Source organism: Helianthus annuus, chromosome 6 (assembly GCF_002127325.2).
Source record: "Helianthus annuus cultivar XRQ/B chromosome 6, HanXRQr2.0-SUNRISE, whole genome shotgun sequence".
Taxonomy (NCBI): domain Eukaryota; kingdom Viridiplantae; phylum Streptophyta; class Magnoliopsida; order Asterales; family Asteraceae; genus Helianthus; species Helianthus annuus.
The window spans coordinates 97,215,184-97,287,272 of NC_035438.2; the positions used below are offsets into that span (position 1 = coordinate 97,215,184).

General features: G+C 36.1%; 3 protein-coding genes, 2 long non-coding RNA genes and 1 other non-coding gene across 6 annotated transcripts; 4 read left to right on the top strand and 2 right to left on the bottom strand.

Annotated features, from left to right (window-relative positions):
- The first annotated feature begins 17,666 nt into the window (after nt 1–17,666).
- On the top strand, nt 17,667–19,617 carry LOC110865652 (glycosyltransferase BC10). Its single transcript, XM_022114978.2, has 2 exons — nt 17,667–18,627; nt 18,826–19,617. The coding sequence occupies exons 1-2, from the start codon at nt 18,061–18,063 to the stop codon at nt 19,465–19,467; spliced, it is 1,209 nt and encodes a 402-aa protein (XP_021970670.1). The 5' UTR covers nt 17,667–18,060; the 3' UTR covers nt 19,468–19,617.
- Nucleotides 19,618–20,933: 1,316 nt separating this feature from the next.
- Nucleotides 20,934–23,039, top strand: LOC110864070 (protein IQ-DOMAIN 1). Its single transcript, XM_022113199.2, has 5 exons — nt 20,934–20,972; nt 21,053–21,175; nt 21,890–22,079; nt 22,158–22,267; nt 22,547–23,039. The coding sequence occupies exons 1-5, from the start codon at nt 20,934–20,936 to the stop codon at nt 23,012–23,014; spliced, it is 930 nt and encodes a 309-aa protein (XP_021968891.2). The 3' UTR covers nt 23,015–23,039.
- Nucleotides 23,040–25,301: 2,262 nt separating this feature from the next.
- On the bottom strand, nt 25,302–27,973 carry LOC110865651 (pentatricopeptide repeat-containing protein At1g10270). The gene has a single exon (XM_022114977.2). The coding sequence runs from the start codon at nt 27,867–27,869 to the stop codon at nt 25,617–25,619; it is 2,253 nt and encodes a 750-aa protein (XP_021970669.1). The 5' UTR covers nt 27,870–27,973; the 3' UTR covers nt 25,302–25,616.
- Nucleotides 27,974–28,075: 102 nt separating this feature from the next.
- TRNAR-ACG lies at nt 28,076–28,148 on the top strand. The gene has a single exon. It is a non-coding gene; the product is annotated as a tRNA-Arg (tRNA).
- A 2,612-nt stretch (nt 28,149–30,760) lies between these two features.
- Nucleotides 30,761–32,637, top strand: LOC110864069. Its single transcript, XR_002549597.2, has 3 exons — nt 30,761–30,857; nt 31,383–31,495; nt 32,595–32,637. It is a non-coding gene; the product is annotated as an uncharacterized LOC110864069 (long non-coding RNA).
- Nucleotides 32,638–61,263: 28,626 nt separating this feature from the next.
- LOC110865650 lies at nt 61,264–63,781 on the bottom strand. Its single transcript, XR_002550868.2, has 2 exons — nt 62,918–63,781; nt 61,264–61,497 (listed from the first exon to the last, which is right to left on the bottom strand). It is a non-coding gene; the product is annotated as an uncharacterized LOC110865650 (long non-coding RNA).
- Nucleotides 63,782–72,089: the final 8,308 nt, after the last annotated feature.

Sequence of the window (72,089 nt, forward strand, 5' to 3'; positions counted from 1 at the left end):
TAGATTATAAAATACTAAAATAAAGTTTTGTCTGGAGTTTATGCGTGCTCAAAATATTAAAGTAAAATAATTTAACATGTTAAAGAAAAGTTTGCTTTGATCAACTAAACTTAATACGACTTTATTTGACCAAACATGTTAAAATAAGTTTTGTACATTAAACTTTCTCATGTTAAATGAGAGTTTGCCTTGATCTACTAGATTCGATTTAACTTTATTTGACCATATTATATATTAAATTTTGGATTAGAGAATAAAATACTAAAATAAAGTTTTGTGTGGAGTTTATGCGTGCTCAAAATATTAAAATAAATTAATTTAACATGTTAAAGAAAAGTTTGCGTTGATCAACTAAACTTGATTCGACTTTCTTTGACCAAACATGTTAAAATAAGTTTTATACATTAAACTTTATCATGTTAAATGAGAGTTTGCATTGATCTACTAGGTTTGATTTAATTTTATTTGACCATATATTAAATTTTGGATTAAAGTAAAAAATACTAAAATAAAGTTTTGTGTGTAGTTTATGCGGGCTTAAAATATTTAAATAAATAAAATTAACATGTTAAATTAGAGTTTGCATTGATCAGTTAGATTTGGTTCAACTTTATTTGACCATATTATATACTGAATTTCGGATTAGCATTAAGAAACTTATAATAACATTTGTGTGAGTATGAATTTGATAGGGTTTGAGGGACTTGTGTAGCAGGAAAAAAGAAATAGAGTGTATGCGGGCTCAAAATATTAATAAAAATAAATTTAACATGTTAAACGTTAAATAATAGACTTTATTTGACCATATTATATATTAACTTTTGGATTAGAGTATAAAATACTAAAATAAAGTTTTGTGTGGAGTTTATGCGTGTTTAAAATATTAAAATAAATTAATTTAACATGTTACAGAAAAATTTGCTTTGATCAACTAAACTTGATTCGACTTTATTTGACCAAACATGTTAAAATAAGTTTTGTACAATAAACTTTATCATGTTAAATGAGAGTTTGCCTTGATCTACTAGGTTCGATTTAACTTTATTTGACCATATGATATATTAAATTTTGGATTAGAGTATAAAATATTAAAATAAAGTTTTGTGTGAAGTTTATGCGTGCTCAAAATATTAAAATAAATTAATTTAACATGTTAAAGAAAAGTTTGCTTTGATCAACTAAACTTGATTTGACTTTATTTGACCAACCATGTTAAAATAAGTTTTGTACATTAAACTTTATCATGTTAAATGAGAGTTTGCCTTGATCTACTAGGTTCGATTTAACTTTATTTGAACATATTATATATTAACTTTTGGATTAGAGTATAAAATACTAAAATAAAGTTTTGTATGCAGTTTATGCGGGCTCAAAATATTAAAATAAATTAATTTAACATGTTAAAAAAAAGTTTGCTTTAATCAACTAAACTTGATTCGACTTTACTTGACCAAGCATGTGAAAATAAGTTTTGTACAATAAACTTTATCATGTTAAATGAGAGTTTCCCTTGATCTACTAGGTTCGATTTAACTTTATTTGACCATATTATATATTAAATCTTGGATTAGAGTATAAAATACTAAAATAAAGTTTTGTGTGAAGTTTATGCGTGCTCAAAATATTAAAATAAATAAATTTAACATGTTAAAGAAAAGTTTGCTTTGATCAATTAAACTTGATTTGACTTTATTTAACCAAACATGTTAAAATAAGTTTTGTACATTAAACTTTATCATGTTAAATGAGAGTTTGCCTTGATCTACTAGGTTCGATTTATCTTTATTTGACCATATTATATATTAACTTTTGGATTAGAGTATAAAATACTAAAATAAAGTTTTGTATGTAGTTTATGCGGGCTCAAAATATTAAAATATATTAATTTAACATGTTAAAGAAAAGTTTGCTTTGATCAACTAAACTTGATTTGACTTTATTTGACCAAACATGTTAAAATAAGTTTTGTACAATAAACTTTATCATGTTAAATGAGAGTTTGCCTTGATTTACTAGGTTCGATTTAACTTTATTTGACCATATTATATATTAACTTTTGGATTAGAGTATAAAATACTAAAATAAAGTTTTGTATGTAGTTTATGCGGGCTCAAAATATTAAAATATATTAATTTAACATGTTAAAGAAAAGTTTGCTTTGATCAACTAAACTTGATTCGACTTTATTTGACCAAACATGTTAAAATAAGTTTTGTACAATATACAACACGTTAAATGAGAGTTTGCCTTGATCTACAAGGTTTAATTTAACTTTATTTGACCAAATTATAAATTAAATTTTGGTTTAGAGTTTAAAATACTAAAATAAAGTTTTATGTAGAGTTTATGCTGGCTAAAAATATTAAAATAAATAAATCTAACATGTTAAATGAGCGTTTACATTGATCAACTAAACTCGATTCGAATTTATTTTACCAAACATGTTAAGATAAGTTCGATAAACTTTAAAATGTTAAATAAGAGTTTGCATTGATCAATTATGTGCGATTCAACTTTATTTAATCTAATTATATATTGAATTTCTGCCTAGAGTCCAAAATATTAAAATAAAGTTTTATGTTTAGTTTATGCGTACTCAAAATATTAAAATAAATTAATTTAACATGTTAAAAAAAGTTTGCATTGATCAACTAAACTTTATTCGACTTTATTTGACCAAAAATGTTAAAAAAAGTTTTGTACAATAAACTTTAACACGTTAAATGAAAGTTTGCCTTGATCTACAAGGTTCAGTTTAACTTTATTTGACCAAATTATATATTTAATTCTGGATAAGAGTTTAAAATACTAAAATAAAGTTTTGTACGGAGTTTATGCAGGCTAAAAATATTAAAATAAATTAATTTAACATGTTAAAGAAAAGTTTGCATTGATCAACTAAATAGTCTAAACTTGATTTGACTTTATTTGACCAAAATGTTAAATTAAGTTTTGTACAATAAACTTTATCATGTTAAATGAGAGTTTGCCTTGATCTACTAGGTTCGATTTAACTTTATTTGACCAAATTATATATTAAATTTTGGATTAGAGTATAAAATACTAAAATAAAGTTTTGTGTAAAGTTTATGCGGGCTTAAATTATTAAAATAAATAAATTTAACATGTTAAATGTGCGTTTACATTGATCAACTAACCTTGATTGGAATTTATTTGACCAAACATGTTAAAATATTTTTTGTACGATAAACTTTAACATGTTAAATGAGAGTTTGCGTTGATCAACTAGGTGCGATTCAACTTTATTTAACTAAATTATATATTGAATTTCAGCCTAGAGTTCAAAATACTTAAATGAAGTGTAGTCTATAAGGGCTTAAAATACTAAAATAAATTAATTTAACATATTAAAAAAAGTTTGCATTGATCAACTAAACTTAATTTGACTTTATTTGACCAAATATATTAAAATCAGTTTTGTATAATTAACTTTAACATGATGAAAGGTTGACTTGTTCCACTATGTTCGATTTAAATTTATTTGACCAAATTATATATTAAATTCTGGATTAGAGTATAAAATACTAAAATAAAGTTTTGTGTGAGGTTTATGCGTGCTCAAAATATTAAACTAAATTAATTTAACATGTTAAAGAAAAATAACGTTGATCAACTTAACTTGATTTGACTTTATTTGACCAAACACGTTAAGATAAGTTTTGTACATTAAACTTTATCATGTTAAATGAGAGTTTGCCTTGATCTACTAGGTTCGATTTAACTTTATTTGATCATATTATATATTAACTTTTGCATTAGAGTATAAAATACTAAAATAAAGTTTTGTATGTAGTTTATGCGGGCTCAAAATATTAAAATAAATTAATTTAACATGTTAAAGAAAAGTTTGCTTTGATCAACTAAACTTGATTCGACTTTATTTGACCAAACATGTTAAAATAAGTTTAGTACATTAAACTTTATCATATTAAATGAGAATTTGCCTTGATCTACTAGGTTCGATTTAACTTTATTTGACCATATTATATATTAAATTTTGGATTAGAGTATAAAATACTAAAATAAAATTTTTGCGTTCTTCCAAACCTAGTTGATCAATGCAAACTCCCATTTAAAATGTTAAAGTTTATCGTACACTACATATTTGGTCAAATAAAGTCGAATCGAGTTTAGTTGATTAATGCAAACACTCGTTTAACATGTTAAATTTATTTATTTTAACATTTTGAGCCCGGATAGGTTTCACACGAAACTTTATTTCAATATTTTGAACCCTAATTCGAAATTCAATATATAATTTGATCAAATAAAGTTTAATCAAACCTAGTTGATCAAAGCAAACTCTCATTTAACCTATTAAAGTTTATTATGCAAAATTTTAACACGTTCTGTCAAATAAAGTCGAATCCAGTTTAGTTGATCAATGCAAATGTTCGTTTAACATGTTAAGTTTATTTACTTTAATATTTTGAGCCCGGATAGACTTTATACGAAACTTTATTTTAATATTTTGAACTCTAATCCGAAATTCAATATATAATTTGGTCAAATAAAGTTTAATCGAACCTAGTTGATCAATCCAATCTCTTATTTAACATGATAAAGTTTACCATACAAAACATGTTTGGTCAAATAAAGTCGAATCGAGTTTAGTTGATCAATGGCAAACACTCTTTTAACATGTTGAAATAAGCTTTCTGGATAAGGGGAGGGGGTGGTCACTAGTGATAGAATTCTATCACTCACAAGCACCAATCAAGTTCCGCCATGTCATCAATCATTTTTCCATCACTCACAACCTTTTTAGTGGGGGTGGTCATCACTCACCACCACACCCAACAATTTCCCCCCAACCAACAACTACCCTCACAAAATAATATATCACGGCGTTGAAAAAAATCCCGGAAACCTATTTTCGTTAATGTATCACGCGTTATGTTTATGGTGGCGGTGGGAAATAACGCGTTAAACAACCTTTCCGTAATGCTATAACGCATGGCCCCGTGTGGCCTAAAGAATACCATCTCAAAGCACCTGATGACATTCATCAAAATAGTTTCACAATCATAACAAGATATCAATACCAGTAACAAAATATATTAACAATGGAGACAAGAAATTGTGAACTAATGATTATGGTTTGAATTTCAGTGATTACGGAATCATTTTGATATCATTTGAACTATTAACAACCAATGATTCAAATAGAAAATAGTCACCCTTAAATGGTGTTTACTCACACAAATTCGGTTGGATTCTAATGAATTGTGTAGTTGTGATAATTAGTGGTTGGGTCAAACCATAATTTGAATTGCCGCTCTATGTTACCTTGATCTTGGGTGTAAATATTAGTGTGTACCCAAGAACTCAAAGCCGATTTGATCATATTCTGTACCCGTGGAAGATAACTGTCATAAGCCAACAAAGAATATAATTCTCACTGTTCATGATTAATTGTGTGTAATATAATCTATGATGCAATACTAAAAAAAATTTGTTGCACTTACATAATTAACAAGGAGTCAATATATAACAATTTGATAGGAAGAAATGCTAAATTTTGGAAATAAAAAATAATTTTAGCATTTTAAATTGAATTTTTAGGATATATTTAACATGTTAAATGCATGGTTCCCCGGTTTTCCACTTTTATGGTGTTCCCCATTGAACCTCACACTACATTATTTTTCATATAAATACATTACCTAAAAAATAATCACTCTCGTCATCCAAGAAATTACGGTCATCGTCTTCAGGCGGATCAAAGTCTAGTGGTTGTATTTCTAATGAACCACCCTTCTTACTCTCTCAATTTCCTTGTATTTATTCGAACAACCCATTCTCCTCATATTCCATTTCCTACAAGAATATAATTTAATAAATAAATAATCTTGCCATGGAATGAAAGAAGTGAAGAGTGTGTTACCTCGTATTCTTGTTTACCAGGCTTTACAATCCAGTCATACAAAAGATTCTCTTGTTTACCAGCCTTATTTGACATTCCTTGACTCGTAAGTTGTAGTGAACATAGATCAAGTCCTTGAGTCTTTTCCTTGACCCGTACGCACCTGAAATTCACACATTTTACTGCAAATCAAGCGAGTCCCGACGTCTTGTACGGCGTTCATGGATATCATATATGTTGCAAAGTGCTAACAGTAGCACTGTAGCAGGTTAACATATATACCTTCACGAATAAAAGATGTTGAAATAAACATAAGCATTAGCATACTTGTACGGTACAGCAACAAACACCATGTTTCTTGTGCTAAAAGCCTAAATCAAATCCCAGCTGCATGTTTAGAGACCATCGAAATACCATATCCAAGTATTTTACATGTAAATAAAGCCTCTAATTTGTTTTACATGTTAAACAAAGAATAAAATCCCCTTAAACAAAGGTGAGTTTCAAGTTCTAGTTTTATTTTATTGTGAACAAAAATTAAAATAGTTAATTAATATCCATTCTTTCATGTTTATAGCTTGAAGGCATAAATAAGCCATGATCACACAGTGCAACTTTACAATTCAACCTGATCATATTAATAACTAATGAAAAATTGTTTAGATATGCTTAAATCTAACACTCGTAACAGAGATACTTAAATAACAGTTAAAAAAGATAAAAAAAACATTAGCAAATGATTTTTTTATTAGAATGGCTTCTGCAGATCTTTATATGCAAAAGCTCCGAATTTGTTTTTGGAAAAAATAGTTTTTAACATGTTAAGTTGAATTTTTTATATATATTTAACATGTTAAATGCCCGCTTTCCCGCTTCTAAACTTTATTGAGGTTCCGCGTTGAACCCCACACTTATAACTTACAATATTTTTAACATGTAAAAATTATCTTGGCGGTAAAAAATGTGAACAAAGTGAGACTCACAACCACCACTGCTGTCAAAGTTACAGCTTCCAGGATCACCTTACCTGCAGTATCCATGACAATTGATTAAATTATGCTATTAATAGTTTCATTCAATAGATATATGACTAGAAATTATCACTATTATTAAGAAGCAATGCTTATTTTCTTCTGAGAACTTGAAATTAAACACGCACAATGAACCTGAGCACATAAATTGACAAAAAGTAGGCTTGCCGCTAGTGAAAGCGCGTGTCAAACCGACTGCGAAAGCAAGAGAGATGGTGAAAATGCCTAGAAGGATATAGTTGACAGGATGATGCTGGTGATAGTAATACAACGGGCATAATGTTGCCCAACAAAAAAAAAATACATCATTTCAACGATGATGTAATGAAATCAAACAATATTACCAAACAAAACCCTAGAAAATTCACAATTACACAGGTTTAAGCAAACCAGAATCACACAACTGCTGCACTTATATCAAACAAGTGAATAAAACGTGGTGGCGTAGGTGAACGGATTGTTATAGCGGTCACCGGAAATGATTCATATAATTTTAAATCAAACGAAAGCGATAAAATTAGACCTATCATGGTATTCGTTGTATCTCAGATGCAGATTTGACACCGATATGTCAATGGCTCCTAATTCGAACTGACTCCGGTCCGAGATTTCAGATTTTAATTTCCTATCTAAACTTATACTATTCATAATATATAGTGTTTCTCTTATTAACAAATGCACTTTTGTCTAAGTTCTAGAATCTTTTATAAGGCTTTAACATGTTAATCCATCATGAATTTCATACCATGATCCATTGAAATTTCTCTATATATCATCACAATCACAAATCTAGGTTTCTAGAAACTACAAACATTCATCACTGACCTCAACAATAAATCAACTGAATACAATCCAAAGGCATTTGTAAACCTAAATCAAAATCTGTAGCAGATGCAACGTATGAAACTGATATACATACCACCAGCACAAACTAACACATACACGCGCAATAGAGAAAAAAACCTACCTCTGTAAGCAGTGCCGAAACATCCGATGTGCATTACGACCTTCTTCACTCCATTTATTTGGAGTACTGTTGTTAACGGATTGGCTCGGCAGTGCAGTAGCTAGGGCTTCGAGACTGGTAGCAGCCGGAGAAGTCGGTGGTGGAACCGGCATAAGAGAGGCGAACTTGTTTTCACGGAAAAATCTAAGCAGAAATAAAGAAAATCAACGACGATCACAACAATTAAGTGTTCTTCGAAGATAAACACTATAGATTCCGGCCACCTAATCGAGCGACGACGACCAAAAGAAATCACAGGCGTCCTCCGGCGACAGGGACGACGGTTGCGAGATGTGGAGTGACGGACCAGAAAAACCTAATGCAAACTTTTTGTAAATGCCAAAACTACCCCTCCGCCTTTTTTAGCTTTAAAAAGATGAATCCAATCTCAGCCCTTGATGAAGTTGATCTAAGGGTTTTTAAGGGGGTTCCCCTGTTCCCCACTTTTTTGGTGTTCCCCAATGAACCCCACACTATATATATATATATATATATATATATATATATATATATATATATATATATAGTGGAGGGTTTAAATGAGAAGAATTTTTTTCAAAGAAGAAAAAAGAAGAAGTTTCAACCAATAAGAATGCTTCATTTTACTTCATTTAATATTTGCATTTAATTTTAATATAAAGGTATATTGGTAAACTTACATAAACCATTAATTGTATTCTTCCCCTTTAATAACTAACTAAATTAAATGTATAACTCATTTTCAAAATATATATACTTTTCCAAATTAAAAAAAAAACAACTTAACTTAAAGTGTAGAATAAATTACTAGTTGTGTTGGATAAATTACGAGTTGTGTAGGATATATTTCGAGGTGTGTAGGATAAATTTCGACTGTGTAGGATAAAATTCTATAATGTGTAAGGTACATGTAGGAAAATTTTGATATGTGTAGGTTTTGTAGATTATATGTAGGATAATTAATGATTAGTTAACTAATTAATTAAAGAGAGAAAAATTTGTTAGGCCCTAAAGTGTGAGACTGACGCATCAAATTAATACAACGGACTATGGTTACGAACTGGGCTTTACAGGGTTAGTCAGTATTAGGTTTTGGACTTTTACAGGTCACTTGGGCCAAGCTTTAGGCCATGTGGGCCAAGCAGGCCCAAGGGGAGCCCATGTGGGAAGTGGGCTTGCCTAGGTATATAAACAAGATTTCTACTTGTTTTAGGGTTGGAACTTCATAGTTACAAAATTCCTAGAGAGAGAGCTAGAGGATTCGAGTTGGTGGTGATCATTTGTACTAGACGGTTTTGCTTATTCAAGTAATAGAATCGTGTGCAAGTGGTTTAAAGGTGATTCGGTTTGTTCTTCGTTTCCATATTTTCAGTTCGTTTTTCATATTTTTCGATTTGTTCTTGAATCACCAATTGATTGGATTCCGCACAATTAATTGGTTGTTTGATATCATTGAAAGATCCGGTTAAACGGTACTTACAAGTGGTATCAGAGTCTTTAGAACCTATTTCTAGGCTCGGTTTGATATCAAAATATTCAAGATATTCGTTGTTTTTGGTTTGGTGTTCATCGCGTTCTTCGTGTTCTTCGCAGTGTTCATCGATATTTAATCAAAAATAACCACATTTTGGTGTTTTGATTTTGAAAAAGAGTTGTTAAAAGATTATACGTAATCTTTTTTTTTTTTTTTCAAAAAAATATTCTGTTTTAAAAATATTCACAAAGTTTTCGGAAAGGAGTTGTAATTTCCATATTTTTATCTTCGTATTCGGCTGTCCAGAATTTGAGAAAAGTCAGTTACAAAAGATTTTGATTTGGAGATTCCGAGTCATTTATCGCCGGTTTATCACCACCTCGAGTCGCAATCACATTCCAATCCAGTCGCAACCTTCAATTGGTTTCATCATCTCTTCCAAAGTCATTCAAACTCGCAACCAAAAACAAGATCAGTCGCAACCAAAAACAAGATCTGTCGCAACCATCAAACTCGCAACCTCCGGACTCGCAACCAAAATCAAGATCAGTCGCAACCATCGTTCGGACTCGCAACCTCGACTACGAGTCGCAACCCTCACACGGTCTCGACTGATCACGTTTCTGGTTACGAGTCGCAACCTCCTTTCACCTTCATCATCATCAGAAACTACACATCAGAAACCTCACAGCCTGTCATCATCTTCAACTCCTCTCACCACCGTCACGTTCATCATCTTCTCCTACTAACAACCGTCGTTCTTCGCACAATATCATCATCTTCTTCATCGCAACCGCGGTCTCGACTCCTTTCAACATTCTTGGTCTCGAGTTGTCTTAAGTCGCAACCGTCGTTCCGTGTCGCAACCGTCAAACACTCATCGATCATCACCGTTAACCATCTCCAACCTGCAACCCTCCGGTCACCTTCATCGTTCGCCGGAAAACTTGCAATTCGAACCTGAACCATCGTCTCCGATCATCATCACTCGCAACCGTTCTGACTCGCAATCGTTCTGAGTCGCAATCCCGTTCCGACTCGCAACCTCCCGGTTTTGTGTCGCACCCTCCGATCATCATCTTCTTCTTCTTCATTCACAACCAGCGATAGCCAACACCTGTAACTGCCGTCATCATCATCGTCCTTTGCCGGAGCACCGCCACTGCAACTCCGATCTTCGTTCATCCATCTTCATCTCCGTCACCTCCATAACCACCTCCTCCGCCGTTCATCATCTCCTTCATTCGCCGACCACCTTCGTTATTCTTGAACCGCACCACCGCACCGTCACCGTAATCCGCCATCATCGTCATTAGTTATCTCCTGTTGATTCTCCGTCCTCCAACCTGAAACTACCGGTCATCATCATCATCATCTCCGGCGGCTGGAGTTTAAGTATTAGGGTTTTGGTAGTTCAGGTTTTCAACGAAGAAGAAGACAGACGTCATATTAGGTTTGATTACTAAATATAAATATAATAATATTAATCATTAAATAATCATTAGGTTTAATAATATTAATAATAATTTTAAAATCATTTAGTAATCATTAGATAATCATTGTTTTAATATTAATAATAATAATAATTATAATATCAATTAGATTAATCAATATATATTAATTAATTTTTTTTTTTAAAAAAAAGGGGTTTTCTTATAATTTTATTCTAAATTAAAAAATATATATATATATATAATAAAATAAAATAAAAAAAATTTAAAAAAAAGGGTGTTTGTTTGGTGGTGAATTCGGTTTTTGACGGGTTTTGAGGTGCGGTTTAGAAAGCGGGTTCGTTTCCTTCGCGTGCAACGAGTTTGAGTTAGCAAGTACACGGGTTCTCGTTTTTGAGCTTGTATTGAGCAAATTGTTAAACGAACACATTTTTGGGAATCAAATCTTAAAATGTCTTCAAAAAGAGAGATGCTTGAGCAGAAATTCGAAGGATTCAGTTACTTATACGGTGAATCGATAGAAGCTCTTGCAGGTCGGTTTACTGAATTGCTCTCTGAAATGGAAAAGGCAGAAATGGTGGTGCCTACTCGCGTGAGCAACAGAAAGCTTCTGGAGGCTATAAAAGGGAACTGTAGTTGGTTAATGAATGTTAATCAGATAATAGTGACAACCGAAGGCAACTGTTATAAAATGAAGTCAGATGAGCTGATCTCTCTCATCAAATCCTATGGCAATGCTGACTCATCACAAAATTCAGCATTTATGTTTAACAAACCCATGGCTCAAGGAGTTACTCGTGAGCGTGAAGAGATACTTTCTGTATTTTGCACTCCTGAGTGTAGAAATAGAAATGAGGCATATCGGTTAAACAATGCTGAGTTGATTCAAGAATACAACGACATAAAAAATAAAAATTTTACTTTATCAAAGAATGAAAAGCTTTATAAAGATAAAATTGAAGCTCAGCGAAAAGACATCATCAAACTTAAGGATGATGTTAGTGTAAAAACAGCCCAACTCTTCATGGTTCAAGAAAAACTATGCGATGTGACTAAGGAACTGGAGGATATCAGAGATAGATATCAAATAAATGAGCTAAATATTAAAAAATTTGATTCTTCCAGCAAATTAGTCAAAAACCTGTGTGATCAACAGCTAGCATACCAGAAAAGAAAAGGGTTGGGATTGGGTTTTAATCAAGTTCCTCCTCCTTACAATGACAATTACACATACTTACCCATGACTGAGGAGGAATTGATTAATGAGAACAAGATGACTTACGGTCCTAAAACTGATAAGTCATCAATCAACAGCAGACCTGTTGATAAAGAAGCGACTCCTTCGATAAATGTTGTTTCCAAGGGTACTTTTGATCCTAATGCTTCGTCTTCTCTTGCAGATGAAGTTAAAGTTGAAGGTGTCGTTGAAAATGAACAAGCGTCAAGTTCTCATGTGTGTGACATTTTTGGCTCATTTTTGCAATCTATGTTGAAGAATGTCAGGCCTGATGGTTTGGGTGAAAACGTTGATGCTTGTGTTAGAGAGACTGAATCGGCAAATGAAACGAATGAGCCGGCTGAACCGTCTGATTCCAAACGCGAATCACCTGAAGCAGCTGATTCTGAGAAATTGGAATCAGTTGATTCTGGTGAATTCAGCTCAAGGATGTCATGTGCAGAACCGACTTGTGCTGAAAATTCGTCAAAGGTTTCAGCTGAAATTTCTGCTACATTTTCTGGTATTTCATCTGATAAACCAGAATTCTCTGACTCTGTCAAAGCTGACGACATGAAGGAAGAAGTGAAGATTGACGTGACCAAGGCTCCAAATGCGCAAGCTGAACAGTCTAAACCTTCTGTTAGTGACGAAAAGGCTCAGATCAAGCAACAAGAGCCGAAGCAAGCAAGAAAAGGACGCGGAAATAAGAAGCCTAAACATCAAAGACAAGCAGGCTCTCCACAGTCCTCAACGGGCAGCAATAGTCATCAAAAGGCCCGTGATGTGAAAAATGCCTTTGTTAAGCCAGTCAGTAATGGCAAATGTGAAAAATATGCATTTGACTGTGCTAACAAAGTTTTTGGAAAGGCTGGTGAGATTTCTGAACAAAACTTGCAGTCTAAGCAAAGCAAGAAGAATCAAAAGCAATCTCCACCACAGAAGGCCTCTGCAAACGACAAGTACAGACATCCAAATTCATCCTCGTTTGCAAGAAATGTGCAACAAAAACAAGCACAGAAAGGACCGGTTCATCCTTCAGGGCCTGCAAGAGCTACACAAGCTGATCAGAATGTCTTCTACGTGAAGAGACAAACATGCTTCAATTGCGGCATTGCTGGTCACATTGCTCGGAACTGCACAAATCGTCCCTACGTACCTTATTATATGCAAAATCAGAGGGTTACACCGAAGGGTAACTACCATTCCAAGCCGATGAAGGTATCATCACCTAAGGCAATGAAGAATGTGAATCCCAAGGTTAAACCTTCTGATGGGGATTGGAACGCTGCCAAAAACAAACGCAGAGCTTCTCAGGAACAAAAATGTTTTTCTAAAACTAACAAACCTGAAACAGCTAAAGTTGCTCAACCGAAGGCAACAAATGCGTTTGCTAGACCGAAACAGATTTGGAAACCCAAATCCAAAGCAGCAATGTCTCCAATCCTTGAAACGAAAGGGGACTTATGTTTGAAAGAAGTGTCTTACTTTGATGCTTCAGGTAAACCCAGGACCACGATGGCCTGGGTACCAATGTCTTACTAATCTCCTTACTTTTCAGGAACAACCAAGGAGGAGCTGTTGACAATCTCTGGAATGTTGATAGCGGTTGTTCCAGAGATAAAACGGGTAACATTTCACTGTTGCAAAAAGTTCAAATTTTTTTTACAGATGATATGTTTCCTTTGGAGGAGATAAAAGAAGTAAGAAATGATCAGCAAAAGGTACCGTTTAAATTCAGTACTTTGATTTGAATTTGATTAGTCTTCAATCTGATGACAGAACGGTTAAACAAAAATATTTTCTCTTTTTCTTAGTTTATAACTTTGTATATAAAGTGTCCTTCCTCTAGTAAATGGTAAATTTGCGCAAAAATCCAAGATTTATGCACAAATTTAGGGGGAGAGAGAGACATATATAGTGTTTAGGGGGAGAAAATGAGAAAAATACAAAAACATTAGAAAAATGAAAAAACCAAAAAGAAAAATTGCATGATATGGGAAGTGAAATAAATGTTCGTGTTAAAGGGTTTGACTAACACATGTAAGGTGCCATAGCTGAAAAGACTAGGATCTACTGCGATATGTTGATAGGCTTGACGCTCAACATGATAAAAGATACTAAGTGATATAAACATAACGAACTATGTACCATGTGGGTAACATACCAACGGTGTATGATTTTATGGTCTTAAATCTTGCATTGATAGATAGCCAACATCTGAGGTTTCGGGTCTTTATATTGTTGAATCATCCGGGGATATCTTGGTTGTCCTTCTGCTTAGAACTAAAATTGTACATGACCCCAGGAAAGAAAGTCACTTGGAATTAGCTCATATCTATTTGAATGTCTGTATGTTTCCCGATACACACAATTTTGATCTAATTCTGAAATCTTCTCTGAAAAAGTCGTGTACCTCCTCTGCTGCATCCAGATATATGCTGACCTGGAGGTGCTAGGCAACGACAGCTTCTGCTGCATCCAGATACATGCTGACCTAGCTGTACGTTGTCGCGCTATAGATCTAATACACCCGAAAGAGGCCCTCTAGTGCCCAAAAGAAACCCCAATAAACCTATATCAAATTGAGAAAAACTCATTTGATCTGTATATTATACCATCTCTGCAAAAGATCTATTCTGTTCTTTTCTCAACCTACTCCCAGTTAAGATTTCAGAAATCTGGTTTGGACTTGTGAAATATGTGGTAGGGAAGATACTTGCATGATAGAGTGTGCTATTTATATTTCCGGGATTTGATTAGTATTTGTTTGGGTGTTCATTGTTAAGAAATCAAAACATGATAAAACAGATTATATGCAGACCTAGACACAGTCAGGATATCTTAAAGGATGACATCAGTATACTCACCTGTTACGATGAATCGTTGTGCTTACCTTGATCGCGGGGGTATGCCTTGGAATGGGACACACGGGTATAATAGTATAATATTACCTTAAGCATATCACGAAGTTGAAAAATTGAAAGTTGAGCATTAAAGTTTAAGTGGACAAACATATTGGCAATCGCATAGACCAGTTTGATTAGACTCGTACTGAAAAGTGTTCCTTAGTCTGCTCGAGAACGAATTTTGATCCCATTGCAATTGTAATTGTATATTATCGTAGTTGTTTATATTTTGAGTTTTTATTTGTTTTAAGTTCTTAAAATTAAAAAAATATAAAAATTCAAAAATCCAAAAATATAGTTTTTATTTGTTTTTCTTAAAATTAAAAAATATAACCGTTCTTGAAGATTTGACTGATCATCAAAAGTTAAAAGAATTTAAATCGTGAAATTTCATGTACCTAGTGTTCATGTGGTACTCTCCCTGTTGCATAAGAAATGTTTGCTTATGAGTTTGTGAGCATGTGCAGAACTTGATTTCAATCAAGAACAGGGGTTGATGAAGACTGAGATGCTGTTAGTTGCTGAAGAAGTCCAAAGCATCACAACAACAAGATGTACCGAGTCAGAAGAATCGGATACGAGACGTCGTCTGACAATGAAAGTGCATTTGAAGAAGTACCGTGAACCTGCTTGAAAGACAAAGACTGAAGAAGAAAAGAGTTGCTGAGAATCCTCCTCACACATTCTTTTTGACAAGATTTTCAAGCAAATGCTGATCGTGATCCTGATATGAAGCTAACCACAAGAGCTGAAGCAAGAGACCCAGTGCTGAGAGTTCAGAAGTCAAGAACTTCCACAACATCTACAGCTTAGAGACAACCATAGATTTCGTTGAAGACGTTGCTGAATTCAAGTTATGAAGACAATTTGATGGCATCAGTCTAGGGGGAGATTGTTAGGCCCTAAAGTGTGAGACTGACGCATCAAATTAATACAACGGACTATGGTTACGAACTGGGCTTTACAGGGTTAGTCAGTATTAGGTTTTGGACTTTTACAGGTCACTTGGGCCAAGCTTTAGGCCATGTGGGCCAAGCAGGCCCAAGGGGAGCCCATGTGGGAAGTGGGCTTGCCTAGGTATATAAACAAGATTTCTACTTGTTTTAGGGTTGGAACTTCATAGTTACAAAATTCCTAGAGAGAGAGCTAGAGGATTCGAGTTGGTGGTGATCATTTGTACTAGACGGTTTTGCTTATTCAAGTAATAGAATCGTGTGCAAGTGGTTTAAAGGTGATTCGGTTTGTTCTTCGTTTCCATATTTTCAGTTCGTTTTTCATATTTTTCGATTTGTTCTTGAATCACCAATTGATTGGATTCCGCACAATTAATTGGTTGTTTGATATCATTGAAAGATCCGGTTAAACGGGACTTACAAAATTAATGATATGAGTTATAAATGAAATAGTATTTTACTAATATGTCATTTCTTCTTTTTCTTCTCACATTAAATTTCTTCTCAAATGAACCTTATTCTATATATATATATATATATATATATATATATATATATATATATATTTATATTTCAAGGACTTTTTTCTTAGTCGCACATGTTACCGAATTATCAAGGACGACCCTCCTATATCATCACCCACAATTTTTTAAAATGCCTTTGTAATATTAAATGTTTACCTAAAAGTAAAGCTAATTATATTTACTTAATAAAGTATTATGTTATTTGATACTTAAAACTCTTATTAATGCTAAATTGTTCCAAAGTAGGTAATAATACTTGTTAAGGTTTAGGTGTATAACTAGCAAAAATTTTCCATACATGTACAACTGTTTTAAATATAATTTCAGTTCTATTCAATGCGTAAGAGTTTTTGTATACGGTACTAATATGTGATAATTCTCAGTTTTCATTTAAAGTTTGCAACAACAAATTAAGGTTCGATATAGGAGGATGATCATAGCGGGTTTCATGAATAGATAATTGTGTATGTTCATAGATTTTGTGAAGGTTTGTCTGTGTTCTAAGCGTGGATGAAAGAGATCATGAAAGTTGCAGTTGTCAGGGTGATTATGCAAGGAGTAGTGTAAAGTGTTGAGTAGGGCTAGACATAGAGGGTAATAACAACGATGATAGTAGTAGTAATAATAATAATAGTCTAAAAAGTGTGTTTTAAAAATAATATAAGGTTATAAAAACACTTTAAAAATGAATAAATCCACAATCAAATCCAAAATATAATGTGTTTGGTTACATTCGCTCTAAATTTTAGAGCGAACAATTTTTTTTAATGGCCAATGAATAAAAGCCTAACTATCCGGGCAACCCAAATACAAAAGGCAACTTCATATGCCCGCGAGCGCAGATAACGCTAGGTAACCCATCATCTTTAATTTCGGGGAAAACCCGACGTACAAAAACTCAGAGCAGTTGAGGTCGAAAGGCTTTAAATTCAGATATTCCCTTCTCCTATGTCAATTAAACTATACTTTTTTTTTTTGAACGGCAAATTTGGATCACTGACGGACCACTAGAGTATCATCGTACCACCAGCAGAACCACTCGATCATATCCATCTCCACTAGGCATAATGCCTATACACCAATTCAGGAGGAAACCCAATAAATATGAGAAAAACCCCCTTGTGAGAATCGAACCCAGGACCTATTGGTCCAAAGTCTTAACTCACCCCCAAGATACCACTAGGCTATAAAGCCATGGGTCAATTAAACTACTATACTAGTTTGTCTTTTGAACAACATACTCTAATCCAATACGAGGAAAATGAAACATCGAATGTACAGTTCCTAAATCTTGTCCCTTTCTACACAATCGCCACTGACAAAACACTTCCTTTTTCAAGGTTAACACCATCGTTTCTCTTCAAATTTCTGGATTTTTCCCGCTACAAATCCGTCAAAAATTTTCACTTTTGCATGATTCTGTTCAAGGGTTCTTCACATCTTTCAAAATCCCAACGTGGTTCCCTTCAATATCGCATCTTTATCACAAATTTCGTTTCAGTTCGATTATTATCACTCTCAAACCCTAGTTCAAAATTAATCTGAATTAAGTTGCGATTTGATGTTGGATTTGTTTGGTTACAATGTAGATTTGTTTTTAGCTTCGATTTAAGTCTGAATTTATCGGCAAATGTTGAGAATAATGAGGTTTGTATTTAAAGATTTATCAATTGGGTTAATCAGGGTTCTATGTTTTCTGATGGTGTTTGTGATTGGGATAGTTATTGGTTTGCTTTCAAGTTCACATGTGGATAGATACTTCACATCACAACCATATGTTCTTAATCCAAATCAGGCGTTTGCAATAAACCCTAATTCTTTGTGCACTAGTAGCATTAATGAAACGGTTTCAGGTAATGATCGAAATGGTAATGTTGGGGTTAGTTGTGTAAAGGAGGATTGTTTGAGTATGGAAAGCTTTCGGTTTCCGAAGAATGTGAGCCATGGGATGACTGATGAGGAGCTGTTGTGGAGAGGTTCTTTGGTGCCGGAGAATGCACATTACCCGTTCGATAGAATGCCTAAGATAGCTTTTTTGTTCTTGACTAGGGGGGATCTTCCGTTTTTGCCCTTGTGGGAGAGGTTTTTTAAGGGTCAGGATGCAATGAAGTATTCGGTTTATGTTCATTCGAATCCTGGGGTTAAGCTTGATGTTTTAAACTCTTCGGTTTTCTATAAGAGGCAGATTCCTAGTCAGGTATGTGTTAGTTGCGGTTTATGATTTTTATGTAAAGGATGCAGTGATGAGTAGAATGTAATTGGTAATTAATTATGTTGTTAGATTTGGATGAATGTGGTTTCTTGATTATATCTTTATGCAACTTGAATGCGCGTGTTTAGGCCTAAACCCTAAAAAGTTGGTTCAATACATTTTTTTTTTTTTTTGTGTTTTTAGGCTGTCGAATGGGGAAAGGTGACCCTAGTTGAAGCAGAAAGACGGCTGTTAGGCAATGCTTTACTCGACTTTTCCAATGAGCGCTTTGTACTCCTATCAGAAAGCTGCATCCCGATTTACAACTTCCCAACCGTCTACAAATACCTGGTTGAATCCAAATACAGCTTCCTGGACTGCTATGAAGACCCGTCTAGATACGGGCAGGGTCGGTACAACCGTTACATGAAACCTGACATCAGGCCACGGGACTGGAGAAAAGGGTCTCAGTGGTTTGAAATGAATCGGGCACTTGCCGTTAAAGTGGTCGCGGATACAAAATACTTCAATCTTTTTAAAAGGTACTGCACTGATGATTGTTACCCAGACGAACATTACATGCCGACTTTTGTGCACATGTTTCATGAACCGCTTAATGCTGGTCGAACGGTCACTTATGTCGACTGGTCAGTGGGGGGCCCGCATCCGGTTAGTTTTGAGGCGAAAAATATTACTGAAAGTTTTCTTAAGTCTCTTAGGAACAACGGGACTACTTGCTCGTATAATAAAGGAAAGTCACATATTTGCTATTTGTTTGCTAGAAAGTTTGAGTCGAGCGCGCTGGAGCCATTACTCGAGCTCGCTTCGAAAGTACTTGAATATTGATGTGCTGAGATGATTTGTTGTTTGCAAATGTTGTTGAGTTTTTGATGAATTACGTTGTAGGGTTTTGTTGGATATTGGTTGAGAGGAGACTGTACAGACAATGCTGACTCCACAGTTTAGGTGGATATTCAAGTTGTATTCTTTTTGGTATATTAAGGAAAGAGTGTCAAAATATAGAAATAACATATATATTTATGGCGTGACTAAGATCGATCATGGACCGAAGACTAGGAAGATGGAAATATGTACATTGAAGATCTTACCGCCAGGGTTTGGTGATCGATCCGGTTTGTGCTATAGACCGGTTGTTTCTAATTTCCGGTGTGTCCTTTTTTTCTAGCACATTAATTTCTCACCGACGACACAAAAGCGCACTATGATTTTGGGTTAAAACTTAAAGCTCTTGTACCAATATTCACTCTTCAAAAGGGTGGGGAGGCAACTTTTGCTTTCAAATTTCACGGTTCCATCTTTCACTCGCGGTGCTAATGTTTTGAAAACTAGACCGATTCTCAAACATACACCGACCCCTAAAATACCATTCTTGCAATCATATATTAGTTCTTGTGTACATAGGTTGTCATGATTCTTGAAACTTTGTTTGGAAAGAGAGGAAACCATATAAATACAAATAGTAGATATAATAATAAATAACAAGATATGTAGTACCAACAAATAGCTACAACAAATGGTTAAAGATGAGTGCATGTATATAGTTAAAACAAATCCAAGACTTATAAACCGGACTGATAGACATCTCTACATCCTCTTCTATATAAATGCAAAGATACTCAAGAACAAATAAACCTCGGTAGGGAGCCCTCCCAAATTAATGACATTTACCATTTCGCATCCTACATAAATGCAAAGCTACTTGAGAATTTATAAACATGGTTCGAAGAGCACCCACCACAACCCGGTTTTCAAAATGCATCTGGTTTAGAGTGAACTAGTAGCTTGGTTCCTAGTTTGATCAACTAATCTGATTTGGTTTTCAAAACAATGGATGTAGCATCGGCCGGTTTGCCCATTGCTTTCATTATAACCATTCTTATATTCGATTGATTGTTTTTTAATACTATTCTAGCTATATATATATATTCTCACATTTTTGTTTAGATTGAAGTCTCATTGCATAGGTTAAAAATTAAAAAAAAAATATCCTAGGGAACCATATTTTGTTTATTTTATGTATGCTAGGTAGAGATGGGCATAATCGGTTCCTTTTTATACCCGGAACCGGTTCCTAACCGGACCCAGTTCCTGAATGTGTGTCAATGGAACCGGTTCTTGTTGTAACCGGTGTCGGTTCCTACCCGGTTCTTGAATGTGTGCATAATCGGTCTTATTGTTTTTTAGTTTTTACTTGGTGTACTTTTCTTTTCAGTTTACTTTTCTTTTCTTTTCAGTTTACCCACACTAAACAAGAACTATTATAATAGCATAAACGGAATCACTTAAAGACAATGGCTAAAGGAAGATTCGATATATCTGCAGGAGAAAATGTAATGTTTTTTAAGGATGTTTTTATGGGAATTGTCGTAACAAAGCATTGATGTGTTTCTTGATGTATCGTTCCCTGCAGGATGTGGAACCGTCACAAGGGTTCACTTGGGTCCATGACTCCACGAGCACCAGACGTGGATGGATGGATCGACGAGCAATGATCAAAGTTGGTTTGAGGTTGTATGGCTTGCCTGCCTTTGAGGTATCTCGATTTCATATTGTAAACTAATGTAGCAAGTTGAACATTTATAGCTGGAACTTATTTAATATCATATTTGTTATACATGCAATGACATTTACTGTTTTTCAGATTATTTTTGGCCAAAAACCGGTTCTAATCCTTCTTAAAAAAACCCGAACCGGTTAAAGAAAAAAAAATGTCAACTTATCTCTAGGCCCAGTTAATGTAATGGACACTTTTTGCGCCATTTTTTCCTCAATTATGTCGTCTAAGAAGTTAAAATATAAGTTTCTTAACACATGAGTTCAACATCCGTTTAGTCTCAAATTGTTGGATGGGTCAAATGGGTTACAAGTGATAGTAAAAAATTGGTACTATTCATTGAACGGGTCAAATGAGTAGTTTATATTGAACGGCTTAAACGGGCCAAGTGACACTATTATAATTGTCATTTTTTATGATATGTGTAGTACCAAAATTTGATTTAGAAACAGATACTAAAAAATGTTAAAAGTCACTTTGGATAATTCTTGCTTCTTGAAATTCACTGGTGATGGTGAACAAGCTGATATGCAATTTTTGTTGTTGTATTCTTGTTTGATAAATAATTTTCATTTTGGTTTTAATAAAACTAGAATATACTAATATCAAGTCTTAAATAGATTAAGCTTGACATATTAATTGTTTACATCTGGTTTAAAAAGTATGCTTATATAATGATGCCAATCCTTGTAGGTTGGTGATCCTACAAGTATGCTTATAAACTCTAATCGAAGGGCAATCGGCAAACGGCAACCACACTCTAATGTATCTCGTGTGCAGTGTCAGATCAATTCTCGGATGATTCGAATGTCCGAGGAGAATCAGGCTCTTCAGAGACAACTTCTACAGAAACAAGCGAAAGAACTCGAGATTTCGCAGGTTAGTTTTACGCGATTTTGAGTATTAGATCTAATAAACCGTCTTAATGGATATGCACAATCTTTATAATATATGGGTGAAGAATGGAATGATAGTTTGCAGTCCAAGGAACAAATTGAAGCAAAACTACTTAGCAAATACGAAGCAACTATGAGACGAGGACGGGCCATGGCTTATTCGTTTTCTCATCAGGTACACAATCATCTTGCATTGGAATAAATTTATAAACTTGTATATAGTGTCTAGGGCTGCTAAAATTAACAAACGGACACATAATAAAACAAACACGTTCATTTCTAAAATGAATGAACACAAACTAAAAATCTCGTTCGGTAAGTGTTCATCAATAGTTCGTGAACACATTTATTTCCTTAACAAACGAACATTGTTTGCAGCCCTAGTAATGTCGGTTTTCTATGATTGGTTTATGATGCTTCCAATCCTAATATGATACAATCCCTTTCAAAACAGCAACCATGGAAGAAATCATCGAGAACGACAAACTTACTCTTCATGGACCCAACGAATCCACAATGGGGTTGGAGCTGGTTAGAGCGATACATGGCGGGCCGGCCATGGGAGACCAGGAAAAATCAATCATCAGTTAAAAACGGCATCAACATTACCGGACCCGAAATCACGAAATCGTACGCGCGTCGGCAACTCAACTCTACCCCTTCAACCCCAAAGTCAGCAGCGGGTGGTCCAGTAGCATCGCAGAAGGTCAAACGCAGGTCAAACTCTAGAACAATCTTCGGGCCATTCCCTGATGATGATATGAGAAGTGTGTTTAGCGTGCGGTCTGAGATGAACAGAAGGCATAGCATCGCGGCGTCCTCTGTGAGAGGTGACGAGAGTATGGACAGTTCGCCGTCGGTTCCGAGTTTCCTATTTTACCGCACTATTGTGTGCATAGTCATTGCTAGAATGGCTTTATAGTATGTATTTCAGCATCTGTGTTAAACTTAAAAACGGCAGTCGAGGTGGCGCCGTGGAGGAAGTCGTGGCGGTGGTCGGGGTTAAAGTCAAGGCGGAGGTGGAGGCGGTGGAGAAGGCGGAGCTTTGTCGAGTCTACTGGAACACTCACAAGGTTCTTGAAAATCATAAAAATGGGAAAAAACATAAAAAGAATATGGATATACAGGAAGAATTACAGCGGCTTGCGGGAAAAACACAAATGTCGGTTCCCATGGAGAGCCAGAAGTCAAAGTCAAAAGTCAAATGATGCAGGCTGAAGAACAAGGGAACAGTTTAAAGAGAAAAATGAGAGAGGATGAACGGAAATCTGCTGAGCCCGAAAAGGAACCTGTATCTTTTATTTGTGAACTTTGTGATGTAAAATGTGAAGATCAAGTGGTGACCAGGACTGAGAGCAAGACTGAAGGTCAAGTGGAACCTGAGAGCAAGACCCGAAGGCAGCAGAATTGACCCATTGAGCGAATGTTTTTTTACTTGTGCATTTGTGGACCAAGTAGTTTAAAGATTTAATTAATATTCGGATGTTTTTATGGCTAGATTTATATCACACATTGAATGATGATGATGCTATAGTCTTGATCTTGAGTTTGAATTCGAATTCAAGTACTTTTAATCTTTTTATTATTTCTTTTTCCTTTCAGAACTACTATATGATGAATTATGTTGTTTGTGTGCACATGGATATGCTGCCATAGTTTTTTGCTGCAGCTATGAATCTGTCATTTTTATTTAAATGGACAACAAAATGGGCCCATCATCTTGATAGTTTTCAGATTGAATGAATCTAGAATTGGTTCAGTATAATACGAATAATTCACAGAATTGATAGTTTTCAGATTTATTCGCAGAAACGCTACGTTGCTGAATTCGCGGCTGTTTTTGGACAGTTATTTGCAGAATTTGTTGTTTAGTCGCTGCAGAATCTGATTTTTTTAAGTCGTTATAATCAGTTGCTGCAAATCAGTCGATATAATATGTTCGAGGTCCGTGTTCGCTGCAGAATTCATTTGCAGATTCATTTCATTTGTTTTACGGATCTGTTTATTATTTAGCCGCACCGCAGAATTGCGTACGCAGAATTGAGATTATTTGGTGCATCATTTGCAGAAAATTGTTTTGTTCGCTGTTAAGAACCGCAGTCGTTGATATGCTGGTAACATGTTACCTACCAACTTAACTTTGTTTAGTTTACAATATGGGAATGTCACCTCCATGCCAACCCTACTGTTATGCCAATCCTATAAAAATGCAAAGGGTTACTTGCAGTCCAGCTCCAAGTTACCAACAACCTAAACAGTCCTACTATCATAACAGCAGTTGTTTTGAGAAAGTATCATAGATTGTTAGTAAAGTGCATTCATCAACATACGAAAAAACAGCCATCTAGACCTACTAACAATTTACTTATGGCCCAAGATAACCCAAACTGTTATTTTAAATGCCCATCTTGACCCAAAATTTAGTTGATGGGTTGATTTTGCCACCTCTAATTTTAAGCACATGCGCTCACAATACGATGGACGGCATCTTATTGCAGCTGGCACCTGAGTTATGCTGCGGAGATTCCGGTTCGTCCAAATTGAGCTGCTATACATCCTCGGCGCTTTATTCAGCCTCTCTCCGAGAGTCGAACACGGTACCCCCCGAGGAGGTAAACAAGCCCAAAATACAACACATGTGTGGGTGAACCAAAAGTCCCCTTGGCCTCCGATTAAAGTGCAACTGGCCTTGACCAGCTGATCTAGACATCATCGCCCACCAATACGATGATTTGTACACATGGGAGGAATTCTTATGGGCTCTTGAGCTGTGGTACTCAAATAGCATGAAAATAATGTATAGTGATGGGAAAGTAAAATCCATTGCAGGATTTCTCAATCATTCGGTTTGTTAATCTCTCTTCATTGTGTATATATTGCTGTAAATTTATATATATATATATATTATATATATATATAAATGCTTTTGAAAGTTATAATAATCTTTGCAGATCCCCTCGCACATAATGCACTAAGGGAGGGTGGAGGGTAGTACAAATTCTTTAAAATTTCCTCTTGTGAGACAATGCAAGGCAAGGCAGGAGAACAGTGTTATAGTTAATATCTAATACCTAATAAAATACTTTTAACTTATTCGTTATGAACCGCGCACTAAATAAAGTTTGAGAGATGCACGGCTTACGTAACGCGCGCGGGCATCATACTAGTAGAGATTGAAAAAGAAACAACAAACTCAAAAACAGATTAAAAATTCAAAACTGAACCTGGGCAACAGCAAACGATGTGCTACGTTCACAGTATGTTTTGTTTCATATAAAGAATATAAAACTTAAATATACTTTATCGTTACGACCTCAATTTTCTGTCTTGCAAATAAAAAACAACTAAATGGCATTTCGGTAAATAACATACAAGTAGGCCCCAGAGCAAAAGTTAGGGAAAATATCGCTTATGATTGCACACTGCAGAGGATGACAATCAAGAGGTGTGACATGTATTTCTTGGCAACTATCTCAAAAAGAGAAATATTAAATAAATACCTTATACCGTAGTTCTAAAAGTAATCAAAGCGCAACAGAGCCAGTTTGAGGCTGCTCATATCCTTGCTCCCCATTTATTACTTGCTGATCACTGCCATTCTGCTGCCAATTTCCATAGTGCGATCCGCCTCCATACTGCTGTCCATTGCCATTATAGCCTCCATTGCTGTACTGTTGTCCATTCTGGAAGCCAGATCCATACTGCTGTCCATTGCCGTTATAGCCTCCATTGCTGTACTGTTGTCCATTCCCGTTCCCATTTCCATTCCAAGTTCCAGTATTGTATTGCTGCCCATTTCCAACATAACTTCTATTATTATACTGTGGTTGTTCATATCCGTTATTGTTTCCCTGATGATACTGCTGCCCACTTCCACTGTAGCTTCCATTATCATACTGTTGCGTGTTTCTAACGTTATCTTGCTGTCTATTCGAATAATCATTTCCGTTATTGCTTTGCTGCCAATTCACATGCTGTTGCATATGTCCATGCCCATTCCTATACCCGTTCCCATTAGCATGAGGTGTACTTTCAGTCTGCTGCCGATATCCATTCGGATTTGCACCACCATGCCGCTGTGCTGGAGACACGTTTGCAGCATAACCTGACCATCTGGCATTTAGAAGCCGATCAATCTCGTCCCTGCGCCCAACCTTGTCGAAAACATCCAACACGTGCTCCTTAAGTACAGGAGTTACACCAACACCATAACTGACCATTTGTTGTAACAAAGACAAACTTGTGTCATAATTAGAGACTGCACAAAGCGCCCTGATCACAATATCATAAGTAGTCGCATCCGGTTTTGGATCCTTTTCACCCATTTTAGTCAAAATCGGTACACACTCAAGAACCTTTCCGTTTTCAATTAGTTCAGAAAACCATTTGTTAGCGTAAGTAGGAATCACTCTCAAGCCAGCCTCCACCATCTTCGTATACTTCTCCATAGCCTCATCGATTCTTCCTAATTTTAAATAAGCATCAATCAATGTCCTATAGGTGTTGACATCAGGAGATAAAGATTTACCACACAACTCCACATACATTTTCTCAGCATCATCCACCATATCTTTCTCACAATACCTCATAATCATGTTATTAAACCCAGCCGTATCCATCGCAAAAGGCTTCGACTTTGGCGCTTTACCCGCCTTCTTAAACACACTGTAAGCCTCCAACTCTCTGCCCTCCTTAAAACACTCATTCACCATCAAGTTAAACGTATCCGAATTCACCGCCTGAACAACAGGCGGCGTATGCCTATCCAACATACTATCAAACAACGCCTCTGCTTCAACTTTCCTCCCCCATTTAAGCAAAACCTCCAAAAGTACATTACACGTAGCCGGAACCATCTTAAACTCCTTATCCAACAATGACTTATACGACTCCATCGCCTCTCTCACCCTACCTTGACTGAAAAACCACTCCATAAATGTAGCATTAACAATCCCATCGTAAACCATACACCTGCTCTTCAACTCATCAAAAAACTCATTCGCCTTTTCCAAATTCCCTAAATTCAAAAACCCTAATATAACATTATTAAAAACACTTGAATCCGCCCCATGCCCATCCCCTACCATTTTCCACAACAAGTTAACCGCCTCATCAATCCGCCCGGCGTCAACCAAACCTTTCGTTAAATGACGAAAAGTAACTGCGGACGGGCTAAAAGGCGCATTCTCCTTGATATGTTGATACACTTCTAATCCTTTATCCACCTCTCCACTCTCACAATACGAAACAATTAAAAAATTATACGAAACAACATTCGGGACAATATTACACTGCTTAAAAAAGTAAGTAAACAGCGCGATAGCATCCGAATACCGTTTTGCGCGATACATGGAGCCGATAATGGCGTTGCAAGTGAAGACGGTGGGGCGAGTGGTGGAGAATACTGATTGGCGAGCGACGACAGAAGCGTTGTCGAGATCGCCAGCGCGGATCAGGGATTGGACGCGGTTGTGGAGACTGAGGCGGGGGCCGACGAGGGCGGAGGTGGTGTCGGGTTGGTTAGGGTCGCGTTTAGGGCGTGGGGAGTTGGGATCACGTTGGAGCGCGTGTAGTGGCGGCTCGATGCGGAGGCGGCGTTTGCGACGGCGGCGTTCAGCGGCGGCTTCTTCGGCGGAGGAGAAAGCGAAGGAGCGGGTGGGGATGACATGCGGTTGGGGCTGGTGTGAGGGTTTTAGGGTGAAGGTGGGGGAAAGTGTGGTGGTTTGGAGGGGGGAGAGGCGGCGGAGGGAGCGGAGGAGGAAGCGAGTTACTGTCATGGCGGTGGTGGTGGTGGTAGGAAACGGAAGAAATGGTGGTGTTAAACCCTAGTGTACAGAGATTTTGGGTTTTCTTGGTGGTCAGGGTTAAAGTGATTTGGGTGCAAACATATTTACTGGACTCATGTTAGGTCGTAGATGTTCTATGGCTTTATCTGGTCAAAATATTGACTAAATAATCTAAATCTACATCTGCAAATAAAATCGACTCTGTGGCCCAATGGATAAGGCGTTGGTCTACGAAACCAGAGATTCTGGGTTCGATCCCCAGCAGAGTCGTATTTTATTAATAATATGCTTATATTAATTTTTGCCTTTCCAAAAAAAACATTTTATTCTAATTGCTGTTGAATGTAAAAAACATTATGTAATATAGATGTTCTATGGCTTGTTTGATTTTAGACAAGACCTAATGCCAGCATGGTCATAAGTGTAACGTGGTGCCCTGGCTAGAAAATTAATATTTGTTGTACATAATTTGATACGTGGATCTACATTGTGGTGAGGGGTTGTCCAGGACACCCCTCAATTTTCTTGGCGAAATGTAATTTTCTTTACAATATCCGTTTTATTTGTCAAGAATACCCCTAAACAAATGCTAGGATACCCTGAGTGATTGACGAAACTTGCACGCTGAATGACACCTTGTTAAAAGAAAGAAGAAGATGAAGAAGGTATATTATATTAATATAATAATATGAGCATTGGTAGAATAAATAAAATAATGAATGAAAAGCCAATACTAGCCTTCAAAAGTAAAAGTAGAACTCAGGTTTTAGTCAAACTTCAATAATATTCAACCATTTAGTTTATTTATTATTCAAGGTCTGGTAATTATTTCTTGATAGTGTACTTGGAAAGGGATAAATGAATTGGTTTTCAAGCAGATTAGAAGAAGCCCGCAAAATATTTTAGGTGAGGTAAAGTCGAGGGGTTATGGGTGGATTAAAAATAGATCTTCTTGTATAGATATTTTTTGTTAAAGATATTTCTATTACACACTAAATATTATTTATAAACGTCTAAATAACATTTAAGGTTTGAAAAAAAATATATTTGTTCATGTTGCATGTAGTACACTTGTTATTCAATAAAGCGATAATCAACATATGCTTTATAATGTAAAAATAAAATTATATTTGAATCCTATAATTAAATTAAATTATCTTCATTCTTATACTTTATTAGAGAGTAAAACTATAATATAAGGTATGGTTTAAAAAAGATTGATTAACAATTTTGCTCTTTAAAAATAGTTTTACAACACACGTATTATTTATACCTAATTAATACATAATTTTTAATTATATATTATTACGAACTGTTTAATGTTTTTATTCAACCCGTGTAATACACGGACGGGTCTGTAACCTAGTAATTATATATACCAGTTGCTCAAGGTTCCTAAGGGCTCTCGAATTCTCAAGGATGACCTTAGGTAAACGAAATTCTTAAAGGCCCATTTTTACTAGCCGCACAGGGCTGCTTAGCGGTCTCGAATTCTTATAGATGGGTCGAGATAAAAAAAAAATTAAAATACTCTTGAATTTTTCTTCTAGTTCCGCCACTGCTTACAATCATTCCCCATACTAAACTATAGTACAACCAGTGTTGTAGTAGTCGCTAGTCAGCCGGTAGGATAGAGACTAGGGATTAATCGAAACTAATCGGGACTTATTTTGATTAATTGGGGATTGGTCGGTGATTAATTGACGCCTAATCGAGATTTTATATTGTACATCCAACTAATTTGTAATTACTTTTATCTCCTCTTTTTAAATATACTAATAATCGATAATTCATTAGATAAGCAAATTGGACAACAAAATTCACAATTATCATTTTTATAATAGTAAATTCAGTGCGGAGCTTGACCAAAAGTTTCGAGGGACGTAAAGTCATGGGACCCAAATTTTTTTTCCTATGTTATGTTTTGGGTCGGGGCGACTATTCGATTCGGGTCGAGTCAAATAATAATAGTTCAAAATAAAACTAAAAAAAAATCATTCCTTCAAAGGACCCGTTCGTACATATATAAAAAACTAAATATTGTTTAACAAACAAAAGACCAGTATATATATAATGGTACGAGATAAATGAAATCTGGACGAAGAATCACAACTTAGCCCAACGACCTTTAAGATTTAAAGTAGTAACAAACTTTACTTTGATTTATATATTGTATAGATATTTAGGCAAAATAATTGGAGGGGCGATTCCATACAATTTTAAAATTTTCGGACGAAAAATCAGAAATTATACAATTTTAACCGAAACATTAAAGGGAGCTATTTTGTTTGGGTAAATTTCATATGGTCGGTCGTAGGTGAAAGGAAACTATTCCTTACATTGCTTGATAAAAATGTACGCTCTTATTTGTTTCTTTCGGATTTTCATAAGAAGAAATACACAAGCGGATTGATAAGTTAACTTAATTGAGTTGTAACATATTTTACACGAATAAGAAAACTAACTTAACCACTATAAAATATATCACCATATAATTGATAACCTAACAGATAATAAGTACCGCGTTGTAAATTGTCATCGACGTCGCATCGCGTAGGTTTCTGACCAGTAACCAACCATAGGGACTAAATTTATAAGTTAAATGAAGGCTCAAATATGAACTTCACATCAAGTGGTCTACACTAAGGGGGTGTTTGTTTTTTCTTCAAACAACTTCAAGGGGGCTGATGTCTGCAGGCGCGCAGACATTACCCTTGAAGACTGTTTGTTTGTTTTTTTTAAACAGATTTGAAGTCAGCTTCTTTCATCTTAAAAAATAAGATATGGATCTCATTCTTATAACATCTTCACAAAAACCCTACTCCTCCCTCATATCATATACGCACACAGACATCAATTCCTCCAACATCTCCCATCTCAGACATCGCTCCTCCTCCTTCTCCTCCTCCTCCTCCTCCTCCTCCTCCTCCTCCTCCCCCGACAAGTTTTTCGGTGACCTCCATCTTCTCCTCCGACCAGGTACTTCTTTTTTGCTTCTTAGACCTAATTTTTGCTTCTTGAAGCTTCTTTTTTGCTTCTAGTTAGCCCTAATTTCTTAGACCCAATTTTGCTTCTTGATACATACAAAAAATGGTGTTAAAGTTGTTGAATGTTTATATTTCATTGGTGTTTATATTTCATAGAAGATAATTACATTAATGTTAGATTTGTTGAACATAAAGTTCTTGAATGTTGAACACAAAGTAGATGTTATTGTGCTTCTTTTGTACAGTTTTTGTGCAGTTTTTTTTTTTTTTTTTTTTTTTTGCTTTTTTTTGTGTGCAGTTTTATGAGTTGTTTTTATGCTGTTTTTAGAGCTGTTTTGTTGTAGATATTGTGCAATTTTTGTGCAGTTTTTTAGAGCTGTTTTGCTGCTGTTTTTGTGCAGTTTTTGAGCTGTTTTTGACAGCAAATTGCTGCAATTTTTGTGCAGTTTTTGACAGCATGTTATATACATATTGTGATTCTTGATTGTCTTGTATGTTATGTGTGATTTAATTCTAGATGGAAACTAATGATGGTCGACAACAATGGACGGATGAGGCTGTTAGAAACATGTCTTGAAGAAATAGGGAGGATAGGTAGAAATGGACAAAGCTTGTGTATAACAACCCTCGGTAAAACCGACACCCTCATAATATTTCTGACACCCTAATATATCTTTAAATGTATCAATATGTCTTTATATGCACCCCGTATGTGAAAACCGAGCCCAAAATAGATAAAATAAAAATAAAATAAGTTTATTCAAGTTGAGGCGGGCCGCATAGACCCACCCCAACCTTTTACGCGGGCCGTATGAAGGTGTAACCGGATTCCTTTGATTTCTTTAGTTTAGGCGGGCCGCGTAAAGGTTATTGTTAGTTGATGCGGGCCGCGAGTGTTTCAAATGGTGGCGCAGCCCGGTGATGACACGTGTCATCATCGTGGCGGACCTACACGCTGACCCAGCCAAGCTATGCATTTACGGGATGTTGACGCGGGCCGCGTAAAGCCTTGCCTTATCTTACGCGGGCCGCGAGAAAGTCAAGATCAGACCCTATAAATAGAGGCCATCGGCTTCAGTCGACAATTTGTTCACAATTCACTTCTTAAATCACAATTTTTGTAGTGGCGTTACTATACCCGGGCATTATACCCCCTAAAATAGCGAGGTTCTGCTACGATGTAAGTATTATAACCCCTGGAGACGTATTAGATACGCTGCCCGATTGATCTAGGGTTCCGTAACGGCTGTCGTGGTTCTGCCCGACGTAGTCGTTGGAATGCCGTCTCGGGGAGGGTATTACTAATGTTAAAATGGGTTATTATACTAACACACGTGCATTTGTGTAAATTATAGATATTCACCAGGAAAACCCTAAAGAATAACCTAAAACAGCAATGTGAGTAATCCTCTTTTTGTTAACTGTTTTTACAAAACCTTAAATACCTTTCCATACGAATGACAGTTATTGAGTATTTGTAAGAATACAATTATCGTGGGTATGTTGGGGTTTTGTATACAAAATTGGTTACAACCTGGTTAAGGAGTAACATTTCCACAAGTCGGGTGTCGACAGTACCAACGGGTGAAAATTGATATAACTTGGAAACAAATGTAATTGCGGGATCGCCCTCAATACTGTTCACTGTGAATTTTATTTAAACCTGATTAAACTAGGATTCACTCACCAGTATTTCCCACTGACAAAATGTTTTTAAAACGCGTTTCAGGTAACAAAATGTGAAAGCCAAATAGAAGCCAGCTGGACAGCACTGGAGGCTTGGAAAAGTGGCAATAAAGTTACCTAAAAATAAAACGGATGTTTTTATTAAATAAATAGGATTTATTCCTATGAAATGTGTGTATTGAAAACTTGGGTTTTACCCATATGTTTAATGTTATAAAACATGGTGGTTTACTCTGATTAAATATTTCCTAACTACGGTCCTGATGAAAATTTCCGCTGCCAAATTGGATAAATAAATGTGATACCACCGAAACTGGCTCACGACCGCCCGTTCCCAGGAACTAGGGATCGGGGGTTGTGACAGAAGGTGGTATCAGAGCTATGCCACTGATTCAGCCACAGAAGTGTTCTGCTGACATCAAAATTCAAAGTGTTAGGAAATAAATTATGGAAATACGTGTATAATTGTATTTCTTGCTATGTGTTATCTGACTATTTGTTAGTTTACAGTATGAGCGACCAAGGACCTTCTGACGCCTATCGTCAACTGTCTGGTTCGCCTAGGAGCGAAGGCACCTCCTCTTCTCAGCCTGCCCTCTCGGGGTATTCTGCTGACACAGAAGAAGGAATCTTTGTGTTTAAGGCTCAGTCTGAAGAGCCATTTCCTCAGAAAAAGAGGGGATGGTTCAGTAGGGGAGCGCACAAGCGTAGGAAAAGAATGAAAAAGTTGCAGGAACAGCGAGTGTTAGCCGCAACAAAAAGAGAGACTGATGCTTATAATCAGGATATGCTCAATAGGGGTATCGCTAATATCCAAATTTTAGCAACCACTGCTGCTGATCCAAACCTGGAAGAAATGCTAGCACCCCAACCGCAAAATCCTGACCAACCCATGGAAGTAGAAAACCAGATAGAAATGCCTGATTACAACCCGGAGGAGATACCTAGGGTACCTGCACCAGATCCCCTAGACCCAAACAACTACGACCCCTGGTGGGACGATGTTAGGGACTACGTGCAACAAAACCCAATACAGGAAAATGTGCCAATACCCAACTTAGGAGCTTACCCAGGGTTAGATCCTCAAGATCCCTACAACATTAGTGATGCATATGTTAGGGAAATTTTAGAGAATCCATACCCGTACCAAGCCCCTATGCCTCCGTATCAGGAACCCGTACCCCAGTTTCCAAACCCAGTCCTAGAACCTGCACCCCCAATGAGTGCAGAAAATATCCAAGAACTTAGGACTTTTGGGGAAGAAATTTTAGAAAGCAGTGATAGAATGCGACAGGTGGGAGAACGCCTCGTATGGAAATACGATGAGCGTAATATGGATTTTTGGATGAATCCATATCAGTGAAGGTGATGGCAGGAACGGTAGTAATAGTAATAATAATAATAATAGAATAATATATGTGTGTATGTGTTAGAAAAAAAAACACTACGGATGCCTACTATTAGTATTGTAGCTTTACATTTCAGTCAGTATTGTAATTTAAATTTCAGTACTAGTGTGTAATGATGCATACTATATAAATAGAGTAAAAGTCGCAATGCTCGACGCTTTTGGTTAAAGTGCGTGTCATGTGATTGGCTATATTCAAATATTAATTGTGATATTAATATTTGGTAATTGTTTAAAATTCAGATGGCCGACGAGGGAAATCAAGATAATCTGAATAACGATAACCAGAGTAACAATAACGTGGTTAATGAGAATCCAAACAACAATGGAAACCAAATGGATAATAGTGTTGTTCAACATATAGTGGCACAAGGAATTATAGATGCAATGCCATTTATTATTCAAACAGTTCAAGAAGCGAATAATAAAAGTAAGAATAGCAGTAAGCGACTAAGTGAACCGGAACACAGCGTGAACAGTGGGCCCGTACTTCAAGCGCCCATTCCCAAAAGAAGAAGAACCATGCCATATGGTTGTTCTTACAAGGAATTCTGGTCCTGTAAACCAATAGAATTCTTGGGCAATGAAGGACCCATTGCAACCTTACGCTGGATAGAGAAAACTGAGGCTGTTCTAAAAATAAGCAAATGTGCTGAAGAAGATAAGATAATGTTTGCTTCAAATCTGTTTAAAAACGCAGCCCTAGAATGGTGGAACACTATCCTCCAGTCAAGAGGAAGTGATAGGATTTATAACATGGAATGGGAAGAATTTAAAAATATGGTAGAAAGGAAATTCTGCCCTCCCAATGAAAAGGAACATATAGCAAATAAGTTCCTGAATCTTAGAATGACCGGGGTAGACAGTAAGGGTTACACTACCACATTCTTTGAATATGCTAGGATAGTACCTACCCTTGCATCACCTGAACCGGTATTAATCTCCCGTTATATCTGGGGATTAATTGGAGAGATTAGACATGTAGTCAAGGCAGCTAGACCCCAGACTATAGAAGAAGCTGTAGAACTAGCCAATACCTTGACAGATGAGTTAATCCGTACTAGAGAAGAAGACCAGAGGAGAAACCTAACCCAAAAGCTTACCCAAGAATTCCGTTCTGGGAATTCCAACCGTAGAAATATAGGTTCTACCTCTGCACCATACTGCAGGAACTGCAAGAAGAAGCATTCTGGAAGATGCTCTACTTACTGCAATTACTGTAAGGCGCCATGACACAAGGAAGAAAATTGCAGAAGAAAAGCCAGTAATGGAATGTGCTACAACTGCGGAGAAAAAGGTCATATTAAGACAAACTGCCCAAAATTGACTCCAGCTGCAAACAACAAGAATACTAAAAATGCTAGAGCATTCGTTTTAACTGCAGATGAAGCCAGGATGATTCCAGACGTAATTGCTGGTACGTTTTTAGTTAATGATATTTTTGCGAAAGTATTATTTGACTCTGGTGCAAACCAAAGTTTTATTAATACTTCATTTTGCAAACTCCTAAATCAATCATTAACTAAACTACCACAAGAATGTCTAGTAGAAACCGCAAATGGAGAAACCGTTAGAATTTCTGAAATCTTGAAAGGAGCAAGAATAGAAATTTTTAATCAAAAGTTTATTGCAAACCTTTACCCAATAAATCTGGCTGGATTTGATGTTGTGTTAGGTATGGATTGGTTAATAACCAATAAAGCCAATATCCTATGTGATCAAAAGTCAATTCAGGTAAAATCACCAAGAGGTGAAAAGATCACAATTAAAGGAGATAAGCCATCTAGATCCACTAAATTCATCTCTGTGATGAAAACTGCAAATTGTATAAGGAAAGGATCTATAGTGTATTTGATTTCTATAATCACTAAAACGAAAGGAAAAGAATTAAAAGACATTCCAGTAGTGTCCCAGTTTTCAGATGTCTTTCCAGAAGAATTGCCAGGGCTACCGCCAGATAGGGAAGTTGAATTCAGAATTCACCTGTTACCAGGGACAGCACCGATTACCAAAGCACCCTACCGTTTGGCACCCGCTGAAATGCAGGAACTGAAGAAACAATTAGACGAATTGTTGGAGAAAGGATTTATACAGCCAAGCTCATCGCCATGGGGAGCGCCGATTTTATTTGTCAAGAAGAAGGACGGATCAATGCGTATGTGCATTGACTACCGTGAATTGAACAAAGTAACGATTAAGAATCGGTATCCATTACCGAGAATCGATGATTTGTTTGATCAACTTCAAGGAGCTCGATTTTTCTCTAAAATCGATTTAAGATCAGGATATCATCAACTAAAGGTACAGGAAGAGGACATTCCTAAAACCGCATTCAGAACAAGGTATGGTCATTATGAATTTACTGTCATGCCATTTGGTTTAACCAACGCCCCAGCCGTATTTATGGACATGATGAACCGAATATGTAAGCCATATTTGGATAAATTCATAATTGTTTTCATAGATGATATTCTAATTTACTCTAAAAGTAAAGAAGAGCATGCAAATCACTTGCACTTACTTTTAAGTTTATTGAGAAAGGAAAAGCTTTATGCTAAATTTTCAAAGTGTGAGTTTTGGTTAGAACAAGTACAATTTCTCGGACATTTAGTTAACCATGAAGGAATTCATGTAGATCCAACAAAGATCGAGGCAATTACCAAATGGAAAACCCCAGAGTCACCAACTGAAGTTAGAAGTTTCTTAGGTTTGGTCGGTTATTATAGAAGATTTATCCGAGATTTTTCTAGAATAGCCATTCCTTTAACTAAGTTAACCTGTAAATCTGTTAAGTTTGAATGGGGACTAAAACAAGAAGAAGCCTTTAGAATTCTTAAGCAAAGATTAACCCATACACCCATACTAGCGTTACCCGAAGGAACCGAAGACTTTGTAGTCTTTTGTGACGCTTCTAAGTTAGGTTATGGATGCGTATTAATGCAACGTCAAAAAGTTATAGCTTATGCCTCTAGACAGCTTAAGAGTCATGAAGAAAATTATTCAACCCATGATTTGGAATTAGGAGCCATAATTTTTGCCCTTAAGATTTGGAGACATTATCTTTATGGTAGTAAGTTTACCATATTCACAGATCATAAGAGTTTAAGATATGTCTTCGGGCAAAAAGAACTGAATATGAGGCAAAGACGATGGATGGAGTTACTTAGTGATTATGATTGTGATATCCAGTATCATACAGGAAAAGCCAATGTAGTGGCTGATGCTTTAAGTCGAAAATATCACGAAAAGCCAAAAAGGGTACGTTCTCTTAAATTAAATCTACAAGTAGATTTAAACAATCAGATTAGAAAAGCACAAGAATCAGTAATCAAGGAGGATACTGAAAAATTAAAAGGAATGATTAAGGAATTAGAACAAGGAACAGATAGAATTTGGAGGTTCCATAAAAAGAGAATGTGGATACCTAAATTAGAAAATTTACGTCACCGTATATTAGAAGAAGCTCATAAGTCTAAATATACGATGCACCCAGGAAGTGATAAAATGTACCAGGATTTAAGGAAAAATTTCTGATGGATAGGAATGAAAAAGGATGTAGTAGCCTATGTTTCTAAATGTTTAACTTGCTCACAAGTTAAAGCTGAACATCAGAAACCCTCAGGTTTGTTACAACAATTAGAATTGCCAGTCTGGAAATGGGAATTGATAACAATGGATTTTGTTACCAAATTACCCAAAACAAGGAAAGGAAATGATACAATCTGGGTGATTGTAGATAGGTTAACCAAGTCAGCTCATTTCTTACCAATGAAGGAAACCTTTAGTATGGAACAATTAGCCAAATTATATGTAAATGAAATTGTTTCATTACACGGAATTCCTTTATCAATTGTTTCTGATAGGGATAGCCGTTTTACCTCTCATTTCTGGTCAAGTTTCCAAAAAGCAATGGGAACCAGGTTAAATCTAAGCACAGCTAATCATCCTCAAACAGACGGGCAAAGCGAAAGGACAATTCAGACAATGGAGGACATGCTTAGAGCTTGTGTAATTGATTTTGGGGGTAATTGGGACGAACACTTACCTTTAATAGAATTTTCTTATAATAACAGTTATCACACAAGTATCAATGCTGCACCATTCGAAGCACTTTATGGACGAAAGTGCAGAACCCCAGTCTGTTGGGCAGAAATTGGGGAAAAACAATTATCTGGACCCGAGATAGTACAAGAAACAACTGATAAAATCATTCAAGTCAAGGAACGACTTAAAACAGCACGTGATCGACAAAAGAGCTATGCCGATAACAGACGCAAACCATTAGAATTTCAAGTAGGAGATAAAGTATTATTAAAAGTCTCTCCCTGGAAAGGAGTGGTAAGATTCATCAAGAGAGGAAAGCTTAGTCCCAGGTATATTGGACCTTTCAAAATTCTTAAAAGAATAGGACCTGTAGCCTATCAACTACAACTGCCAGAGGAAATGGCAGGAATACATGATGTATTCCATGTATCTAATCTCAAAAAGTGCCTAGCTGATGAATCACTCGTAGTACCTCTCAAAGATATAGAGGTTAATGAACAACTCAAATTTGTAGAGAGGCCTCTACAAATTAAAGATAGAAAAATTAAAAATATAAAGCATAAGAGATTAGTTCTGGTCAAAGTAAAGTGGGACTCCAAAAGAGGACCTGAATACACATGGGAACTTGAATCAGAAATACAAAAGAAATATCCACACTTATTTCAGTAGATCTCGAGGACGAGCTCTAAAACAAGGTGGGGAGGATATAACAACCCTCGGTAAAACCGACACCCTCATAATATTTCTGACACCCTAATATATCTTTAAATGTATCAATATGTCTTTATATGCACCCCGTATGTGAAAACCGAGCCCAAAATAGATAAAATAAAAATAAAATAAGTTTATTCAAGTTGAGGCGGGCCGCATAGACCCACCCCAACCTTTTACGCGGGCCGTATGAAGGTGTAACCGGATTCCTTTGATTTCTTTAGTTTAGGCGGGCCGCGTAAAGGTTATTGTTAGTTGATGTGGGCCGCGAGTGTTTCAAATGGTGGCGCAGCCCGGTGATGACACGTGTCATCATCGTGGCGGACCTACACGCTGACCCAGCCAAGCTATGCGTTGACGGGATGTTGACGCGGGCCGCGTAAAGCCTTGCCTTATCTTACGCGAGCCGCGAGAAAGTCAAGATCAGACCCTATAAATAGAGGCCATCGGCTTCAGTCGACAATTCGTTCACAATTCACTTCTTAAATCACAATTTCTGTAGTGGCGTTACTATACCCGGGCATTATACCCCCTAAAATAGCGAGGTTCTGCTACGATGTAAGTATTATAACCCCTGGAGACGTATTAGATACGCTGCCCGATTGATCTAGGGTTCCGTAACGGCTGTCGTGGTTCTGCCCGACGTAGTCGTTGGAATGCCGTCTCGGGGAGGGTATTACTAATGTTAAAATGGGTTATTATACTAACACACGTGCATTTGTGTAAATTATAGATATTCACCAGGAAAACCCTAAAGAATAACCTAAAACAGCAATGTGAGTAATCCTCTTTTTGTTAACTGTTTTTACAAAACCTTAAATACCTTTCCATGCGAATGACAGTTATTGAGTATTTGTAAGAATACAATTATCGTGGGTATGTTGGGGTTTTGTATACAAAATTGGTTACAACCTGGTTAAGGAGTAACATTTCCACAAGTCGGGTGTCGACAGTACCAACGGGTGATAATTGATATAACTTGGAAACAAATGTAATTGCGGGATCGCCCTCAATACTGTTCACTGTGAATTTTATTTAAACCTGATTAAACTGGGATTCACTCACCAGTATTTCCCACTGACAAAATGTTTTTAAAACGCGTTTCAGGTAACAAAATGTGAAAGCCAAATAGAAGCCAGCTGGACAGCACTGGAGGCTTGGAAAAGTGGCAATAAAGTTACCTAAAAATAAAACGGATGTTTTTATTAAATAAATAGGATTTATTCCTATGAAATGTGTGTATTGAAAACTTGGGTTTTACCCATATGTTTAATGTTATAAAACATGGTGGTTTACTCTGATTAAATATTTCCTAACTACGGTCCTGATGAAAATTTCCGCTGCCAAATTGGATAAATAAATGTGATACCACCGAAACTGGCTCACGGCCGCCCGTTCCCGGGAACTAGGGATCGGGGGTTGTGACATTGTGCAGGAGTCTTGGGTTATAGTAGGGAAGAAACTCAAGGAACAATTTCATATGGATTTGACTCAAAAGCAAATTAGAAATGCTTTTGATACTATGAAATCAAAATATGTAGGATGGTGCTATTTGAGAAACAAGACTGGAAATCTATACAACCCAGAAACAAATATGTTCACTTTAACGCCTCAAGAATGGAAAGATTTTAAGAAGGTGTGTATTTGTTTAGGTTTCCAGTATTATGTCACATGTTAAAGTGAAAAGTATTTATTATAGTCCCTATTAATCTGGCGCAGGGTCACCCGAGGGCAATGTCATTAAAAACACGCTCGTTGCCTCATCTTGACCTTCACATAGCTGTGTTTGAAGGGCTTAGTGCTACAGGTGGTAATCAATGGACATTGTAACGACTCTCACTAAAATTAATACTTAGTGTGATAATTATCCAATCAGGAAACCCTAAGTAAGACACCCAAGTGATTTTACATAAACCCTAAAACTTTCAGAGCAATCGGAATCAGGATCAGGGCCCCTAAAACTCAAGGGGGGCAAAACCTAGTTTACGATTATCTTAATAAATCGTTTTTTAAATTCTATTTTCCAAAACTGTTGACTCAGCAGGCCTAGTCCCAACCGTGGCCGACTTATGAAAAATAGGTGTCCCTTACGGACCGTAAGGGATATGGCTTACGGTCCGTAAGCAGGAGCAAATTCGTGTAAATAGCAGGCTTAGGGACTTGCTTCTGGGCACAAAAAACGACGCTCAAATTCCAAATTGACGTCGAGTTATACTTCTTCTACTACTCAACCACACACCTCGAAACGCTGTCGCAATCAGGGTATTAACTCAATCGCTGTTCAATTCTTTTCTTTCCGTCAAGCTTTTATAGCTCGGGATTTTACCCTCAAAATCCCTAAACTCTGCCCGTTATTAGGGTAATAACTCTAATCACTGGTACGATACTTTATCCAATCGATTATAACTATCCAACGATTGTCTAAGTGTTGCTCAAATTGAGTTATACTTTGTGATTTCAACTTGAATGTTTGAGTGCTGTCCAAACTCGGACTATACTCTGTCATTCGTGGTGAATCCGCTGAATTATTAAGTATTGCACTTGTAAATCGTTGTGAGGGTTTTATCTCGTGATTATCGTTAAAGTTGAATTGAGTTAATACACTAATACGAGTTCTTGTGTCTAGAAATTAGAACTCATAATCAGTAAGCTGTTAAACTAGTATATCAAACTTAGCAGTTAAGTTAGCTGAGTAGATTAATTAATTTATTAATTAAGTTTAGTATGAGTAATTAATCAGTTAATCAATATTAATTAAGCTAACAAGATTAATTAAGCTAAGTAAGGTTTATTAAAAATAGATATATATGGGGTCGTATGAGAACGTTTAATATTAATAATTAAATATATTATTTTTTTTACCTTACTCCGTTTTTTAATGAAACTTAGGTTAAAACGTAGATAAAAATATGCTCATTCTAAAGACATATTCGTCGTTTTATAAAACGTCATATTTTAAAAGTTATACGAGAAAAACGAGTGAAGCAGCTGAATTAATATATATAAGCAAGCTAGCTAGCATGTCAAGCAGGTAGGTAGGCACGTCAAATCTATCCCACATCGATCAGAAGATTATTTGAGGTGCTTGCTTGCTTGCTATAAGCTTAGGATTCATTTTTCTTTGCTCATTTCTTTTCTTCTTCTCTCTATACGTTGGTGTTCTAACCAATAATCACTCAATCGCTATTATGATTCATTTTCCGACCAATCAATATATCCAATGGATGTTTAAGTGCTGCCCATATTAGGGTTATACTTTGTCGTTCGTCGTTAATTCGATGAATGTTTAAGTATCGCACTTTGTCGTTCGTTGTGAGAATTTGATCTCGTGAGTTATCGTAAAAGCTGTATTGATCATTAACCCGGTTTTTGTGAAATTCGTTAAGGTTCGAATCTCATGACTACCGTTAAGGTTTGATTTGGGTTTTACACCAATACGTATTCCATTCTGTTAAACTATGTATTTAATTACCAAGAATACTCCCAACTACACCCTTACAATCAAACAAACTATTAAATCATCAGAAGATCCAGAATAATAAAGTGCATGCTTAATTATCAGAAGAAATAGAATCAAGAAGTTTGTTAACTCAATCCTGCATGCTGATTTGTGAGTCATTCTCTTTTTATCAAATGTTTTACAATACTCCAAATTATTTTCCAAGAATTATAATTACAGTGATTAAGTTTATGTAATCACCAAATTACAGCCAGTATGTGGGGTATTGTGCACATTACTACTGTTTTTATCACGATTAGGTGGGCGAACCTAAAATTAAGTGATACGCCATTCATTGGGGCAGCCAATGGTGATATGACCACTGTCACAGATCCGGTCGAGTGACAAATACTGTGGGTAGTTGGTTGATATCAGAAACATGTGTAAAAGATCTTAATACTGTGAATTATAACAAATGTGTCGTTTTTAGTAAATAGAATGATTCACTCAGTATTTCCCGCTGACAAAACCTTTTTAAAACGCGTTTCAGGTAATTACAGTAGATTGGAGTAAGGAGTGGATCCGACACTGAAAGACTTCAAGAAGTGGCGTATTTTATTAATTAAATCAAATTAAGAAATATTGTTTTTATTAAAAGCTACCTATGTAAAACATGGAATTTATTCCATCTATTTAAATAAAATCCGGTGTTTCTAAACTCTGATATTTTCCTAACTCACGGTCCTGATGAAATTTCCGCTGCAATGTTTTTTTCAAAATAATCACCGGTACCACTGGACTGCTCACGGCACCCGATTCCGGCTAGGATGGGGTCGGGGGTCGTGACAGTAAAGGTGGTATCAGAGCTAAGCCACTGCTTTAAGCCTATAAGTGTTGTGATAATAATACTTAAGCTTAAATAAAAAGAGTTAGGAGATTACTATTAATTGGTAGCACAACCGATAGCATTTAGACTTGAACATAAGAAAAGATGCCTTAGTATAAGCTAAGCCACTTGTTTACACAAATAGGTGTTATAATAATACCTAAGTTTAAACGGAGAATTAGAAACTTAATATTATCTGATAGCACTCTGAATGATATTTAGACTCGAACTTAAGAATTTTGTCTTAATATAAGCTTCAAGATAAAATTACTTATATAAGTATAAATAAGTATAATTGGTATTCAATAAGAATAACGACTAGCAGGCAATAGCATTTAATTGCTATTTATTCTTGTTTATTGGTATTACTTGGTCAAGAATAAAGATATGTTATGGGAATACAAATTTCCTTGATTCTGGATGAAAGCCCTAATTAAAAAAAAAGAGGCACTTTTTGAAAAAATACTGTTTATGGGAAATAGGAAATTTTCTCCGGCAAAACTGGGTATGGAGTAGCAGACTCTCCAGCTTGTCCGGATATACTGAAATTACCGCTCCGGCGCGAACCGGATAAGACGGGATAAATGGTATGTCAAACCAGTAACAAGATTTCCCTAAATAGTATCATGACCAAATATCTGACTGGTTTTTGGAAATATGAATCTATTATATACATTTAACCCTATGAAAGGTATGTATATTACAACATGTGAAATACATAATATAGATATGTATATCTATAAGGAATTCCAAAAGTTAATTCAGAATAAAGCACAAGCATATGTATATAGATTTCTTTATCAGGAATCTCTCGCATATATCTTTAATTTCGATGTCAAACATTCTTTCGTTTGATCATCTACCTCGTAACTCGTGCAACAAAATAATACTGGAAACCCATTAAGTTGGGACACCATCAAAAATATATAAGAATTACCAATGCGTTACCATAAACTATTAACGCCAGTAAGAAGCAGGTAAAGTTGTGCTAATACACAAGAAAATACATGAAACTTAAATTATACGTCCACAGATGTTGAAGTTTATCACACACGACTTCCAAGGCAAGATCTTTGAAAAATATAAATTAGGCACGATGATACCAACACTAATTCCATTAGTAAAAGAACTCCTAATAAAAAATCGGCACTTTGCCACATGATCTTACAAACGATCAAAATATCGCTGAGGTACTTTGGAATAATATTTCACAACCATCGAGGCACAGTCTAATTATAGTCATAATTATTGGCACTACAAAAGAAGTCATCTACCTTGTAAAATTCCCGATTTCATTTCACTTCATTCGACATTCTCTGATAATGTCATTTAACAAATAGTTATCACACGAAATTCCAGATAAGAAGTTCTTATATTTCTTTCGTTGCAATTCTGACTTCTGCCTATAAAGAGTTGACTTTCGTGTTTCTACTTCCTCTAATAGTCATCATACCATGAGGATTTCTTTCATAGTAGCAAATATTGATCTATTTCATTTCTTGGTAAATCCACACTTTACACATGCATTGTTTGTTGCGCGTGTGGTTCGTTTGATTTATGAAGACCACTGGAGGGCTTCATTCCAATTTGTTATTTTTATCAAAAGTTCAAATATCGAATCACTATACTTGATCTTTGCATTTATAAACCATGTTTATTGCAAAACGTTGACTCTTTGATATCGAGTCAATAAGTTTCTTGAAAAACTCAATTTCCTTTAGCATACATGGTTTTTGTTGTAACCATATCCAAAAATTTTTTATTAATACATGAACTCGTTTTGTTTACACCAAGTTCAATTGTTTGAACTTGCTCGCATTACGTATTCAATTCAAAGTCCCATATGATGGATTGAAGCCATCATATTCAAAATAGTCCCGACAAGCACTTCCATTCTTTTGAACCATAACATGCTTGTTTAGTCTTCGAATTCATCAAATCATTTCTTTGATTACGATCACCTTGTGGTGACATTTTTCACAACATTTGAAAATTTCGCTAATCTCGTTTAAATTATTTATTTTTGGTAAATATTTGTAATAAAATATTAATAATAGTAGGTATTAATATTATTTTTAGGTATTAAGGGTATTATCAAGACAGGTATTGGATAGCATAGCCTTAGTTAGGCATGGACTGGCCACATATGCTTAAACAAGGCAGCACTAACCAATATCCAACCATGATAATAACTATTTAATATATATAAATTAAGTCATCATACTTATTTAATAAATTTCAATTATATGTAAAAATATTTTCTATATATAGAAATATATATATATACTTCGTACTGTAAAGAGAAAACATATTTTCATAAAACAAATAAAGGGACGAATAAATTATCTAAATAATCGTCTAAATATTCATAAATAAGATATGTTATAAATAAATTTTATCTTGGTTAATATTTCACAACTATTAAATACTTATAGAAATATTCTTTTATAATATATACATATTAAAATATCAAATGTCATTTACGCAAGCCAATATTTAAGTATGCTCGATATTAAAATAAACATTTATTATTCTACTGTTATGATTTAAAATACCCTAATCTTATAGTTAAACATACTTGATTTTAAAAATAATAACCATGAGTTCTACGATATTGGGTAAACCTATTTATAAAACATATATCATTATTTTATCAAAATTATTACGGGTTTTGATATTTTAAACCTATCTATATTTATTTATTATTCTACTTTATGATAACATAAAAAGAAAAGGTATTTAGTAAATCAAAATATCATCTATCTTTAAATCAAACATTTTGATTAAAATCATCTGAATACAATTGTGTATTAAGACAAAAATTCTCTAACTTCATTGTCTTTTCATGAATTCTTACAAATCACCCATCGCAGCACATTGATTTTCTCATATCATAATTCAATATCTGACAAAACATTTTCATGTTTTCATTTCCTTTTGAACCGGTCAATCTTCAGTATTCCTTAGGTACCAATCAAGGTAAGTTTTCTTCTGACAAAGAATTTTACTAATTCCAAAAAGTTCTTCACATTCATTCTAAAAATCTATAGATCATATATCTTTTGGCTTAAACATAATCACCTTGAAAAACTATACCATTTCATCTCATTCGTTTAAACATTTCATCTTCTGAAATATCTAGATTCGCTTCCTTGAAACTCTCAATTTTGAAAACGGTGAATTTATTCGGTCATCATAATTATTGAAATTCTTTCAATCATTACAAACACTTTGTAGCGTCCGAATAGAGTTGTAGCCTGTGTTAAACCCTATTCATGAGTCATTCGTTTGATTTGGCATATTCTTGGTACAATTATGTACTCAGATTACGATACACTAAATTCTATTGTTCAGTACCATTTAAGTAAACAATATTAATTTTCGGATAATCATTAACAAATCATTTTTCATACTTCTACTCACAAATAGAGATTTATCAATTAAGAATCTCTCTCAATTGATCAAAGTAAGTTCCTTTCTGACATTAAATCCTATTGTTTCTCCAAGTCATTTTATTTCAAAATTCATGCCTATCAAAATCTTTTGATTCCATCCCATAATATATTGTTTCTATTAAAAGAAATAACATAACCCCAAGAAGATATCATAGTCCAAATCTCGAGGACGAGATTTTTATTAAGGTGGGGAGGATGTAACGACTCTCACTAAAATTAATACTTAGTGTGATAATTATCCAATCAGGAAACCCTAAGTAAGACACCCAAGTGATTCTACATAAACCCTAAAACTTTCAGAGCAATCGGAATCAGGATCAGGGCCCCTAAAACTCAAGGGGGGCAAAACCTAGTTTACGATTATCTTAATAAATCGTTGTTTAAATTCTATTTGCCAAAACTGTTGACTCAGCAGGCCTAGTCCCAACCGTGGCCGACTTATAAAAAATAGGTGTCCCTTACGGACCGTAAGGGATATGGCTTACGGTCCGTAAGCAGGAGCAAATTCGTGTATAAATAGCAGGCTTCGGGACTTGCTTTTGGGCACAAAAACGACGCTCAAATTCCAAATTGACTTCGAGTTATACTTCTTCTACTACTCAACCACACACCTCGAAACGCTGCCGCAATCAGGGTATTAACTCAATCGCTGTTCAATTCTTTTCTTTCCGTCAAGCTTTTATAGCTAGGGATTTTACCCTCAAAATCCCTAAACTCTGCCCGTTATTAGGGTAATAACTCTAATCACTGGTACGATACTTTATCCAATCGATTATAACTATCCAACGATTGTCTAAGTGTTGCTCAAATTGAGTTATACTTTGTTATTCATTGTGATTTCAACTTGAATGTTTGAGTGCTGTCCAAACTCGGACTATACTCTGTCATTCGTTGTGAATCCGCTGAATTATTAAGTATTGCACTTGTAAATCGTTGTGAGGGTTTTATCTCGTGATTATCGTTAAAGTTGAATTGAGTTAATACACTAATACGAGTTCTTGTGTCTAGAAATTAGAACTCATAATCAGTAAGCTGTTAAACTAGTATATCAAACTTAGCAGTTAAGTTAGCTGAGTAGATTAATTAATTATTAATTAAGTTTAGTATGAGTAATTAATCAGTTAATCAATATTAATTAAGCTAACAAGATTAATTAAGCTAAGTAAGGTTTATTAAAAATAGATATATATGGGGTCGTATGAGAACGTTTAATATTAATAATTAAATATATTATTTTTTTTACCTTACTCCGTTTTTAATGAAACTTAGGTTAAAACGTAGATAAAAATATGCTCGTTCTAAAGACATATTCGTCGTTTTATAAAACGTCATATTTTAAAAGTTATACGAGAAAAACGAGTGAAGCAGCTGAATTAATATATATAAGCAAGCTAGCTAGCATGTCAAGCAGGTAGGTAGGCACGTCAAATCTATCCCACATCGATCAGAAGATTATTTGAGGTGCTTGCTTGCTTGCTATAAGCTTAGGATTCATTTTTCTTTTACTCATTTCTTTTCTTCTTCTCTCTATACGTTGGTGTTCTAACCAATAATCACTCAATCGCTATTACGATTCATTTTCCGACCAATCAATATATCCAATGGATGTTTAAGTGCTGCCCATATTAGGGTTATACTTTGTCGTTCTTCGTTAATTCGATGAATGTTTAAGTATCGCACTTTGTCGTTCGTTGTGAGAATTTGATCTCGTGAGTTATCGTAAAAGCTGTATTGATCATTAACCCGGTTTTTGTGAAATTCGTTAAGGTTCGAATCTCATGACTACCGTTAAGGTTTGATTTGGGTTTTACACCAATACGTATTCCATTCTATTAAACTATGTATTTAATTACCAAGAATACTCCCAACTACACCCTTACAATCAAACAAACTATTAAATCATCAGAAGATCCAGAATAATAAAGTGCATGCTTAATTATCGGAAGAAATAGAATCAAGAAGTTTGTTAACTCAATCCTGCATGCTGATTTGTGAGTCATTCTCATTTTATCAAATGTTTTACAATACTCCAAATTATTTTCCAAGAATTATAATTACAGTGATTAAGTTTATGTAATCACCAAATTACAGCCAGTATGTGGGGTATTGTGCACATTACTACTGTTTTTATCATGATTAGGTGGGCGAACCTAAAATTAAGTGATACGTCATTCATTGGGGCAACCAATGGTGATATGACCACTGTCACAGATCCGGTCGAGTGACAAATACTGTGGGTAGTTGGTTGATATCAGAAACATGTGTAAAAGATCTTAATACTGTGAATTATAACAAATGTGTCGTTTTTAGTAAATAGAATGATTCACTCAGTATTTCCCGCTGACAAAACCTTTTTAAAACGCGTTTCAGGTAATTACAGTAGATTGGAGTAAGGAGTGGATCCGACACTGAAAGACTTCAAGAAGTGGCTTATTTTATTAATTAAATCAAATTAAGAAATATTGTTTTTATTAAAAGCTACCTTTGTAAAACATGGAATTTATTCCATCTATTTAAATAAAATCCGGTGTTTCTAAACTCTGATATTTTCCTAACTCACGATCCTGATGAAATTTCCGCTGCAATGTTTATTTCAAAATAATCACCGGTACCACTGGACTGCTCACGGCACCCGATTCTGGCTAGGATGGGGTCGGGAGTCGTGACAGACATCTACTCAAACATCTGGAGTTTCATCATCCCCACATGTCCAAACACTTCAGATACAAGATGGTAGCTTTCATAATCTAGAAAATGATGATGGAGACTCTCATGAACAAAGTTTTCAAAATGGTGATGAAGTTCCTACCAATAATAAGGCTCAAACATCTAATGATAATGAAGCTAGGCCCAACAAAAAGGCTAAAACCTCTAAGACCACCATTACCCTAGATGATTTAGCTAAAGATATGCAACAAGCACTCAAGCATATGGTGAAAAGCATGGAAGGACCATCAACTGACGAATGCTATGAGAAGTTGAAATTAGTTGGGTTAGAGCCTATAGATCCTTTGTTTTTGGTAGCATTTAACATTTTTGGTTAGTCTATACAAATGAGATAGGCAAGGATGACATTGCCATCGGACCCTAAGGTGTTGAAATGGTGGATTAAGATGACCGGGACGACATTGGGGATGTTCAAGTAGGGAGGGATATCGGTATTTGTTTTTTTTTTTTTTTGTGTGATTCATGTTATGTGATTCGTATTATGTGAACCGTTATTTGCTTTGTATTTTGAACAATTATGTAAGTTGACACCGTTATGTGTATTGTATTGGTAGTTTGGCAAATTGAAGCTGTTTTTGATCTTTTTTGTGCAGTTTTTGGGTTGTTTTGCTGCAGTTTTTGTGCATTTTTTGTGATGTTTTTGTGCAGGTTTATAGAGCTGTTTTGCTGCATTTTGTGTGCAGTTTTTGAGCTGTTTTTGACAACAAATTGCTGCAGTTTTGGTGCAGTTTTTAGAGTTGTTTTGCTGCAGTTTTGTGCAGTTTTTGTCCAGTTTTTTAGCTGTTTTTGTGCAGGTTTTTAGAGCTTTTTTGCTGCTGTTTTTGTGCAGTTTTTGTCCAGTTTTGAGCTGTTTTTGATAGCAAATTCATGCAGATTTGGTGCAATTTTTGACAGCAAATTGCTGCAGTTCTTTTTTGCAGTTTTGAGCAGTGTTTGAGCAGCTTTTTGTGCAGTTTTTTGTGCAGGTTTATCATGGATTATAATCAAAAGTTATTGCTCCTCATTGTGATGTTCTTATATCTTCGATACTTTTGGCCGAGAAATCCAAAAAGAAAAAGAGATAACACTTCGGTTATGTCCGGACACCATTTACTTTAGAGTTGTTACAAGGGAATGATAGACAATGCATTGAACTCCTACGTATGTCACGTGATTCATTTGTTCGAATTTGCACACATTTTAGAGTAAAAGGTTGGTTAAAAGATAGCAAACACATCTCCCTTGAAGAAAAAATGGCTATGTTTTTTATGAAGCTTGGTCACAATCAACGTTTTTCGGTTATTAAGCGTAGATTTCAACACTCGTAACAAACAATTCATAAGTATTTTCGTGAAGTATTGGCAACAATGATGGAGTTTGCTAAAGAGGTTATAGTACCAACATCTTTTAATCCTAATCCAGATATTCCAGGGCGTAATAAAAGATTACGATGAGTTTTTAAGGTACATTATACAAGTTCTATTGTGATTTCTTTCCATGTATATTATTAACAATTAAATTTTATATAGGGAGCGATTGGTGCACTTGATGGAACTTTGATACCTGCTATTGTCCTTGTTCAGAAACAACATTTGTATAGAGGAAGAGGAAAAGGCGAGTGTTATCAAAATGTTTTGGCCATATGTGACTTCAATATGGTATTTACTTTTCTTGTAGCCGGATGGGAAGGAGTAGCACATGATTCTAGAATATTGTCTGAATCTTTAACAACTGCTAATGCACCATTTCCACTTGCTCCTCCGGGTATATATTACGATCTCAACTTTATTATTTATAGAGTAAACTGTAATTTTACCCCCTGGGGTTTGGGGTCATTGGCATGTCTACCCCCCTAAGGAAATAATTGCAATTTTACCCCCCACTGTTTGGGGTTATGTCGCAACTTTACCTCCTGCCGTCAGTCAACAGTTATTTGACTGTTATAGGCAGGGGTATTTTGGTAATCTTACCCTATTATTATTATTGTTATTATTATTATTATATAATCTCCAGAAGAATCAAACATTGCAATCACCGTTGTTCATCATTTATCACTGCCACCACTGGTCTCCATCACCACCTCCGTTCATCAAAATCCCCACCGTCATACTTCATCATAAATCTCCTGTCTTCGTCTCCGGCCACCGCACAACCATCACCTCCGTTCACTGCCATAACTGTCGGTCACTGTTAACTTTCATCTCCTCCAGACTGAAGTGGTTCTTATTCCTATGGCTCCTCCACCACTAGCCGCCGCTCCTCCACCACTAGCCGCGCCACCAATAGCCGTCGCTCCTCCACCACTAGCCGCCGCTCCTCCCCCACCGCAACCACCCACCCCCTTCTTCCTTCAACCCAAAGAACAGATCTGAATCCAAACAAAGCATAAAGAAGATTGTACAGTTGATTCAAATCACAAACCACCGATCGATCCTTACAAATCATCTAAGTTTACTCTAAGTTTTATTATACATCTAAATCCGACTCCTCTTCTGAAAACCCTAATCCTCGTCATTCTGAAAACGAAATCCATGACCACCAGCCCACCGACGTTGACGATGTCAGCAGTGCAGGTAATTTGATTCTCTTCTCACTAAGAATAAATGCATCTGCAGATGCAGGAAACAGTGAGAACCCACCCTTTTTTTCATTGAGTTTCAAAGGACCATAGCATTTGTGCAATTTATGATTTTTATAATCTTGAAGATTTGTTAACAGCATAGTACTTTTGATGTATGTCCGGTTCTTCCTATCATGTTTGATTCTAACTTGTTGTTCAGGTTTTGTGATAGAGATGCAAAGTTTTTGGTAAATTCATTGCCTGTCTAATCTATGAAGTCTTTTATGACAGAGCTTAAAACACAAATAGACAAGTTTTACAAGGGTGAATTTGAAGCAATACCAACCATTTTTGAATCTATATTAAAAAGGAAGTTAGCAGGAAATCATGAAGATTCAGATGATGAATTGATGAATGAGTTTCGAGAGGGCCAACCAAATGTAGTTATTGATGAAGAGTTTGATTCCAGTTCCAGTTCAGATTCTGATGAATAGGTAAAGACATGCCTCAAATCAAACTGTATGTAGTGATGCTATGCTTGTTAATGTGTGTGTGAGAGCTCACCAGTTATTGTTTCGTTGCACACATTTTTGTGAGGGAAAATATTATGAGTTATTTCAAGACTCATCAGGTCAGATAATACATTCTTACATTAGTATGCAGACATAAAAAATTGCTACTTTACATCGACTGGTTGGCAGCTTTGATCAATGATTTTTTGTCTTTTGATGATGATAAATTGGTGTTTCGATTATATTGTAGAGTGTTTGTTCAATTTATTTATTATATGAGAAATCAGGGGCATATGACTAAGTTTATTTGCAAGAATAATTAGTGGTTTAACCCAAATGTGCATGACTTAATGGTATTAGTTTGTAGTGATTTGATGCAGTAAAATACATGACCGTGGTGCATAGGATGGTGTTTAATTGGTGGTTTACTTATAACCAGGTGGGTGGTGGAGGCTGATGGTGGTGGAGGCTGATGGTGGTGGAGGCTGATGGTGGTGGAGGTGGGTGGTGGTGGAGGTGGGGGGTAATTGTGCGACATAACAGGAATGTTGAGGGGTAAAATTGAAGGGTAATATAGTCATTTCAAGTCATAGTTAACAGATCTGTTAACAACTTTGACGCCGGGGGGTAAAGTTACGACATAACCCCAAACAGTGGGGGGTAAAATTGCAATTATTTCCTTAGGGGGGTAGACATGCCAATGACCCCAAACCCCAGGGGGTAAAATTGCAGTTTACTCTTATTTATATTACATATATAGTTTTAAGATGATGTGTGTATTGTCTATTTTAGATAAATATTATCTTTGTGATGCTGCGTATGCACACACTCGTGGATTTATGGCACCATATCGAAATGTGAGGTATTGGCTTGGAGATTCTCGCCAAAATCGTGCATTGACCGACAAAGAAAAATTCAACCACGCACATGCAAAACTTAGAAATGTTATACGTTCTTATGGGGTATTAAAGGCACGTTTTCCAATATTAAAAAAATGGCCCCCTTCTCGTTGCTTACACAACGAAATGTTACGATTGCATGTTTTGCGCTTCACAATTTTATACAAAAAGAGGGCTTAAGTGATGACCTTTTTGATGAATATAATCACCCAAATGTACGCCTTCAAGATGGAGATGAACATGCACAAGATGGTAGTGAAGAAGAAGTAGCTTACCATGGAAGTGCAACGGACCTTGAATTCATGAGTCAACTTCGAGATCAGATAGCACAAGAATTAATGCAAAACAATGTACTTTGAGTTTATTTCACTATTTGTGTTTTTAAACTTGGTTTTATTATTATATTTTTTATGTAACTTGAATGTTAAATGACTTCTATCTAGTGAGATAAGTTTGGCAGTTACATATTTTCAGTTTATGCAGACAATATCAACCTATAAAAACAAACAGTCTTATATTTTCAGCTTGCAGAGCTTCAGACCACATCTTCAGTTGCAGACATGAAAACAGATGAAATCAGCTTGCAGACAGTTTATGGTAAGTGTGTAAGTGTGTAACCCTAGTGGTGTATTAGAAAAGAGTCCTAATATTAACACATGGCAAAAACTTATTCACGCATGGTGTATACGGATCGTATAATGTTATACGATCCGTATAAAATTTAAAAAACTAACAAAGTCTGTGTTAGTAGACTTTGTCAGTTTTTTCAATTCCATACGGGCCGTATAACAGTATACGGCCCGTATACACCATGTGTGTCACACCCCAACCGATGGCGGAAACATCGGGATGAGACGAACAAATTGCTCAAAACAACATAACACTAAATGTGACAATATAATTTAAATTCAATTTCATAAATGCTAAAATGTCATACATTGTTCAAATAAACAAAACAAGATTCCAACATAGTTTATTTCTAGGTGTGTTTCTAATCCACCCTAACTTGATTCTTGAATTCTTCATCTATCAACCTGCAACATGTATTAAAATAACATCAACAAAAATGTTGGCGAGTATACAAGTTTGATACATAGCATAGTAGAATAAAATGTTTAAATACTCATATCCAACACGAATAACATGATCCACTTTGCCTTTCCCAATAGACTAACGGGAGGTTAACACGTTCAACTTGTTCAATACGATCAACTTGTTTTATACGATCAACTTGTGTTTATACGATCAACTTGTTTTATACGATCAACTTGTTTTATACGATCAACTTGTTTTATACGATCAACTTGTTTTATACGATCAACTTGTTTTATACGATCAACTTGCATAAAATATGAGATTAACAAGCAGTAAAATGTTTCGTGTTTAAATGTGGATAGAGTGTGAATGTAACAAGTTTCAAGTGTGGTGTAATTTGAATATGGAATACATGTTGCACCCAAAGTGTTTAAAACGAAAATGGGATCGAGTATACTCACCTTAGTTTGCGTTGCGTGTTTCTTGGTAAGGAGAGGAATTTAATCCAAGAGATTTGCAAGAGATTATCCTATTGTGTTTGGGAATTCGTTAATTATTGTTGGTGAATTAAATAAATAATAAAACTAGTGGGAATCAATAACAATAGTAATATTTTTAAAATGGTAATAACAATGATAATCATATAGTAATATTATCTCTGATTTTATTTAGTAATGATAATGATAATAATAATATTAACATTATTTTTATAATTCAAATAATATTAGTATTTGTAATAATAATGTTAACAATAATAACTTTGTTATTATTATCAATATGATAATAGTAATAATATTGATAATACTAATGATAACAATGATAGCATTGTTGATAATACTAATATATGTTAATAACAATAATCATAAAAATAAAATAATGTTGATTAATAATTGAAATAATAATTCTGAAAATAAATTAATAATAATATTAATTTAGATTAGTAACAAAATAATGATGATTCTGATCATAAATATTAAGAATAAGAAATGCTGATTTTGTTTATAATAAAATTTCTGTTTAATAATAATATTAAAAATTTTGATAAAATTCTGATTTATAAAAATAATAAATTCTGATTATTTTTAATAAATCTGATTATTTCAGAATAAATCTAATTATTTGTGATTATATATTATTTTTAATATATAATAACATTATATATTATAAATATATAATAATAATAATGATAATGATAATATAATTAGTGATAATAACAATAATAATAATAATAACTGTAAATGTGGAAAGGAATATAGCCGGAAGATAGAATGGTTACCGGACCGTTGAGTCGTCTTCTCCGGCACGAATAACGGCGGTCACAGCGGCGGCTCCGGCGGCAGTGGCGGTGGTCTCAGGCAGTGGCGGGTTGCGGCGGTGGTCCCTGATATCTTCTGTTTCCTCCGGTGAAGGTTTCCAGCGATGTTGTTATCAACCGCAGAAGTTCGAGGGTGTTATAGTGAGAGAGGGAGGGGCTGTGAGACAGAAACGAATAGCGAATAGTTTTCCGGTGAAGTGCAGCGGTTAACAGGAGGTGCGATGATCGGTTTTGAAGGTGGTGGTGGCTTTCGGAGGGTGTTGCGGTCAGTTTATATAGATGGTCATGAGGTCAGTAATTACGGAAACGAGATCACGGTTGATCTCGTGATTGTCAATCAAGAAGGGTTGAAAGGGAAACGATGAGCGATTTGGAAAGTTTCCGGAACCGATCGATTAACAAAAGGAATGTTACAGCTGTTGTGGTTGCTGTTTACGCAATAAAGAAAGAAGGTTGCCTGCTGTTGTGTCGTTGTGTTGGGCGGGAAAGTGAAAAAGGAAAGATCTTAACACTTACTTGAACATCATCTGACAACCCTAGACCCAAACCACCGCAATCCACCACGGTTCTGCGAAAAAAAAACATCATCTGTTCATCATTGTTCTTGAAGATGAAGATGAAGAAACGAGGGTTTATTCTCTTTAATCTATTAGAATGATCATTGTCTTGAGAACCTGATTCTGATTTAACACTTACTTGAACTGTTAGTAATGCTAGATGTCATTTTGGCTTAACCACAACCTATTACATCACTGTATGATACGGGCCCATAAGAGTTGAGCAAGAATTGGGTCCGTCGCATGATAGAAGATACATATCGTCCGTTCAAGTTGAGCTTCCTGATGTTATAATTTCATTTGAATTAACTTCACTAGTCAGACAACAATTGTTGAGAACCTGATTCTTAATTAACTTTACTTTTGATGTCTAAGTTTGATCACATTTGACTTCAGTTTGATCACATTTGACTTCATCTACCTGTGTTTTGAAAATAGGCTTTGTTCTTCGTAATCATCAACCGGCTTTTTCAACCGGACAGAATATACGAAGAAACTGTTGGAATTTGTGGATTTCGGTTGGTTCAGAAACTTAACAAGAGAATCATTGCAAGTGTCCATATGGATGGTACATTTGTGGATTTCGGTTGGTTCAAAATGCAACTTTTATCACATCCAACTCTTCCGATACCAAAGAGAATGCAAAGCTTCATGCAGTCGAGGCCGCTTTGTTAAAAATAACAAAACCTAAAACTAGTGATACGAGTTGAGCAAGAATTGGGTTCGTCGCATGATAGAAGATACATATCGTCCGTTCAAGTTGAGCTTCCTAATACATACCGTCCATTCAATCTTCTTGAGTATTTTTTCTAACTTTATGCTTGCATCCACCACAGTGAACCTGATTCTGATTTAAACAATGCACGGAGATCCTTGCATTAGACACAATTTGTTGGAATTTGTGGATCAACATAAATAACTGAAATAACTCGCCATTCTCTTACACCTGTATAGTGTATACGTTGATTGTGGATTTAACTTGCAAGATACATGGATGGTTTGTTAAAAATAACCAATTGGGAACCACATATTTGCTTCAAGATTTACGTCTGATGTCTAAGTTTGATCACATTTGACTTCATCTACTTGTGTTTTGAAAATAGGTTTTGTTCTTCATTTTTTAGATCGTTCTAATAGATTAATAAGATTTTTACCATTTTTTACCCTATGAATACTGCTCGTGTACTGTTATACGGCCGTATACACCAAGTGAAAAAAAAATTAACCGATCGTATACAATGTATACGATGCATGTATACGGGCCGTATATTGTTATACGGCTCGTATACTGTGGGTAAAAAATGGTTTATTCTCTTTAATCTATTAGAACGATCATTGTTTTCATAGGACTCACTTGAATCGTCTCGGAAGTACTGAACAACATAAATAATAGCTTCGGTTTCATTAAACGGCTTTGAACAACAGACACTTGCTTCAAACTTTCAAAATTCAAATCAAACTAACACAAAGTATCTCGATATGGGTCTGTCGCATGATAGAAGATACATATCGTCCGTTCAAGTTGAGCTTCCTGATACCTTCAGTTGTAGTTTGGATCAACAGAAATAACTGAATACAACTGGTCAAATTACACACTATAAAGTGTAAACTTATCGTGTGTTGTAGTTTGGAAAGATGACTGAATAGAGATCTGAATCAGGCGTTGTCTGTTAGTGGTTTCTGTAACCAATTAGGAACCACATATTTGCTTCAAGATTTACGTCTGATGTCCAAGTTTGATCACATTTGACTTTATTCTTCGTTTCTTGGAAGAACTGAACAACAGAAATAACAGCTTCAGTTTCATCAACCGGCTTTGAACGAGTCTAGAACACTCGTAACCCTCAATCGGCTTTGAAACTGGACAGAATCTACGAAGAAACTGTTGGAATTTGTGGATTTCGGTTGGTTCAGAAACTTAACAAGAGAAGCAAATAAAAACGCGGTGAACGGTATTTAACGTACACAATTTGTTGGAATTTGTGGATTTTGGTTGGTTCATGCGTTAAAGTACTGAATCAACAGAAATAACTGAAATAACAGATTTGGAATCTATTAATACAACTGATTACTCGGTCAAATAATGGCCAATAAGAAACAAATCATTAAAGCTCACATTTTACTACGTTGACCATGTTTTTTGACAAATCATCTGCTTCCTGAATCTGAATCTAAAAGTTAACTAGACCCCTCAAGTTGTCATTCATAACAACTAAGCGTCTGGAGAAAAATATGTTGATATAGGAGAGTTGAGGCAATTTTCCAAGCATTTTATCGTGTGTTGTAATTTTAATGAAGCAATGAAGACTGAATATGCAAACCGCATCCGTTTTGAATACGGAAACAGTGGCTATGGGAAATACAAACCCAACACGTCTTCTGTGATGATTCGAAACATTCCGAGTAACTAGCAGAAGAACCAGACACGTCTTTTGTGATGATTAGAACGATCCTTGTTTTGGCACATACATGGAAAAACAAGGACCATTCACATCTTTCAACCTACCAAAACACCCGTAAACCCCTTCTTTTAATCTATTAGAACGATCCTTCTTTTAATCTATTAGAATGAGGCAACTTTCCTTACCCGTACCGGTGATTTCTTATCCATACTATTCTTCATAGCCATATTCCCACTCACAAGTTGTTGATCTTTGGGTGGTGATTTACTCCCGAACAAACCATGCCCACCTTGACCAGAATAGATAAGCGTATCACTCGATCCACTTACATTCGAATAACGCTGAGAATCCACAACGCTCATGAAGTTACACGTAACATCTAGTTATATTCAGATTTAAACAATGCCCGCCTCAACTGAGATAACAGACATCCATCAAGCTCAAAAAGAAAACTTGTGTTTTCCATAGTCACAAAAGATTGTGGTTTGTATTTCGCATAGCCACCGTTTCCGTAGTAAAAAACGGTTGCGGTTTGTATTTCGCATAGCCACCGTTTCCGTAGTAAAAAACGGTTGCGGTTTGCACATTCAATCTTCAATACTTGATTAAAATACCACTAGTAGAAGAACCCGACACGTCTTCATGTTACGGAGAATGTTCTAGAAATTGAAGGAAAAGGAAAAGATTTGTTGAAATCGAATTTGACAACTATGGCAACTTATTAAAAGTAGCAATCACCTCCAATCATTTCCTGGTCAAATCACAGAATATAAAGTTTAAAGTTATCGTGTGTTGTAGTTTGGAAAGATGACCGAATAGAGATTTGAATAACAAACTGTGGAGAACTTGTTTGTGTCGGGTTCTTCTGCTAGTTACCCGATCAACGGACTTATCGGTAACGTTACTCTACTTGTGCTCCGATTTAAGAGGCGTGTTCCGATCAACGTTGTTAAAGGTGATGAAGAGTTTAGAAACCCTAGAATGATGGTGTTTTTACTGGAAAAAGCGTGATACTTGAAAAAACATCCTTATACGGCCCGTATACATTTGGTAACATCAAAAACCTCACAAATTAAATCCATTGAGCCGTATACGTTTTACAAATCGTATAAACATATATACGACTCGTATAACTAATACGAGCCATATATAGTAAAATCAAAAAAAAAATTTCTGCGCATTTTCCTATTCAAAAACATTCTATACGGGCCGTATAATTGTATACGGCCCGTATACACCAGGGGATGTGAAAATAAGATATAGGGGGTGTGGGAACAAGGGGAGCCATTAGAAAATTGTAATTGTGTAATTAGGGTTACATGATGTGTGGTTTATATAGACTAAAATATTTTGAATCTAGACCGTATACTATCACCATACACTATCATGTAACCCTAATTACACTATTAGACCATGCGTACTCGTGTAATTCCAGGGCGTTTTTATGCCCAACCACGCCCGGAAACGCCCCCTCGGGACGTTTTTTTTATTTTTTTGTGTTTGGCGTTGTATTTTACACGCCCATGTTCAAAATTTTTTTGCCAATCAGTGATGTTCTACTTTTTCTTGTCCAATAAAGTTTTTTTGATGTTTTTTTATTTAATATTATTTACACCCTTTTTTTAACATAATGCTCACATCCTTACTACACCCATTTTAGAAAAACGCCCCTGGGCTGCCACATGGCACACAACGCCCATGGGTGAGACATTATTCACCCCAACAACTACGCATGGTCTTACAATTGTTTAATATGTGAACCTAGAAAAATTTTCAACTCGAGTTTTTTTTTTTTTTTTTTTAGTTCATGTTGGGTTACCTCAGACACAAAAGAAAATTATAACACGAATTTAATACCTTTCAAGTCTAACATTTAAACATCTCATATTATCGTAACTAGGATGTTCAAAATTTTTTTAAGTTACAAAATTAACAAACAATTTTATGGTAAAATCTCAAACTCGAGTTAGTAATCAGGTCACTCTTTTTTATTCAACGTTTCAAATTTTTATAAACATCTCATATTATCGTAACTAGGATGTTCAAAATTTTTTAAGTTACAAAATTAACAAACAATTTTATGGTAAAATCTCAAACTCGAGTTAGTAATCAGGCCACTCTTTTTTATTCAACGTTTCAAATTTTTACATAAAAACGTAGCTCAAATGAGAATGTTGGTAACATATGACTAACAAAGTTCACATCTGTTTCGTATGTAAAAAATGAAATCCAGTTGAATTGAATATAAAAAGTATCAAAATAGCTACAAAGAGGACATTTTACAGAACTAGAAGTGCAAGAAGGAGAAATTTCATACACAAAATTCAATTATTAACATCCTTGCTTCAGAAGACATACAGTTTCATTCCTTTCTAGAGCACAACAATTTCAAGAGTCCAAAGGCAATGGCCTTGAACCAACAAAGAAGTTTCATTCATTTCGAGGTTTAAACAACTAATCATGTATCAGATTTTTATTATATCACACAAATATTTTATAGAGCTAATCGCTCGAAAACGTACATGGTCAATGAGTTTCGGTATATATATATATATAGAAACTAGGTTATAGCCCATGAGCTTCGCAGATAGGAAAATTTAATTTTAATTAATAGATTTATGTCGTAAAAAATAAAAATATGTTTTTACAAATGGTTTATTGAATTATGTATTATGAAAGACATAACATAAGATGCAAAACCAACAACAAATTTATGAATATTTGAATAAATGGTTCACTTCATTTCATCTATCATCATTAAGGCACACTAAAACTACTATAGATTTTTTCAATTATCATCATCTTCTTATTAGGAAAATAAGTAAAGAACGGTTTAAAAGGACACATTAACACTTTTGCAGATTAAAAGATTCTTCACAAGTGCTATCTATATGTAAGTGTATTTTTATTAACCTCTTATTCCTCGACTGTGGGCGACCTCCGGAGCATTTTGAACTTATGTAAAATTGCCATTCTTAGTTTTTAAGCTCAATTTCCATCTTTAAATGAAATAGCTCCTGCATTCACCGTAGGAATACTTTAGTTAGTTTAATACAGTAAGAAAAGAAAAATTATAACACGAATGCGTGCCCAACCTTCACAAGAAACAAATGCAAATTTCATACTTCTTTTGCCACGAACATACATCTAGCCTTATGACCGTATCATCTAACATATTAAATTCTCACTTACTTATTGATAAATCTCCAATAGTAACAAACAAAAAATTACATTGCCTTCCATTTTCAACATGAATTTTTTTTTTTTTTTTTAAGAATTCATGACTTGGAAATTTAATACAATTCATATACCACTAAATAATAATAATTTAACATTATAATACATTTTTTTTACTGTAGTAATTACATTCTTTTCCATAGTTAGATCTTTTAGTTTTTTTTTTAAACTTACTATTAATACATTTATGAGGATGGTTTTGGGTGATTACTTGACCCACGTACTAAAACTTATTATCTGAGTCACCATGATTTCCTCTCTTCTAATCATTGACCAAATTTATTCCTTTTTAATAAAATCAGAAATCACCGCTACTGCTAGTAATAAAATGAAAAGAATAATAATTTAGGTGTGTTGAATGACAATCCCCGTTTTAAGTTTTCATTTGGCGTAAATTGTAAGTCCTGAAAGGCCATTTACAATGGTTAAGTGAAAAAAGAGTCACTTGATCCACTTTCACAAACTCTAGATCGAAACCTTTTAAGATCCTCAGCTTCCTTCTAGTTCTTCCTCAGTTCCATATGCCTTTTACAATACTCAGTAACCATCGGCTATATGCTTTTTACAATGCTCAATAACCATTGGCAGGATTTTACTGATGACATGTTGACTCCCTATAGTCAACATCTTCGTTAATATATAGCCAAACGAAATTTGTCAACAATTTTATAATATTAGAACTATTGACAACCAAACTTTGATCAATTTACTTTCCAAATCATCACTTGATCCTTTAGAAACTGATATATTATGTTACTTCATATTATTTGAACTCATTCTTGCAGATCTTAACCACAAATCTGAATCTAAAACAGTTAGCTGTTAGTTTAGTGTTTTGAAGTCTATAATCCCTTGTAGATTAACAATCCCAAAAATCTAGTTATAAACCCTGGGTAGCCCATTATTCTTTCCAACAGATCTTAACATCACTAAAAATAGTTAAACACAATTAGTGCATTAAGAATTTAGTGTCGTCGTCAGTACACAACTTAAAGTAATGGTCGTCAAACCTAAACTACAAATGCAGCCTAATGGCAATTTAATAATATCCGGTTGCAAAATACATATATTTTAAGTGTTTAGTTATGTTAGAAAAATCCTAATTACTCACACCTCATGTAAATAAGAATATGTCGGTTCCACATAATCCTAGAATAAACAGCAGCAAAAACCAATATGGAAAAGGGAAAGAAGGCATACATGTTACAGCTGGGTTGTTTTATGTAGTCTTTGAACTTTCTAGCCACTTCAGGGCAGCCATAAGTGGTGAACAATCTGCAATGATTTTGGTCCCTTGTTACTTTGCAAACAGAACACCTCGACATTTAATAATTAACACTTTTAAACAAAATAAATGCATCAAATCATCAAGTTCACAGAACAATTAGCCTTCGAATCAACCCCTAGTCATTATCGGGCCCTTCTATGGCGTCGGCATGGACAGAACCCTAGAAACCCAAAACCGTTGCCATCTGGTCTTGATTCCGTCTGCTACGATAGCTACTGCATCACTGTTGCCACCAAGGGTCACCGATTTTCAGGCATACAAAGTAGATCCGTTCGTTAGAACCATCCAATTTCTCTCTCTCTCTTTCTCGTTCTCTCCCTTTTAGATTCCCTCTCTATCTCTCAGCTAGTCTCTTTGCAGACATTTTAAAATTCAAAATTTGAATGGAATTGTGAGTCCAGTAATGTGGGGAGAAAGTAAAATATAAGGGGAGAAGCAACAACGTTGATTAGGGCTTCAATTTTCAGAGAAGTAAAAAGATAAGGATAAGCATCGACAATGGGAAAGAGGAAATGGCAATGGGAAAGAGGAGATGAAGCAAGAAACCCTAAAAGTGATCTCACCGTTTGCTTGCTTGAAGAAATTGATGGGATTCAAAATTTGAATCTTTTGGAAGCCAATTGACCGCTAATTTTACTTCATATAGATTCAATCAAGCTGGGAAGAATGCTGCTTAGCTTTGACCGTTCTTGTTTAGGATATATACATCCTTGGGTTGACACGTAGGATGAAGATAAAGGTGGGGGCTTGTATGATTGACAGCTAGGATCAAGAAGTTTTGCTTTATTATAGTAGAGATAAGGGAGGATAGCCTTAAAAGTAGGATTTCCTTTCTATATAGCCTCTTTTTTACACCAACTCTGTCACACCCCAACCGATGGCGGAAACATCAGGGTGTGAGCACTAAGCGTTCAGATTGCTCATGAGATTCCATAACACTAGATATTTCAGTAGAGTTAAGTAGATTTCATGATATAAATTGTCTAATAATAGAAACAAGTATCATCAAATTACATCACCAAATAAATATTCAAATTGTTCCAAGATTAGATTAACTAGGTGATATTTCTAGCCATCTCCTAGCTTGTTTTCCATGCATTCCAAAGCAACCTATCAGCCTGCAACATGTATTAAAATATCAATACAAAAGTATTGGCGAGTATACAAGTTTGATAATAGAATATTGGATTAAAAACAACTCATGTCCACAATGTAAGCAATAAAAATAGTTTCAGCCGTGCTAGTGTCGCAGTCCACGCAGTGATAGCCCAAGTATCCCGATGCTTTAGTGTTTACCCAAGACTCAAGGTAAACTAGAATCCTCCTAACAATACCCCCTGAGAATAATGGGAGAAGTGCACCCCCTATAGCGCTACTATTGTTAAGGCGGAACTACACACCCTGGATTAAAAGTCACATGGCACAAATAGAATACTAGAATGCATAAGTTTTCACATACACATAGGATAGAGTTTAGATTGTAAAAGATTCAAGTTTATATAGAATACATGTTACACCCCAAAGTTTAAAAGTAAAAAGGGGATCGAGTATACTCACAGTGATTGCTTAACAGTCGCAACTGTGATTGGATCAAAGGGAGCTCTTTTTAGAATTAGCCTGATTAGATTACAATAGGATAAGAGTCGGGCAAAATAACGAGATGCGTAGAGTGTTGGGAACAGTCACTGGATCGGATGGCTGTCCGATCGGATGGCTATCTGATCGGATTGCCAGCCGAGTGGTGACATATGTGTGAGGAGACGGACGGCTGCCCGATCGGATGGCCATCCGATCGGGTTGCCACTTGATTTACAATTTACAAAGTGGGGGGGGGGATAGGGTGGCTGTCCGATCGGGTTGCCACTCGATCCAAGTGTTAGAATGCTCTGGTTCCCTTGATCGGGTGGCTGCTCGATCGGGCGGCTGTAAGATCGGGTTGCCACTCGATTGAGGTCTCCAAAACTACAAGTTTTTGACAAGTTTCTAAGTGTTGGAGTGTTTCAAAGTTCTAAGGTTGCAAGGCAAGTGCCGCTCAATCGAGTGGCTGTCCGATCGGGTTGCCGCTCGATCGGGCGGTTCTCGTTCCCTTAACCATTTTGTAGAATTTTCTAAGTTTAACGATGACGGCATTGGTACGTATTGTGACAACGGTAAACTCATCGTCGCACAGCCATTCTGATCGGGTGGGAATCACCCCAGTCCGATCAGTTACTGTCCGCGATAACGTTTCTGTCAAACTCCGTATTCAGGCCATTATCCTCCGGTGGAAATCCATCCTTAAGCCGACTCTAGACTAATAATCAAGTCTATAGTCCGTTCAGGGCCGGATCTCACCATTTAAAGTAAAAGTTTGAAGAAAAGATGAAGAAACTTAAGTTTTATCATGAAAATACTTAGATTTAGCTTAGATTTAGTGAAAATTACGTGGAATCCCTTAGGTCTTAGCTAGATCTGACCAAGAATGACCTCATATGACAGTTTGTTCAAACTTCAAACCACCATGATGACATCATCCTTGAGATCTCAGATCTGAGAGATTTCATGGTGAAAAGTGTGATTTCAAAGGTGAATCACGTAGAGGATGAAGTGTAGATCAAGAAATTACAAGAATCTAGCTTGAAACGTACTGAAATCGCCAAGAAAATGGAGGAGAAAGGGTGTCGTGCGTCTGAGTCGAGCAGGGCTGTCACATTAGTGAAGGACTGATGTGACAGCTCCTATTTATAGTGTGGGAGTGTGAGAAAGAGAGAAGGTGTGCACGGATCGGGTGGTAGTCCGATCGGGTGGTCACCCGATCGGGTGGTCATCCGGTCGGGTGGTCATCCGGTCGGGTGCTAATCCGATCGGGTGGCAATCCGATCGGGTGGTAATCCGATCGGATTGCCACTTTGGCCAATCCAACCTTTTCGCGTTCCCGTCTTTGATTCGTTTTACGAGTTAGATTAGGCGTTGCGTATTATTGAGCAATAGAATAACTAGATTACAACGTATACATCAAAAGTTTACAAGATTAATAGATTCCGCCAGTGACAAGACTCTAGTCTCTCGTTCAACCAAGAATCAAGTTTCACGAGTCTAAAGAGTCAAGCACCAAAGTATATAGACTTAGGCATTCCAGCATAGAATTAGGCATTCCAAGCATATAGATTTAGACATTCCAAAGATATAGACATTTCATACGTAGATTTAGGTATTTCAAGTATATAATATAGACTTCCACATAGATTAGGGGCTAAAATGACTTCAAGGACTAATCTTGACAAAATCCTAAAGTGTAGGAACGCTGGGCGTTACAGTCTCCCCTCCTTTAGGAGATTTCATCCCCGAAATCTTAGATGAAGACTGCTCGAAGAGCTGCGGATACTTGGCCTTCATATCACTTTTCAACTCCCAAGTGAATTCGGCACCACGCTTTCCTTCCCATCGAACCTTAACAATGGGAATTTTGTTGCGCCTTAGATACTTGACAGCTTGATCCATGATTTCGACCGGTTTCTCCACAAATTGAACAGCTTCATTTATTTGCAAATCTTCAAGGGGAACCTGTAGTTCCTCGTCGGCTAGGCATTTACGAAGATTAGACGCGTGGAACCCCGGGTGCACATTGTTTAGTTCTTGCGGCAAGTCGAGTTTGTACGCCACCTTGCCAATCCTTTCAAGTATCACGAAAGGACCCACATAGCGAGGAGCGAGCTTTCCCTTCTCACCAAAACGAACTACTCCCTTCCAGGGAGATACCTTGAGTAGAACTCGGTCACCAATGGCAAATTCCAGAGGCTTGCGCCTTTTATCAGCATAGCTCTTTTGTCTGCTCCTAGCCTTGATCAAGTTATCATGGATCTGAAGAATCTTATCCATTGTCTCTTGAATAATTTCAGGGCCAGTGAACTGCTTTTCCCCAACCTCATGCCAGCTGAGAGGAGATCGACACTTCCGTCCATACAAAGCTTCGAAAGGAGCCATCTGAATACTGGAATGATAGCTATTGTTGTACGAGAACCCAATCAATGGTAAATGTACATCCCAGTTACCACCAAAGTCGATGACACAAGAACGCAACATGTCCTCTAGGGTTTGAATAGTACGCTCGGTCTGTCCATCCGTCTGAGGATGAAAGGCCGTGCTAAGATTTAAGTGCGAACCCATAGCGGACTGAAAGGTTTGCCAAAGACGTGAAGTAAAACGACCATCACGGTCAGAGATTATGTTAAGAGGGATGCCATGACGGCATATAATCTCATCGGTATAGATCCTAGCAAGTTTCCCCACTTTATAATCTTCGCGAATAGGAAGAAAGTGGGCTGATTTAGTCAAACGGTCAATGATCACCCAAATACTATCATGACCGGCGGGTGTACGGGGTAACTTAGTAATAAAGTCCATAGCGAGACTATCCCACTTCCAAATGGGGATTTTAGGCTGCTCTAAAAGTCCAGAGGGACGCTGATGTTCAGCCTTCACCTTCAAACAGGTAAGGCATTTAGAAACATACACAGCAATGTCCCTTTTCATACCAGGCCACCAGTAGGTCGTACGCAAATCATGGTACATCTTATCAGCGCCTGGATGGATAGAATAACGGGATTTATGAGCCTCATTCATAATGAGCTCACACAGATTATCGCGATCTGGCACCCAGATGCGATTTAAATAGTACTGCAGACCATCAGATTTAGTTTCGAGTTGATTAACGTTAGCGCCAAGAATTTCAACAGATAGACTTCCTTCATTAGCTGACGAATACTGAGCTTCGCGAGTACAAGCATGAAGATCACTAGAGATACGAATTGCATTCACATGATTTTTACGACTAAGAGCGTCGGCCACTACATTCGGCTTGCTAGGATGGTAGCGAATTTCGCAGTCGTAGTCGTTAAGTAATTACACCCAACGCCTCTGTCGCATGTTCAGTTCTTTTTGGTCAAAGATATGTTGAAGACTCCTGTGGTCAGTGAAAACTACGCACTTTGTACCATACAGGTAGTGTTGCCAGATCTTTAACGCAAAATAACCGCACCAAGCTCCAGATCGTGAGTAGTCTAGTTTTTCTCATGCACTTTGAGTTGACGAGAGGCATATGCAATGACCTTGTCCCGCTGCATGAGCACACAGCCAAACCCCGGTTCGAGGCATCACAATACACCACGAAATCGTTATTTCCATCAGGTAGGGTTAAAACAGGAGCATTGCACAAAAGGTTCTTAAGAGTTTGAAAGGACTCCTCTTGTTCGGGACCCCAAACAAAAGGTTTCTCCTTTTGGGTTAGAGTAGTAAGAGGAACAACGATTTTAGAAAAATCCGCGATGAATCAGCGGTAATAACCCGCTAATCCTAGAAAAGAACGAATCTCGGACACGGATTTAGGCGTACACCAATTCTTCACTGCCTCGATCTTAGAAGGGTCAACATGAATACCCTGACTACTAACAACGTGACCGAGAAACTGCACTTCATCAATCCAAAACTCACACTTAGAAAATTTAGCATATAGGCGTTCACCACGTAAAAGTTCAAGCATAAGACGTAGATGGCGAGCATGATCAGCTTTAGACTTAGATTAAATAAGAATATCATCAATAAAGACTATCACAAAACGATCAAGATAGGGTTTACAAATGCGATTCATAAGGTCCACGAACACTGCAGGTGCGCTGGTCAAGCCAAAAGGCATGACTACGAACTCGTAGTGCCCATATCGAGTACGAAACACAGTTTTAGGAATATCATCTTCGAGGACACGTAGTTGATGATATGCAGATCGAAGATCAATCTTAGAGAAGCAGGACGCGCCTTGTAGTTGGTCAAACAAATCATCAATGCGAGGTAGAGGGTAACGATTTTTCACGGTAAGCTTATTAAGTTCACGGTAGTCGATACACATATGGAACGAACCATCCTTCTTCTTGACAAATAAAACGGGAGCACCCCACGGGGAGGTACTTGGACGAATAAAACCCTTACCGAGTAATTCCTGTAGTTGACTAGATAACTCTTGCATCTCGGAAGCTGCAAGACGATAGGGAGCCCTGGTGACAGGAGTCGCACCAGGTACGAGATCAATACGAAAGTCGACGGATCTAGGAGGAGGAAGACCAGGTAGATCCTCAGGAAAGACATCAGGGAAATCACACACAACCGGAACATCGTTTATGTTCTTCCCTTGCCCTTTTGTTCCACCACGTGGGCCAAGGAGGCAGGGTTCTGTTTACGTAAACTTCTGTTCGCTTGTGTGCATGACATCATCCTTAGTCCTTTCGAAGGTCGGTCTCCTTAGACGTTCAAAGTATCACCAGACAGAAGAGGAAGACGAACAAGCTTATCATGACTGACAATTTTGGCATGGTTCTTACACAACCAATCCATACCGATAACAACATCAAAACTACCCAAACGCATGGGTATGAGATCAATAGAAAATACGTGATCGTTAAGAGTCAAGGAACAATCACGTACGATAGAATTAACAAGATTCGACTTACCTGTGACACCTGTGTCACTGTGACCGTCAAACAAATGCCAAACCAATGAAATTTTGTGTTTCATACTTGGGATTTGTGAGAATATGTGTATCATTTGCACATATCAATTCTTGTTCGATTTCGGGCTTTAAATCGCTTTCTGGAAGGTTATACGCGATCTGATGCGTAAATATAGCCAGTTTAATGCAACAAACACTCCGGAACAGTGACATAGGCTTAACATACCTTAAATAGCCTTTACATAACTTAGAAATAAGTTTTGGATGGTTTGGTATGCCGAAATCAAGTTTATTCGCTTACAGGGACTAAATTCGACAAACTGCGAAAGTATGCCGATTTGTACTGTAATGAACAAATTCGGAACTTGACCATAAGTTAAACACACCTTAAATATCCTTTACATAGCTTAGAAATAAGCTTTGAGGGGTTCAGTGTGTTAAAATAAACTTTATGCTCATTCAGGGACTAAAAGCGTCAAAAAGTGCACAAGTTTGCATTTTCGCGCATATATTACGTTCTGAATATATCCGGACTTCCAAAAATTTATGTTATCATTAAAATATTATATTTTAGTGATTGGCATGATAAAATTCCATTCGTCGCTCGATTTGGATCGTTTTTGCGTTCGTTACGACTTCCGTCGCAATTAACCGAACAACGCAACCGTTCGACCAAACGAACCGACATCCGAGATATTTTTGAGCATGTTTTGAGTTCCCAATACTTTAACTTCATTTTAGAGCCTTGAAATGAGGTTAACGGGGCTTAAACATGTCAAAAATGAGCCGAAATGCAAGTTTCTAAGCTGCAGGGACTAAAACTGTCAATCTGTCAAACATGGCCAGGCGGCACTCGTAAACCCAAGCCTTATTCTTACGCGGGGCGCGTGAGCCTATCAGACAGAAACATTGAATCTGGTCATTCAGTTCGATTTTGATGGTTTTGATCAATGGTTTTTCATACTATGGGCTGGTTTGTGTGGGGAACAAGTCCCCCAATCCTTCCTTGACACTTGTATGGCTTGGATCATGCCCTCTTCTCCAAGAAATGATCCTAACGATTTTGCGAAAACTATATAAAGCCATGTCCCCATTCCATTTTCTACACATTTGGTCTGAGATTTTTCTAAGTGGTTGTGATATTTCACTTCCTACCTGAGAATACTTGGAACCAAATCTTTTGGGACCCTTTGTAAGTCGTCTTTCATTCTTTTATTGCTTTCCTAACTCGAAAGTCAAACTTTGTTTGACTTTCAGCTTTGACCACGAGATGGTGAACGAGAAGTTCGTTTGAACTTCGCAACGTGAGCGTAATCACGATGGTTATAGTCCTTAGTGACTATACCTACTGATTACCACGTTGACTAGGCGTAGTGACGAGTCGTAGTTTCGGTCAAAATGCGCATTAAGCGTATTTTGCAACCAAACTACTCTTGGTATCAAAACACTTTGTTTTGATATCAAAACCCGTTTTCTAACTCAGTTAAGCATGTTTTAACATGCTTAGCTCGTCACTTTTAGTTTAGTGCTTGTTTAGAGTCGTAAGTCAAGCGGTCTAAACCACCGCTTAGACTTTCGAACTCGACCCGTTTGGTCGATCATTAGGATCCGACCAAGCATGTTTAGTGACCATAGTTGTATAGGGAATAACCTTCCGAGGTTATACCTTATGGTCACCTAGTTTAAGTAGTTGTATGATAGGTAGATTATATGCCTTAAGTAAATGACCAAAATGCCCTTTTCATGCATAATTGGATTTTAAGCATATGTAACCTAAGCATTTGTCACCTAACTAATTATGCAACATAATTAAACATGTTTAGGCATATAATACTTGTCATAGGACTAGTTAGACGTCTCGAACGCGTTTTACGCAAACGACGCATTAAAGTAGTGTAAGCTACCTAAACGGGTCGTAACGGGTCGAAAGCACTTAGGTTAGGTTTCCTTTTAGGATGTAGGCTTTGTTAAACCATATCACATGAGTTCCAACACTCATTTGGTTTACAAGACCTCATTCTATCCGATCTCCCGATTTAGATCCGGTTATTTACATAGTTACCTATATAGTGTGCCGCTTGATTCTGTGATCCCTCTAGCTTTGCTTGGTTGTTGTCCAAGACTTCTAAGCACCCTCAAGTGAGTACATAGACCCCTCTTTTACTGTTTTCAAACTGTTTTGGGGTGGAACACATGTGCCTACTTGATACTTTCATGTTTCCCATGTTTTTATATCATATAATTACTATGTTCAATAGTACACTATTAGTACATGATTTTATTACGTTTTGCTATGTATGTTCACTTAACATGCTAGCATATTGATTTCCGTATATTACATTTTGTCGCATATGCTCATCCAGCATATGGACACATTGTTTTACATTTTGAACCGTTGTAACCGTTTGATCCTGTGAACCGTTGTAACTGTTTGATCCTGTGAACCGTTTGTAACCGTTTGATCCTGTGAACCGTTTGTGACTACTTGATTATGTGAACCGTTTGTGACTACTTGATTATGTGAACCGTTAGTAACCGTTTGATTATGTGAACCGTTTGTGACTACTTGACTATGTGAACCGTTTGTAATCGCTGATTGACATGAA

What these genes read in the sequence shown, in the direction of transcription:
- LOC110865651 (XM_022114977.2), bottom strand. Translation starts at nt 27,869, where the DNA reads ATGACAGTAACTCGCTTCCTCCTCCGCTCCCTCCGCCGCCTCTCCCCC.
- LOC110865652 (XM_022114978.2), top strand. Translation starts at nt 18,061, where the DNA reads ATGTTGAGAATAATGAGGTTTGTATTTAAAGATTTATCAATTGGGTTA. An exon ending in AGAGGCAGATTCCTAGTCAG is followed by an intron (nt 18,628 to 18,825) that starts GTATGTGTTAGT and finishes TTGTGTTTTTAG; the next exon opens with GCTGTCGAATGGGGAAAGGT.
- LOC110864070 (XM_022113199.2), top strand. Translation starts at nt 20,934, where the DNA reads ATGGCTAAAGGAAGATTCGATATATCTGCAGGAGAAAAT. An exon ending in ATGGCTTGCCTGCCTTTGAG is followed by an intron (nt 21,176 to 21,889) that starts GTATCTCGATTT and finishes CAATCCTTGTAG; the next exon opens with GTTGGTGATCCTACAAGTAT. An exon ending in CTTATTCGTTTTCTCATCAG is followed by an intron (nt 22,268 to 22,546) that starts GTACACAATCAT and finishes CTTTCAAAACAG; the next exon opens with CAACCATGGAAGAAATCATC.